This window comes from Cupressus sempervirens, chromosome 2, assembly GCF_028749045.1.
Source record: "Cupressus sempervirens isolate cs-2001-9-10 chromosome 2, ASM2874904v1, whole genome shotgun sequence".
NCBI classification, from domain to species: Eukaryota; Viridiplantae; Streptophyta; class Pinopsida; order Cupressales; family Cupressaceae; genus Cupressus; species Cupressus sempervirens.
This window is the reverse complement of record NC_143119.1, coordinates 497,927,672-497,988,619: the sequence shown is the minus strand read 5'-3', so window position 1 is coordinate 497,988,619 and position 60,948 is coordinate 497,927,672. Positions and strand designations below refer to the sequence as shown.

At 33.2% G+C, this 60,948-nt stretch overlaps 1 pseudogene; it reads right to left on the bottom strand.

The window, feature by feature from the left end:
* Positions 1-498: 498 nt before the first annotated feature.
* LOC149573175 (boron transporter 4-like) lies at positions 499-32,719 on the bottom strand (annotated as a pseudogene).
* Between the last annotated feature and the right edge of the window lie 28,229 nt (positions 32,720-60,948).

Sequence of the window (60,948 nt, the reverse complement as noted above, 5' to 3'; positions counted from 1 at the left end):
TTTTCTACAATTTTTGTGGAAAATTTTAGAATTTTTTTTCTCCTAGTTGGGCTTGCAAAGAATTTTTTTTTGTAGAACCGGGAAGTGACACCCTGGCTCTGCAAGGAATATTCGTATTTATTTCTGTAGAATATTCTTAATTAATCAGCGGGCTTTAATATCTATCTGGCAACGACATCTGGCACCAATTTTCTGGCACAAGCAAATCCAACCTGCCTCAATATATCTGGTGAGCTCCCCCCACAAATATCAGTGAGCTTGCATTTGTTTTATGTTCACATGCTGCTTATTTTATAACCCTTTGCATGAGGGTTTCCCACCAATGTGTGATAAATAGCCATTTCCCGGTGAGCACTTAACTCACTAGCGGTATTCTATTTCCCAGCTCCAATCAGAGCCTCTGACACTGGCATCTTGTGCTCATGATGATTTCCTGGCATTCATCGATATTATGGAAACGAAATACTTTTACCAGTGATCATGTGAATTTTTTGACACCTAATCAAAGCCACCTACACGGACTACTACCCAGCCACCCTCCAACAGACACGTGGAGAGATCTACCATGCCAACGTCGTAAGTCATCATTATGTCAGCAAATATCCAGTCAACCATCCATACCTACACAGTCAACAAGCCACATCAAATTTTTCTGTATAGTCTGTAGGGTGTTGATGTCATGCTAATGTCATCATAGGGCCCAGGTACACTGATGTCATTAAATTCATGAGCCTAAATTTGATGACTGTCTGACCGTCATCTAGGGGAAAAATTGAACTGCTGCAACAACTGTATGACTACCAAATTTAACCCCATCTTTTGCTAATCCAACCCCTCTCCAGATTGATTTTTAGTTTTGCAATTTGACTTTGGGAGGCCATATCTTAGTCATCTGGACTCCAAATTAGGTGCAATTTTTTTGATTTTGGGTAGAATTTCCTAAAATTTTTAGTGGTGTAGCTCTTTTCTAGTTCTGGTGCACGAATTTGTTAGAAATTATGTCTTTTGGTGACTGTACTTGTTCAATCCTGCATTTTACAACTTCAAATGCTCTGTACGAGCTCATCAAGACACGAAAGTAGGCTCCATTTTTTTTGAAAGTGCATTATTTTTTGTCTACTTTCTAGATATGCAATTAGATTATAGGGTTGTGTGGACAAAAGTGTCACTTTCAAAATTAGATCCTTTTCTGCATTGTAATACTTTGATATATCTTTAGAATTATTGTATATCTGAGATACATTGTAATGTTTTTGTTTTAAACTCCATAATGAGGTTGTAAAAATAAAAATTAGAAGTCCACTAAGGCCAAAATTGGCAAGTGGCCATTGTAAATGCACTACATATAAAGTGCCAAAATCATCTCTTTTGGGGGGGGGGGGGGGGTGTGTTTCTTGATTGAGTGAAAAGGGGGGGTGTTCTTGGTGTTTTTCTCCTCTTTTCTTGCTATTTTTCTTTTATTTTCTGCATCATGGGCAATTTTAAGTTTCCAAAATGAACTCCACATAACTATGCTACATGGTCCATTAAAATGTGGTGTCATTTAATGCATAAAGGTGTTTCTCAATATGTAGATGGTACCCTTCCTAAACCAACATGTGATCAAGTATCTACCAGTGAAATCACTATTTAGAAAATAATGGATAGGAAAGCCCTAGGTGATATTTGTTTGGGGGTTGAAGACAAGATCATATATTAGATTCATAAGTCTCGTACATCCAAGGAAGCTTGGGATACCCTCCAAAACCTATATGGTAAAGTTTCTGAGGAAGATGTTTTCAAAAATGAAGATGAGCTTGTCTCCTTAGATTCCATACATGATTTTATCATAAAGGTGAATGAATTAAGAATGAAGCTTGATGATTGTGGGAGTCCTAGTAAAGATGATAGGTTAATCTATCTCATTCATAATAACCTACCATCTAAGTACTCCACTTTGTTTCTACTTATAACACCTCAAAGACTACATTAGGGTTTGCCTATCAAAAAGTCTCTTTTGATCATTATGTTGAAGTGTTGGATAAAGAAGAAAATAAGTTGAAATCAATGGGGATTCTCAATTTGCCAAAGTATAAGGCATCGATAGAAAATAATGAGGGTTCTCAAAATTCAGCTGGACGGTCTTCAAATAAAGGAAAGGGTAAGAAAAAGAAATGGAAGAGTAACAAATTAGAGGATGCAGAAAAGACAACACCACAATCAAATCAATAAGGCAAGTCTTCGAATTCAGATAAGGGAGACAATAATAAGGACAAGAAAAAGTGTGCTTATTCCAAGAAGGTGGTTCATGAAGAACATGAGTGTTATTATAAAAAGATTGATGAGTTGACAACCATCATGAAGAAACATAATGTTCCACTACTTAATTATTATAAGGAGAAAGGATCTTCTTCAGATTCAAAGGGCAAAGGGCAAGCACTCATGGAAAATTTAGGTTCTTCAACAAAATGAATTCTTGAATCAGGTACCTCATATCATATGGGTTCTTCAAAAGGAGATTTTTCTTCATTGAAGCAGTCAAAGGTACCGCACATATTTGTGGGAGATGATACAAAAATGGAAGTTGAAGGAAAATAAAATGTGGAGATGGAAAATGGAGAGTTCAAATATGTTCTCTATGTTCCAAACCTAAGTTCTAATCTCCTTCCAATTTACCAAATCACTCACCTTGGAGATGGTCACAAAGTTGAGTTCCTTCCTGACTCAGTAAAGGTGCACAATCTAAAAGGAAAGTTAATCATGACAAAAGGTTGTATTCTTTCTCCCACATTGTGCCCAAGTCTCCTTCCCAAGCCTTGTTGACTCAATTCAATTCACAAATCCAATTATGGCATGAGCGGTATGGACATCTTTTCTTCCGCTATCTTTAGCAACTTTTCTCAAACAAAATGGTCAAAGGTCTACCACCAATTAACTTTTCCATAGGTGAATGTTCAACAGGTTTAGTGGATATGCATCTAGAGGAGAAGTATACTAAAGGAAAGTCTTCAAGAGCACCAATTGTTCTTCAGTTGGTTCACATGGTACTAGCAAGTCCTTTTGCAGTAACATCAGTCAGCCAGGGCTGCTACATACTTACTTTCATTGATGAATTTTCAAGGTATACTTGGGTCTACTTTCTTCATCACAAGAAAGAAGTGCTGGATAAGTTTCTAGCCTTCAAGACTCATGTTGAATAGAAATCAAGGGAAGCCATCAAAGTTCTTTGAATGGACAATGAAACCAGATATGTGAACAAAAGACTTAAATAGTTTTGCAAACTTGAGGGTATTGATCTTTAGAATCCACCAGCATTCAGTTTGCATAAGATAGATGTTGCAACATTGAGGATCCGAACTCTTAAATCTATGGCAAGTTGCATGATACAAGCCAAGTCTCTAGATCCATCACTTGAAGTCAAAGAAATCAGCAGTGCCAATTTCATACTAATAGGTCTCCTCATAATGCCTTAGATGGAAAGACACCTTTTGAGGCATGGTGTGGTAAAAAACTAGTTGTGACACACTTCAGAGTCTTCAATTGTCCAACATGGGCAAACATATCTTTTAGGGGATGCAAGGCAACACCACCTAGGGATTGTATCTTCATTGGATATGAAGATGGTGTTAAGAAATATAGACTTATGGATCCTGAGACACATGAGATCTTTGTGCAGAAGGATGTACACTTTGAGGAAAGTTCACCTAGCTTATCCTCTAATCCTCTTTGCACTTCATACATTGTGGAAACTTATAGTGACACCATCAATAGTACTTCAATAGATTTAGATACGTGGGGTTCTATCGATAGTTACAACGAGAGGTCACAATATCAACATATTCCACATGCATATATTGCCACAGTGATAGGTCCAACACAACAAGGTACACCTAGTCTTCTAGGTCCAACATTAGAGGATGACTACATAGAAAATACTTCAACTTTGTTTGTGGAGTCATACATAGTGGATTTGGGGGAAATCATTGATGATATGCATCTTCTCTTTGATGGAGAAGATCCTTCTTTAGTTGTTGCAAGGGCTCACTCTAATCCTCATGTCCATTCTCTACATGATCGATCTTCATAGGTTGATGTGATTGTGGATACTTATGTACAATAGTTGCAAGAGGTCTCTTTATCATCTAAGGAGATAGTATGTTCTTTGGGACAGGTTCTACATTTATCCTTGACAGGGATAGTTGAGCAAGTTTTAGAGACATCATCAATCATCAGGATTCTTTCCACACACAACGGAAGCATCTCATTTGTACCTATGGTATTGCTTCTTCCAAAGGGGAGGAACATTATTCAACATCCCTATATCAACTTCTACATTAGAGAAACTATCATTGATCGACACTCTTCATTTGGTGGGGGAGACTACCTTGTCTATCTTCTTATTCTCTCTTGTGGGGGGGGGGGACCTTTTCCTCTTTTGGGATAGTGTTCTTCTCACATTTCTCTATTGTATATACTTGATGTATGTTGTAATGGGGGGTTTTGATTACTCCAACCATCCATGTATCTTTCTTTTTTCATCTCTCTTTTTTGGGGAGGGTTTTTCCCATGATGTTTTCCCTCTTTCTCTACTTTATGAGAGATTGCATTTCATTATGTACATGGGTACCTAACATGGCCTAGTAGCTGGGACCCATTTTTCATTTCATCCTAGCTTTCGTAAGCTTAAGTGCATTCCCCTAAGTTGCACTTAAGGTGGGGTGTTGGTGTAAATAAGTATTTACTATTTACACTTTACTTAAGTTTACTTAGTTTAATGCATTATTTTATTATTTATTTGGTGAGACACTTAAGAGTTTGCGTACTCTTATGAGTTGTCATGTTGACAACACTAGAGTAAGCACTCCTAATTTAGCACATGGTGTCTACAACATTATTTTGCATGCTACACCATTGTAGGCTTATCCTCTCATCATCACACTTACTTCTATGCTTAACGGAGGATAACCCATATTTGGTGGACATGTGCCTGGTTGTATGACTTATCATGTTACTAATTCCTATGCATTCTAGAAGCATTCCAAAGGCCTTTATATATAGAAACTCCTAGTGTACTTTAATCCATATTGAATGAATATTATATTGTCATTCTAATCATACTCTCTTTGGTCTACTGTTGTGCTTATGTTTGAGTTCCTTGGTCTAGGGTGAATTTTGCTCTAAGGAAAATTCTTACAAATATAACTTTCCTCCTAAAAAACCTATATGGGAAGAAGATATTATTACTGATAGGATAAATGAGGATATTTGTAGGGATAGGATGAAAAAATATAAGGATATTTTCATTTGACTATGAAATGAAAAAAGAAAATCCATCATTCAAAGGGTTTTATCTTGATGAAGACTATTGGTCCAGATTGGACAAATGTGTGGCAAATTTTGATGAATTGGTATCTCAGGTCCTTAAGGAAATTAGGAAAAATATTAACCTAAAATATTCAAATGATGAGATTATGGTTGAGGTCCATCTTGATGAGGAGAAACCTAAGGTTGATGTTCCTGGAAGTTCTGAATGGGTAGAATGGAGAAATAAGGGCAAAAGATGATTGGATTGCTAGAGAATGCCCAATAGAAAGCCCTCCAAATTTTGCTAAGGGGTAATAAGTACTTTGATGATATAAGAAAAAGATATTTAATATCTCAAGCATAAGAAGATGAGTAGAGAGAAAAGAAACTACAACTAGAAGCTCATATTATAGATGCCAGATTTGTTGAAGCTCATGAGTTCATGAGGGATGATAGTTTTATAAAATATGAAGAGTTTATGAGCTTTTTATTTAAAATAAAGTAGAATGAACTTAAATGTAAATGAAGCCATGAGATTCATAAGAAGTAGTTTCTGGACTTGTGAAAAAACTACAAGAATATGATCCTGCCAGTGAGGCAATTATTGTTGAGGAGGCCAAAGATTTGGTGACAAGGAGTGGTATGATTATATTCCTAGGATGGGATCTCAATTCATCCTTTCTGTTAGATCAAATGAGGAGACATGAAAGAACAATTTCATTTAAAGATGAAAATCAATTTGGAGAACTGAGAGGGTCATGTTTCAATATAGATGCTCAAACAATGATGATTTGGAGTTTAGCTCCATAGCATGATAAACCTACCCTTATGGAAATCAAAGAATCCCCTAGGGGGAATGTTATTTTTTGGCATGTACAGTCCACTTCCAGTGATTAATTGTATGGGATGCATACTTCATTAGCATTGATGAATGAAAACAAGATGGATACTCTTCAAGCTCAGTTGGAGAAAACATATGAGAGATTTATCAAGACAAGAAGAAGCTATGAAGAGGAAATGAAATTTTTTTTTGTCTTAAAATAGAATACTATCAAGCTAGAAATAGAAGTAGCATCATTAAAGAAGAGTGTCAAAATTACTACAAAACTCTATGAAAAAAGTGTACAAGCAGAAGGCTAGGCACCTGAAATAGGGGAAACATCAGGCCATGCAATGAATATTGATGAAGCAAATTTAGAAGCAAGCAAGGATGAAAAGATTAGAGCAATGAGGAACTTGCTAATTCATAAGATCAATGCATTGAAGATAGTTTCTTAGAATGTGCATAGTAGTTACCTTGCATTAAAAGGAGTAGAATAAAGATTTTCAGAGGCTATTGCTTTGTTATCTCCACTCTTTAATACATAGGGCACTTACATGCAATTTTTTGATAGCCTAGTTCCTCTACTGCCTCAGAAAAAGGATTTTCGAAAGGTGACCATTGTGAATACTAGAAAAAATATTCATAAAGTGAAAGACTTGAATGTTTTCATTGGTGGCAAGATGGAGCTAATCCAAAACAAGATGAAGACAATTGCTACAGATACACCTAATTTTGTACCTACAATTTTGGATAGTGAAGGTAAATTGAAAGCCTAGGTAGAGTGGTCATCCTCTTTTGAAGATATTCTTGATCATCCCACGTCTTTGTCTTTTTGTAACAATGAAGCAAGTGCTACAATAGTTTATGATATGGTTGATATGCTTTATAAGATAGAGGCATAAATGTCTAAAGTAACTATTGAAGTTAAAACCATAACTAATTTCAAGTGGACTAAGGGCTTATGAATTGTAGGCAATCAAATATGTCACTTGGTTGGATGTGGATATAGATATTACCATATGGGAATTGATTGCAAACATCAAAACCTTTCCATCTAGTGACAATGAATAGTGCAGCTAAAGGATGTAGTTTAAAGTGTAAAGAATAGAGAAAAGGCATGGATGGTGACATGAGGTAAAGACAAATAGAATTTGTTAAAGAGATACCTATTGAAAAATGCCACCTACTAGTTTTATAACCGCATCTTAGAATTTTGGCCAAGTACAAAGAATGCTTTGTTTTGTATTTGTTTTTGAATATTTTTTGACAGGTGTCCTCCCATCTGAAGCTTGTTGCAATCCTTTCTATAAAAGGATTTCCAAGATGTGGAGTTGAGGTTTGATTTTTGTAGAATTTTAGTATTATGCTAGTTTTACATTGGTCCAGTAAGTCTTAGTGTTAATTATGTGATGTATTTATCTTTGCAAATATGAGAATACATTGAACATTGAAGTATCATGTTCTCCTGTCTTGAGTTACTATAAGTTTACATTAGCACTGTATAATTTTCAAAGAGAATTAATACATGAATAGTATTCTACCATATCTTTTTCTCTAGCTTCTATCTCCATTGTTATGTACTGGTTATCTTAAAATTGTATAAGCAAGGTTTATGAAATTTAATGCAACTAGGATATGTTGCATATCAGTTTGTTGTTGCTTTTAATTCAAGGAATTAAGTAAATGCTTCAATAAAGTGATATGATTTCTAGCAATATGAGAAGGATATTCATAAGAATGGGTTTTAGGGATAATTGTTGATATAATTGATTGTAAGGCAATTAATTAGGTCAAAATTGTTGGGTAGACTCTGAATCCCAATGGATATGGAACTGATCATTTATTCAGTTTGCATATTGAAGAATTCATAAGAGTTACATAAAGAAAATTCTTAAAATCAAACCAATTTTTAATTTTATGTATGAAGAGTTGAATTGCTGGTCAACACTTATTCACAATAATCCCTTGTATGTTATTGTTAGCTGTTGCTGTCAAGGATTATTTGTAAATTTTTAGAAGAATTATGACCATTTTCCACTGTAAGGGATAGACATGAAATAGAAAGATGATGTTACTAAGCATATGCTAAAGTTAAGAACCATAAACCAATCATATATCCATATATTCCTTAGGTGCATGCGCCTTGGTTTTGCAGAACCTAAAGAGTAGAGAATCCTTGTGATTCTGTTGAAGTTGGATCTAGATCTGAATTTTTCTTAGTTGAAAATAGGAGGTAGCTAGCCCATAGACCAAGATTTATGCTCAAAATCTTGGTATTAGGTACTTTGGTGCTTGGTATTTTTGAAACTCCAACACATTGTTCTAGACATGTCACTAATTATCATCTTGAAACCACATATTTTCAAATTTGAAGGGTAAATTTAGTGGTCTACTCTCCTTTGTTATCTCTAACCTTATTAGCAAGTGATTTGACCCACCTAAATTTAGAATAGATGCAGAAAGTGAATAATTAAAGGCATTGAAATCTCCTTTCAAGAGAAATCTATCCAATTTTCATGCTATCAAATTAGTGACTTCCCTCTTGTTGTTCCATGTGCAATTCCCATTCTTCATTTGGATATCTAATATGTTATATTATTAACCCAATATTTAAAGTCTTTGAGGGATTATGGTTCATAAGAACCACCCCTGCTTTTGCATTCTATATGGTTTTGCATTAAAAACTCCTCCTAGTATGAATTCTTTGTTACCTTTTTGATCAAGTAGAGATCTAATTTTGTTCTAGACAACTTTTTTACCAGTTATAATTATTGATTTGTATAGGTTTATCAATAATTTTTTTTGATTGTTAATGCTTTTAATCCATCCTTCTAACTAGTTGCTCCTTTTAATGCAAATCTCAAAACTTAATTGCCTAGGATCCCATAGAATTAGTAGTTCTACTGATGCACCTTGTATTTGGATGGTTTCCCCTTTCCATAAACCTACTCCCCTTTTGATTTTTTCAACTTCCTCTATAGATATCTTTTTTTCCTATATTAGAACAATTTTTGAATTCACAGTTTTTAAGCAGCATTTGAGAAATTAATTCATAGAAAGTCCATGTTTTGATTGCTTCTAGATATAGATGATTGGTGAATTGATAGTGAAACTACTAGAACACATAGTGACAAGTGATAGGTGATCTGATTAGGTTATCAAATCTATGATGAGTGAAACTTGGAGTGATCTTAGGATGTTGTAAAGAAGATAATGAAGTTGATACAATTATAACCACAACTCATTGGTGTAATAGGTGAAGCAATAAATGGATGGAAAGATGATCATTCCAGCAATGACAAAGTTGATGAGCATGCTAAAGAGAAATAAAACTAAATTGATGATCAATGATTAATTTTGAGGTTGTAGTATGATCGATGCACCTAGTCATGATTTACTGATGTTGATTTATGACTTGAGGTGATGATCTTGCATTACATTGTCCAATGAAAAAGTGTGGAGAATATTCTTGAGGAAGAAAGTGTTTTGTTAGAACATGTTTGATCTCTAGCACATAATTCTATGAATTGGTTGATGCAATCGTGTAAACATATTTTGTGGCTTAAGATTTATCTTATGGTAGTTGGATCTAAGTGGGATATATGAAATACATATTTATTTCAAATTATAGGGCTTGATTAAGGTGGTGGAGTTGAAAAGTACAATACTAGTAAAGGTTAAATAGTTTGTTTTTTTGATCATGGTCAAGGAAGTACAGTGAAGAAGTGCAAGGTATAATCCAACCCAAAGAAAGTTAAGTGAATTTGAGCTTTAGTGGATTTGATTACGCAGAGGTAGTGAAATTCTACAGTTCATTCTTTATCTTGTTCCCTAATAATTATAGTGGTCAAAATTCCTTAACTAAGTGGATCCTAATAGGTCCTTTTTTGTAAATCCTTTAATAGGGTAGCACTTTAATTAGTGTTTCAAATCCTTTAACTAGGTTACTCCTCATAGGGATAGAGGTAAATCCCCTAATAGAGTGACACCTAATGATGTCTTTATACCTTCTAATAGGGTATTTAGAAGAGAGCACAATTTGTGGGTACTAATCCCCATTACAATTTTCACCTAGGTTAGGTTTTCATGATAGAAACATTTCTATGTCAATCTTTTGGATGGCTTTATGTGTTGAATTCTTTTATGTGCTACCATTAAGTTATTCATGAGATAAAGGTTTAAGAAGTTGAAAAGATGATTATTTGGTTGAAAATTGATTCGCCCCCCTTGTAGTAATATGACTCCTTAGGACTAACAAGGACACTTAGAAGATGTGTTGTTACTTAGATGTTAACTTGTATCTTTGTACTGTCTACGCACTATTGCACTTTTTTCAGAGAGTTTGCATGTGTTATTTAAAAAAATACCTATTTCTTGGGCTAGAATAACGTTTCCTCTTGGGTTGCCTAACAAGGAGTTACATTAGTTTTATAATTTTTGGTTGAAAAGCTGCTAGGCTTCCTCTCTTCCTCTTAAACTCAAGCACTTGATACTCCCTCAGAGGCATATAGTTAGTCTTTTTTCTATTTTTCTTAATATGTTTTTTACCTTTGGCTATTTTATTTCCAACCTCCATCATTTCCTCTTCAACTATATTTGTGAAGGGTGGACTTGAGAGTCACCTTCCATGAAAAAATCCTTAGCACCACTCCATAGGTTTGGACTATAGTCTTGGACACTAAGGTCAATGATATTGATAGTCCTATAAGGAAGTATATAAGGGGATGGGTATTTGATGGAGAAACATCAACAGAAACATCATTGAGGGGGGTGATGGGGTCATTATCTTTCTTAATGACAAAAATATCCTCATCCAAATACTCTATAGACTTGATGATGAATATAGAAAGAGTCAAAGGTGACTCTTGTTCCCTTCTCCACTAGGAGGCATCTCCATAGTTCTACCATCATTAGAGGCCTTAGTATTATAGGCTACATCCAAACCCTTGCTACAATTAAAAACTTGTCTTCTACCCACATTTTGAATGGGGCACCCCCATTTATTAGGGTACTATTTGAATATACGTTTCTCTCAATTCTCTTTCTAATGTTTACACCATTCCTTAATTTATGTGTGGTAAGTTGTCGAGAATTCTACATTCTATGCCTAGGGCAGCCTGATGGGGCTCGAGTCTTAGGAAGGCTATTAACAAAAGGATAAAGGAGATCAAGAAAGCCACAAGAAATATGAGAAACCAAGGGAAAGGAAGAGTATACTAATTTAGAGGAAGCAAGTAAGAAAGAAGCAGGGTTAGTTTAAGTTGAAGAAGTGAGGGGATCCACAAGGGGAATATGTAAGGGGCTGAAATAATGTAAAACCAAGAGAATTTTATCATATACAAGTAATACATTATTTAATATCATGTACCATATTTTTAATGAATACATTTCTATTTATAATTCATGCTCAATAAGCTGTAGATAACATTCGTACAAAAGATCACACTCTCAATAATTAGGACCGATCTCCCCTATTAGTATTATTATTTACAAAAGAAATGTTTAGACTTTATGCCTTTGTTATCACAAATAAAATTTGTAAAAATACCTTTTTACTACCTATCTTTTAAATATTATACTATTCTCTCTTATAAATTAGGATTAAAAAAATACATCTATATAAATTTAAAAATACTTCATTGTCATCAATAGTAAACTAGAAATATGTACTAGTTAATTGAAGACTGCCATAACACCCAAACAAAATTGAAAGTTGTAACCTCATCCATTTCCAAACTAATATAATAAAGCTTGAATACTTTCTTGAGAGTTTCATACCTTTATATGAGAATGTACAATCAAAGGACGCACTTTTTACAATTCTATATTATAGTGGAGAAAGGTTATATATTGAACAAGTGCTATGCAGTGAGATTATTTATTGTAATTGTAATTATAGTTTCATATATAATTGAATTAGTTATAATAAGATATGATTTTAATAGATGATATACGTTCAACGATTACAGAAAAAAATTAGTTGGTTGTAATTCTAACATTAAATGTAAAAAGAATTTAATGAAGTATAAGGAATATTTTTATTAAAAGATGAAATTAGAAAAATTATATCAAAATAAATTTTCATTAGAATATTTATTTATAGAATAATAAATTTAATAGAAAATTTTGTAATTATATTTTATAAAAAAATTACACATTAACTTTTATATTTAATTTATATATTATTTTAATAAAAATGTGATATACTATATAGATATAGAGAGAGGGTATATTAAGACATATAATATTTTAAAGATATACATTTTGCACTCTTTCAAATTATATTATGATTTGTAGAAATAAAAAGTTGAAGCACTTAAGAATTTTTAATAATTGGTTAGTGTTCCCCAAAAATTTGCTATATAAGACCCCAAGCGTAATAGAAAATCAATGTTAAGAAAATTAATTTTGAATATTTGTAAAGTATTCACATCTACACTTTAGAAAAATGTAAACAAAAATGAAACAATAAAAATAATTACTTCTAATTGGTTCAAATAAAAATAATAATGAGTAAGGCACAACTGATTGCAATCATGGCAAATACTAATAATAGGATTATTGTTTAGTTTGATCAAATAAAATTTAAGAAAGTGCAACATATTCTATAGTTATATTTCTTCTGTTTGTGCCTTTAATATTGTTATCATTTATTAAAAAAGTTAATGATAAATTTATCAAAAAGTGAGTATTTAAAATAAATAAATCCATATTAAAAAATGTCTTGATTGATAAAAGAAGTTTACAAAGGAAAGTGGCATGCATTGTGCATGTACAAAAAAGGAGAATAAGGGGTAGCCAACATTCTTTCGAGATTGTAAAATGGATTACCATAATGCAAATACACATCCATATTATCATTGAAAAAGATAAACATCAAGAATAAGATTATAGTAGAGAATATTCATAAGAAAAGGTAAACTAAGTTATAAATGAATTATTTCCGCTTTTTCATTATCTTTATATTCTAGTGATTATAATTTAGGTTAATTAAATTAATCATTTTTGATGAATAGTCCCTTTCTATTAATTAAAATATTAAAGCACATTAGAGAGGTTAGTGGGTGGTTCAGTGAGAGCCCACCTTCCATCAGTAGTAGCAACATTATCTTTATCTTTCTCTCCATCCTCCCTGGGAGGAAAAATTGCCAAATCTAGGTGGGGGAATGACCGTTTTGGGTATCTACTACAGGATAGCCAACTAGAATCGATAGGAATAGCAGGAGGAGAAACCAAGGACCAACTAGAACCCCACCATGTAGAGACAGATAGACAATGTCGACCACCAAATCCATCACTGGAAGAACAGTGGGGAACTTGAGAACATGACATTTGTTAATGTCAAGTAGAGGAACTGCGACCCCATCGGCTACCATGGGGTGAAGTGCATTCCATGGAGACAAAATCTAGTGACACTATCAACTATACCTGACGCATTACCCTAATGGTTCAACAATTCTTGGAGGTGGGCAACCTATAGAACAACCTTTCCATTTTGTACTTGAATCTACATCATTACATTACTACATATACATCATTACATTACTACATATACAAGCCTTGTGTAGATAGAGACATTAATATCAATAAAACTGTGAGTGAACAAAACATAATTTCTATCCTTTCACAAAGTAAATAAAATCTTCTATCTAAAAGAATGCAAGGGAATTCTGGTAATGAAAAAACTTGAAGGGAATTCTGGGAGAATCTCCCAATAGGGTCATATGCCAAGAGAATGACTCTTGTTGGAAAGGTTTGAACAAATCATGAATCTAGAGCCATTAAATTAATATTTGAGTATAAATTATTATTTTTAATTAAAATCAAATAAATAATTAGTTAAAAATGTCATTTATTTTCCACACTTAAGAGATAAGATCAATGTGAATAAGATTGATTAAATAAGTTGACGGATTTCATTATATTCTATTCAAAATAATACATTTTTGAAAAAAAATATCTCTTACTTTGAATATTTTCTATTCTGACCTATTTATTAAAATATTTATCTTTATCTTTTACTTGGTCTTATGTAATATATACAATTTTATTATTAGTATTTGTTGTAGGCTATTGCAATCCATTGTGATTAATTAGTTATTTTTCTTCTTTTGTTGAACCAATTATGTCTAAGTATTTTTAATTCCTAATCTTTGTTTATATTTTTGTAAAGTATACATGTAAAAATTTTAATTTATAAAATTATGTAATTTTTATTATTATTGAAATTTATTTGCTTGAATCAAGTTAATGTTGTACATATCAATATTACAATATTCTATGCTATTATATAGTCTACATGATAGGGGAAAAATAGTTGCATTGATTTGAGTCACACATCTTATATAATATTTTTTCCTTGGTATTTTAATGAGAGTAGTATTCTATAATTTTTACTATGTAGCTCCTTTGAATCATTTCTTATTTATGCAATAATATATTTCTTCTTAGTATGTGATGGGCTAGTGAGTTGGCTTGGACACTATCTTGAGTTTGACTCCCCAGACCTAGTGTTAAAAAGATATGAGTAGTGTATAAGCCTAAATTTTTCTGTTTAGTATAATAATACATCTATTAAATTTATTATTAAATAAATAACTATTATTAATTTTATCTTTATTAAAGTTTATGATTTTGGAAATCAATAATAGTAAGGGTGTGAATGATGCTTCACGAGGGAGGAGAACATTCAAATTTGGGAGTGGGCAAAAATTTTGCGAGGGATGCAAATGCATTAGGTGCTATTGGATCTTATGAAGAAGGTGATTCTGGCAAGGAGGAAGCATGCCAGGTGGATGGGGACCTAGGGGGTTTCCAAAAGGACTTGGGGAAGGGAGATTTTCAGAGGAAAGATGCTAGATCAAAGATTCCCCAAAAGAAAGAGGAGGCTATTAGAAAGGTTTCCTGTGATCCTCTATGATCTCAAGATGAAAGAGTTTTCCATAAACCTTGGTCAACTCTTTTTAGACTCAATCAATGGTCAAATCAAGTTTCCTAGACATTAGAGATATCTTAGATAAGGAGAAGGGGAAATTTGTGATGGTTGTCTTGGATGAGTTGATTAATCATAGCATATGGTTGATGACAAAAACTGTAGTGGGCATTTTTGTTGATCCTCAAAATATTGATGTTGTTAGAGTTTTTTCCAAGAAGAAATGAGATTTAAAGGTTAATGTGGAATTCTCAGTGATGGAAAAAAGGTTTTTAATCCTTCCGCTTTTCCTACCAAGAGGAATTTACAAGGATTTTTGTGGGGGTCCTAGGGTGATTGGTAAGGATACTCTGACTCTTTAAAAAAGGTCTTCTAACCTGGATCTTAATGACTCATTGTTTGTTCAATCCCCCATCTAGATTAGGATTCTAAAGTCCCTTTAAAATTCAAGTACGAGGATATATTCAAAGGCAATGCTGGCTCCTTTGGCGAACTGTTGTCTATTGACCCGATTAGAACATCACATAGAAGGATGATATACACTAGAATTTTTGTTGGGATAGAACAAGACAAGGATATACCAAAGATTATTGAAATCCATTCTAAGCTCAATAAGTGGGTTCAAAAACTTGATTTTGAAAGTGTTCATTTGGTTGTTTTCATTGTAAGAAGGATGGACATATTACAAAGTTGTACCCCTTCTTCATTGCTAAAGAGAAAGCCCATAAAAAGGAATGGATAAAGAATGAAAATTCTTTAAGAAATGAAGAGAAGAAAGACGCTACTCTCAATAAGGACGGTCAAGAGTCAAAGGAGCATGTTGTTCATTTATAAGAGGGGAATACCTATGTTACTAAAGGAGATGATAAACCTTGCACAAAGAACCACCCACAGGAGGATATCAAAAAGGAGGAGGAAGGGATGAGAAGCATGGAAGAAGCGGGATCTTCCAACTCCCCTCAGGATATTCTAGAGAATATTTTAGTCGTTCCTAATTCTGTTAGGGCATAGTCTCTAGAAGAGGGGGAGATTCATGAAAAACATGTTGGAAACTACAATTAGAATAATTGTTATGTTGTTATTGATGTCAAACCTTACTGGTGAGACAATTTCTACCCGAGTAGAGTGCCATATCAAGATGATTGATCAAGAGAATTTGAAAAGAATAGATAACAAGAATACCTAGTGGAAAGGTTGAGTTACATGGAATTACAATGGGTACTTGATTAGTTGGACCTAGACAAGATAATGTGTTGTTTAATCATATCACTAAGTGGACAAGGTAGTTAAATTAAATCCTAGTTGAGATGATTAATAGAAGACCAAATGTATAGGCTAAACCAAGCTATAGATAGAAGATTAAGGAACTTAAATTTGAAGCCGAGTTATTCTAGTGTCGACCAAGTTAATAATAGAAGTTGAGTGAATATAGTGTTGACCAAGCACCAATAAAGACTGAGTATCAAAAGAATTATATTGAGCAAAGATAGTAGAATCCAAGCAACAAAAGCTTAGTGGTGACCAAGCTATCTAGTGTTAATTGAGGCCAAGGAACACCATTTTGGCCAAGTGTCAGTATTTCTTATTTTGTGAAGGAATTGAGATTCCTTGCTAACATAGTTGAATTTTTTGGACTGGTCAAAGTGCGTGAAGGATGAGTATTGATGGACTAGGAAATTCAATGCAAGTGAAACCATATTTGAGAATTGTAGGCATGGATTATAAAAGAAGTTTTGAGAATTATCTAGAAGAAGGAGGAAATTAAATGATGGAAGGATTTGATGAATCTAACCTAACCTTAGGATCAACTATGATGTTTAAGTCACAAAAGACCAAATCTACCTATCTAATGAGGCATAAGGATTAACCTACGAAGGTTACCAGTTGTTGATTTTTGATGCAAGAACATCCTGGGTGTAAGAGCAATCTTGCATTACCCAAAAATATTTTCATTTCAATCTTTTCTATTTTAAGAAGGACTAGAAGATAGGGTGGCTACTATTAATGGGAAATTGGTATTTTTAGTAAGTCTGTCATATGAGCTCGAAATGTTCTCATTTTCTACAGGAAGGTTCATTTTACAGTTATAAGCTTACCATACAAATCTTATTGCTCTAGCTTAAGTATCAGAGAAATTATTGCATATTTTTGGTGGAAAATTTGGTTGAAAAACCTTCAGGCTCACTATTGAAGGCCTTAGAGTGCTCGGATGAGGTCCAAAAACTCAATGGAAGGGCGCTTGCACAGTTCCAAGCTTGTAGATTAGGAGTTGGCATTTCTAAAAAGTGGTTATAATGGCCAATCAGAGCAACATTTCAAGAGTTATGGCCTTTAGAAGTTGGGCTGCCAAAATTTCTAAAATAATTTTTCAAAAATGTATTTAGCTGACTCTATATGTATTGTTAGGGTTTTTCGGCCCTAGGTATTAAGTTTGACCATCTAGAACCTTCCCAAGTGACATAAAATTTCCTATTTAAGAAAGGCCTGAACATTGTCTAGGACAACTCTGGGTGATAGTTCGTAGCTTGTCTTGCATATTACTGTAATGAAGGTGCCCAGGTGGGTTAGCATATTATACTTGTGAATTCTATAATCTCACATTTTTGGTACAAATAAGAAGTCCATAGCTTGTTCCTACATTTACTATTGTATCAGAGCTACAGTTCTTGAGTGTGTGAACAAATCACCAATTGTGAGGCAGTTTGCATTAGGACCATGGTTTAGGCTAAGCATGTAGATAGATCATTTATTGTAAGGTAGTTTGCACTAGGGTTTCAGCGAAAGTGCAAAAATACCTCCATGAAGAGAGCATGGTAGAAGAGCTATAGGTGTTACACTTGAGGGTTTCTGAGCCCTCCAAAGATAAATGCAAGAATTGGAAAAAAAAATGCACAGAGGAACAAAAATTCCCATAAGAGATGAAAGTGAGGATGAGGAAAAAGTAGAAGAAAATGCCGAAGCAGAGACAATTCTAAACATAGAGGAAGAGAGGCTTTTTAGGGCTATCTCCAAGATTGGAAAAAGATCTAAGTTTGAGGTTCCCACATTTTTGGGAAATCTTAACCCAGAGGAGTTGGTTGATTGGATCAATGAACTAGAGGAATACTTTGAGTATGAAGACATTGAGGATCCTAATAGGGTCAAGTTTGCAAAGGAGAAACTAAAGGGACATGCAAAGATCTGGTGGTAGGAGGTTCAGTTGAAGTGAAATAGAAAGGGAAAGGAAAAAATCACAAAATGGGATCGGATGATAGCTAAATTGAAGTGACAATTCATTCTTGTGGATTATGAGCTTGATCTGTTGAAGAAGATGCAAGGGTTGAAGCAAGCAAGAAAATCTATTCAAGAGTATACTAAAGAGTTGTATCGAGTTCTCATTAGAACCAACCATGCAAAAGCTGATAAGGAGAAAGTGCCCCTTATCTTCATGGGTTAAGGCTAAGTAATCAAGACATGTTGATTCTGGTTTGAATGAACAATATTGAGGAGGCATACCAATTTTACCTAAAAGTTGAGGAGAAACTATCGTGCCCTAAATTTACAGAGAAAAAACACTACAATTTTATTATTATTATTATTTTTTTGCATTCTTTATTATTACCTTTTTTTTGTACCATATTGATTTGGATGTTTTTAGATTTCAACCTTCCCTTTTTAATATATGTATATTAAATGTAGGTTAAATTGTAAGGCACCCTCTAGTCATGTGAATCAACTTTGATGTTGATTGTTCAATGTCCATCAAGGTGAGTGGTCATAGGTATAGATACCTAGTTAAGTCCTTGGGTTGGTTTCCTATCATTGTGTTTTCTTATCTATTGCACATTAAATTATTATTCATTTATTTCTTTATGACCAGGTTCTGAGTATATTCCCTAAATATTTTAAGGGACTATAATAAGGGAAAGTTATTTAGTCATTCCTCATACATTTTCCAGTGAGGAAAATGTAGACCTACAACAAGGTTGATGTATACATTTTCTCTACTCATATACAACTTCATTTCATTTCCACCTAAATTTCTTTCTTTTTTGAAGTGTACATAAATGTTAGTAGTATGGTTTTATCATCCTAGAAAATTAATAGGTCTTAAGAGCCAAATGCATAATACTTGTAAAATGAATTGTCACTTCAAAATTTTATTCTAAGTTATGAAATGCACAGTATATATATATATATATATATATATTTTCAATGCATCTGATATATATTGAATCTTATCAACTCCGTTTACTAAATGCATGTCTACAAATACATCAAAAGAGAGGATTCAAATACAAACTTATTTCGTAACACATGAAATTTAATATACAAAATTTCATTACAATTGAAAATAAAATAAGCTTACAACCTTCAAACTCTCCTTCCACAATTTTGAATGGTAACTATGGTACCAATATATCTACAACTCATACTAATACTTTCATAATGCATAAAACTTCAAATGATCATATTTTTACAAGGAACATATATGTGCAACATTCACAAATCCTTTCCTCTACATCTTCATAGGGTAACAATAGCACAATCTCTTACATCACCTTGAGACAACACAAGAGACTATAACATTGATAAAACATGAACATTGAGCTTTCTTTACACATTTGGATCTTCTCCACCTTATCAAGGGTGAAACCCTAATACTTTTTGGCATGCATCTTCACAAAAACTTGCACATAGCACACACAAAATAGGAACCATGGAGGCTCACCTCCCAACCTAGGCTTCTATGAAGCCATCCACCGAGCAGGGAAAACAAGATCCAAATAGGTTGCACACATACTTCACAAAGCCTTGCATGAAAACACAACATAAACAAAATCAACACCCTCCCATGGCTTGCACAATGATTCTTCATTGGAATCATAAAATGTTGGGTGAAGGTGGGCTCTTCAAAGAGGAGAAATTTATAACAACATAAATAACATATTGCCAATGCATTTTGCCTCTCAAGGCCACCATAACATAAATAACATATTGCCATTGGATTTGCCTCTCAAGGCATTCAAAAAAAAAATTCTCCTCCTCATTCACCAAAACCTCCTTGTACCTCCCAAAACAACAAGATTCATGGCCATAATGGAGCCCATACTACATGAAAATAAAAAACCCTCATCATAAGGTAATCTTTCTCAACTGCAATGTCAAGCCCAACTTATGCCCTTCACCCAAGGATTCTCTTCCCTCCCAAGGGTGAGTGAAGCCTTCACACCCATAATCACAATCAAAAGTTAAATTCAAACAAGAAACAACAACAACAACAAAAAAAAAAAACAAATGAAGAACAAGCAAAGAAAAACCAAGGAAAAATCTCCAAGAGCACAAGACACATTCACCTTTCCACAACACAATGACAAAGCTCATAACTCAAGATTCACAATGCAAAACATACTCCATTGATAACTCATCACACTTGTAGATTCTCTTATCCATGCTAAAAAATAAATAAAAGAACATGTTTGGGTCATGAACCTTGGTCCAAGCTAGGGTAAGGATGGTTGTAGTAGATCTCCCTTAATCTCCCTCCAAAACTTAGCTGTCTCTAAAGTTAGAGAGTGGGTGAACAACCCACTAACTTGTCACTCCCCCTCTAAAAGACTCTCCACTAACCCTTTTTTTTTGTAAGAAAATCTAGCCTCCATATCTTACATTATTGCTCCTCCAAAATAAGAAGGTTGACCAATTGGGGTTGTGAGGGTTCTATCATGGAAAAACTCCAATTTCGAATTGGTTCAAGTTGGATTTGTTTAAGGGGTTCCCAAAGCTAGGAAAACATTAAAATAATTTAATTTAGGCCCCTAACATGCTATACTACCATTTGGGTGGCTTTATAACAATAAAATAACACTTTAGGATCCCATTTAGACCCCCTAAACTCCCTATCAAGTTTGAATTCGAATTTCAACATGATGGTGACCCATCCTAACACTTTCTCCCAAATGGGTGTACTTAAGCATTAATTGAAAGGAAGGAAGAGGACCAAGACTAAGTGACCTTGTGACCAACACTCTAGGTGACATGTCATCAACACATAGACTATAAAAGTGTCAAGTGACACATACGAATACATTACCTTTTCCTTGACATACCCTTAATGCATCTAGGCTATGATTAAACATATCCCCAAGCAAGTAACCATACAATTACAAAGAAAAATACTTTCACAACGAGACTTTTGAATCTTTCAAAGATTTGCCTTGGTTAACTGTGTTGAGTGGGTTTGGAACTTATTTCCCCCAAGAATTTCCATGGTTCCACTTCCTACACAATAAACTCGAGCATTAGTAGTCCAAGGAGTCATATAACATATATAATGTAGATGCATATAGTAATAACCATAATTCAAGTAAATTTTCCTTTCCTATTTATTCCCATTTAAATCATTCAAGATGTTAGAATATCAAATTTTCATATCGTAAGCCATCAGATTAACATCTATCTGCATTTTGAATGAACATCAAAATCAAATTATCATTTCTCTTTGTATCATAGATCATCATAACCACTTCTCTGCATATCATGTTCATTCATCTCATAAAGCATCATAATCAAATTAACATCTATCCATAATTAAATTAATGTTTAGTATCACATAAAAAATCTAATAGTATGAAGTCATAAAATTACATCCATATGTTTTTCAAACATTTCTTACATAATAATAGGTTCTAAGTGCATATAATAATGTTAAACACTACTAAAGTTCAAAATGTGTAAATAAAATGATCCACTGTCCATTAGGTCCCAAATAACTATCAACATATCAAGATCTTGAATATCAAAATATAAATAAAATATCCATGCTATGACAGGTCAGCGTGAGGCCTGACAAAAAATGAGCAAGAAGTTTGACAACAAGAATAGCAGAAGAGGTCATGGTGGAAGATTTGGGAAGACGATCTTATGGAGGTCATAATGATGATAAGAAGAACAAGGATGAGGTTGGAAGTAGTAGTTAGAACTAGAGGGGAAATAATTCCAATCATTTCCATGATTAGAACAATAGAGATAAGAGAGGAAGAGGTAGAGGACAAGGATTTGGAAGAGGAGGCTTCTGTGGGACATGCTTTTACTACAGAGAAGAAGGGAATAGAGCTTTTGAATGTACTAAGCACCAAGAAAGGATAGATTGATGAACAAAAGGTCAAGCTAGAGTTGCACATGTTGATGAAGATGCTAGATCATCACATTCTAAAGATGCTAAAGGAGAAGAAGTCCTAGTTAATAGAAGAATCTTATAGAATGGTGAGAATGAACTAGATCAAAGAAGGAGCTTGTTTCATACAAGGTGTAGATGTGAAGATAATTTTTGTGATGTGATAATTGATGGTGGAAGTACTAAAAATTTGGTCTCAAAAATGATGGTCACCAAGTTGAAGTTGAAGAGACAGTAACACCCACATCCATACCGTATTGCTTGGGTGTAAGATGACCAAAAGGTCATGATCAATGAGCAGTACTCTGTGAAGTTCAAGATTGGAAGCTACCAAGATGAGGTATTATGTGATATCATACCTATGGACATATGCCATATGTTGCTAGGTAGGCCATGGCAGTTTGACAAGCATGGTGTACATGATGGGCGAGTAAATACCTACACTTTGACCAAGGATGGAGTGAAACATAAGTTGAAACCATTGAAGGATAAAGAAGAAAAGGTATGTAGTACTGCCAACATATATTTTTTTGGTGGAAAAGAGTTTCTCAAAGGTATGAAGCATGAGCATATGTGTTTTGCTATAATTCCAAAAGATAGTAGAGAAGAAGTAGAGGAGGTATCTGCAAAAGTTGTAGATATGTTGGGAGAGTTTTTGATATTGTATCAGATAATGCACTTGATGGATTGCCCCCAATGAGGACAATCAATCACTAGATGGATTTATAATAGCCTATAGATTAGGAGCTGACATTTCTAAAAAGTGGTTATAATATCCAATCAGCGCAACGGTTCAAGAGTTATGGCCTTTGGAAGTTGGGCTACCAAAATTTCTAAAATAATTTGTCAAAAATGTATTTAACTCAATCTATATGTATTGTAAGGGTTTGTTAGCCCTATGTATTAAGTTTAAGCATCTAAAACCTTCCTGGGTGGCATAAAATTGCCTATTCAAGAAAGGCCTAAATAATGTCTAAGACATCTCTAGGTGATAGTTCACAGCTTGTCTTGCAGGTTACTATAATGAAGGTGCCCATGTGGGTTAGCATATTGTACTTGTGAATTTTGTAATCCTGCATTTGTGGTGAAAATAAGAAGTCCATATTTTGTTCCTGCATTTGCTATTGTTTCTTTGTTTCTATTATGGTTATGTTGTAAAGAAGGAGCAATGTAGAGGTGAAGAATGATTGCTTGAAGGATTTTCTAGGAAGATGAGAGACAATGGTAGAGACACAAATAGAGTCCACTCAATGAATTAGTAGATGAGATGTATTTATCATCTCAACATGCTTTTAGTTTCTAACAATTATATTAGTTAAAATCCTTTAATCAAGGTTGACCTAATAGTCATTTGTAAATCCTTTAATCAAGGTGACATTCTAATGGAATGTTCTTAAGTTCTCTAACAATTCAACTCCTAATAGGGTGATTAAATCCTTCAATAGGGTCACACCTAATAGTGTGTATTGTAACCTTTAATAGGGTTGGCTCCTAAAAAAGCTCACTTTAGAAGAGTAAAAAATTGGTGATATGTTATTGATACTTTTTTTCCAAATTGGGTTTTCACATTAAATATTTGTGGCATACTTGTGTGTATGATGTTTGAGATATTTCACTATTTAATGTTTTACATTCTACAAGTTAATTATAATTGGGATAGTGGATTGCAAGTTTATGTTATTGATAAGTTTCTATAGAGACCAAGCTATTTAAAGAAAATATCTAAGTTGTTTGAAGTATTAAAAAGTTGAATTGGTATATCTAGACCTGAGGATAAATAATTCACCTCCCCTCTTAATTATTCTAAATCATTCTAACAATTGGTATTATAGCATGTGGTTCTTGTGAAGAAAGTTTGAAGGGACTTAAAGCTAAAGATTAAGATGTATAGAAAGGAGGTACCCAAGTTCAACAAGGAGAATTTCCTTGCATGAAATTTTTTGATGAAGCTACACATTTTTGGAATATGAGATTCAACAATGTACTACTTGGATCATGGATACATAGTAGTATCAACATGTATGATATCCTAGCAGCTAAAGGAGAAACAAGAACATAATCATACAATGTTGGAGATTGCATATACCCTAAGGCTCTCATAATTTTATGACATAAGGGACTAAAACACTATAAAGAATATGTGGGAAAACTTGACAAAGATAAATGTAGGAGACAAGAATGTACTAAGATCCAAGTTAGAAATCTTGAGAAGAAAGTTTGATAACATGAAGATGGTAGAAGGTGAGAACATTTCTCAATATGTTAGAAGAATCAAAGAAGTTATGAATGCTATTAGAGGATCTGAAGGAAAGATTAGTGATGAGAGTGTGATCAAAAAGGTACTGAGAACCTTACTTCCTCTTTGTGCTATTACAATTTCTACAATACAAGAACTGAGATGCACTTCTGGTAATAATTTAACCTTGGATAGTCTGGTTGCTAGACTTACTACTTCTAAATTGTCAAATTTTGATAATTTTACGACCCTTTCCATTGAATATTATTTTAAGTCACAATTGGTTTTGCATAAGTCTAAGAATAAGAAAAGAAAGTATGAGGATAGTGAGAGTGAATCTTATGATGATGATCTTGAGGATCTTGAAGCATTAATGACTAAAAGGTTACCAAGAGGCAATATAAAATTCAAAGGTAAACTTCGTATAATGTATTTTTCATGAAATAAAGTTGGTTATATTGCTACAAGATGTCATAACAAGGATGACAAGGATGAAAGGAAAGAAAAAATTTCAAATTAAGAAGAGATGGAAGAGACAACAAAGAATACAAAGACTACAAAGGAAAAGGTAAGAAGTCCTGTTACATTTCTTAAGAAGACATTGATAGTGATTTTTATAGTCATGATGAAGAAGTTGTTTATGTTGCAATGGAAGATGATTATGATGAAGATGAGAAAATTTCACTTATTTCATATGTGAGTAAAGGTGATAGATGGATAATTAATAGTAGTTTCTCACATCACATGATTGGTGATAAAAGAAAGTTTGAAACTTTAGAATATTATAAAGGAAGCTTTGTTAAATTTAGTAAGGACACACCATGTCTTGTGATAGGTAAATGATCAATAAGATTGACTAATAAGATCAAATGTGATAATTCTTATTGGGTTGAAGAACTTAACTACACTTTTTGAGTGTGGTGCAATTGAACAGTCCAGACTACAATGTTGATTTACATCACAAGAAAAGCTGAGATCTACAATGACTCTAGAGAATTGATTGGAAGTGGAGACCAAACAAGAGGTAACTTATTCTATCTAAACCTATTTGATGATACATGCTTATTTTCACAATGTGATGATATATAGTTATGGCATAAAAGACTATATCATGTAAACTTTGATAATTTGGTAAATATTAGTAAAATGAATAGAGTAAGAGGATTATCAAGATTGAAGAAACCTAATAATGTGATATATAAACAATGCCAATTGGGAAAAATGACAAAGTCTAGTTTCAAGATCAAGACCTATACTTCTAATGTTATTTTAGAGTTGGCTCATATCGACCTTTGTAGACCTATTGGAGTGCAAGGCTAGTGTGGTGACAAATATTTTATTATATTTGTTGATGACTACTCTAGAATCATGAATATGATGTTTCTTAAAGAAAAATATGATGCATTTTAAATATTTAAGTGGTATTCGACAATAATTGAAAAGGAAATAGGTAAAAGCTTAAAGTGTCTGAGATATGATAGAGGGGGCAAATTCATATATGAGGAGTTCAACATATTCTGCAATGATAGAGAAATTAAGAGACATATGTTTGAACCAATGACCCCTCCACCTAATGGTATAGCTAAAAGGAGGAACAAATAAACCATGGACTATTCTAAGACATTGATGGAGTAGAATGTTGCATCTAAGTGTTGGAGAGAAGATGTAAGTACAATATTTTATATATTGAATAGAATACAAGTCAAGAAAGGTACACATGTTACACCTTTTGAGTTATGGTATGGATATGCACCTAATGTGAAATATTTCAAAGCTTTTCAAATCAAATATTATATACTAAAAGGAAATAGACATGGAAAACTTGATGCAAAGAATGATGAAGCTATATTCTTAACATATCCCTCCAAGAGAAAATAATATAAGTGTTTCAATTCCAATACTAACAAAGTTTTGGAAAGTGAAAATGTTAGAATTTATTAATATGTAGAAAATAATGAAATTTAATGTAAGATAAAACCTAAAGATTATAGAAGTTTCACATACATTGATGAAGGAGAGCCCAACACTTCACCTGAACTTGAGAAGAAAGCTATCGAGCAACAATAACCGTGAATGCTAAGTTATAGAAACTACATGTCAAGCATTAGGCAATTGGTGCCAAGAATGAAGAAGAACATGCCAAGCATCAACAAGCAATTACAAAACAATAAGAAGAACAAGCTGAGATAAAAGAAGTGCTACTTGAAGCTAATCTACAAGATGAACCTAAAGAAGAAGTAAGAAGACCTGAGCCTACATTAAAAAAATATGTGAGAAGAAACCATGCACTAGATCAAATTGTTGGAGATAAATATTCATAAGTTATGCCAAGAAAAAAAATGAGGAGTGATACATGCCTACTATGTGAATTTGAGCCTAAATTAGTAAAGGATTCTTTGGATAATGAACACTAGATTCAAGTGATGAATGAAGAGGTTGAGCAGATAGAAGAAGTTGAATATGTAGATACAATAGTTAATTGATCTAATATTGTGTGGATCAAAAAGTTGTTGGAAGGAATGGAGGAAGAGATTACTAAATCCGTTGTTATATTCTGTGATAACACAAGTTCTATAAACATATCTAAAAATGTTATGATTGCTAGATACAATTGGCTAATTGTGTGTTTTCTTTGATGTTACACAAATGTCATATCATTATTAGTCAGTATATGCTAAGCTCACTTAGGCAATGAAGAAATTTCTTAGTGTCTACCAAGCATTCCTATTTTGCCTAGTTGCAGAAAGCAAGTGTTAACTGAGCTCACTCGAGTAACGAAGGAAAAGTTGGATGGAACTAGTGCTCACCGAGCTCACTCGGTTGCTAAAGGATTTTCATAAGTTTGTAGCGTTAGCCAAGCTTCTATTGGTTAACAAAGGAAATAATTTTAGATTTAGTTTCTACCGAGCTAGGTTAGCTAACACATGATTTTTTTACTTTGTTGTATTAAGCTTAATTGATTCATCTATTGATTCCAGCCGACTAAGGTGATAAATATTGATTATTCTAAGTTGTATTTGAGCCAACTTGAAAAAGTGGAAGATATAGGTATAAGGTCAAGTTGTGATTTCAAAGTGTGGAAGTGAATGTGTGAATTGTGATGATGTGATTAAAGATATATTGATGAGTAGAGGAAGAAAATTTGAAGGATATGCAAAATATCCTTGTGGTGTAGCAAAGCCATATTCGATTAGGACGGATCAAGTAAAAGCCAAAATAGATATTTGAAATCAGAAAATTAATTGCATTCAAATTAGGTCATCTCATTGTTACTCTCTAACCATTGTAGTAGTGATCTAAATCTCCAAACAGAGTTGGCTTAACAACTATTTGCAAATCCTCTAACAAGGTGGCGATTCCATTGAATTGTTCTCAAGACCTCTAACCATGACACTCCTAATAGGGTGATTAAATCCTTTAACATGGTGACACCTAAAAGTGTGTTTTTTTACTTTTCATAGGGTTGGCTCCTAACAAGGCTCACTTCAGAAGAGTGAAAATTGGTAACTACTTGCTATTGGTGGTTTTTCCCAAGTTGGGTTTCCACATTAAATCCTGGTGTCAAATGTGTTCATGCTATTTTCTTTATGTGTTTGAAACTAAGTTAAAGCAATGGTAATCACAAATAACATCTAATGATTTGTGTGTTAATCATTTATCGAGCTAATCTAGCTATTACTAAGTTACAACATTTTGTGTGTTTATCGAGTTTTAGCAGTATTCATTATCTGTTTTCATTTTGTACTGACATCTAAGTGATATGGGATTTATTTTTTTAGTAATTGATTCACCCTCCCCTCTTAGTTACTCCTTTTACATTTCCAACAATTGGTATTAGATCTTTTGGTGATTGTAGAGAAGGTTTCAAGGGCCTAAGCTAAAGATCAGGTTGTCTTAAAAAAAAGAGATTCCCAAGCTGAACAGAGACAATTTTGTAGCATGGCAAGGACTTATGAGATTACATTTGGCTACCATCAGTGATTTAGGTTGCAAGTATCTTGATGTTGAATATAAGACTCCCACTAGAACATTATCAGTTGAAGACATTACTAAAAAGAAGAATCATAATATCATGACGATTGATATTGCATCTGCTCTTAGTTATGCTAAATTTGATGAGGTAAAAGATTGAAAAACTACTTTTGAAATGTAGAAAAAATTTAAAGATATCTATGGAGGATATGACAATGTAAGAAGAGCCAAAGCAGAAAGCCTTAGAGGACAATTTGATCAAATGAAAATGAGAGAAGATGAAAACATTGAAAAATATGTGGAAAGGATCAAGGCCAATGTAAGTGCAATCAAAGCATCTGAAGGAGACATCATGGAGGAAACTATTGTAAGTAAAGTTCTTAGAACTCTTATTTCTATTTATGCAATTAGAGTATCTACTATTCAAGAAATGAGATGTGATCCAAATAATAAAATAGGGTTGGATGCTCTAGTTGGAAGATTGACAACTTTTGAATTAGACAATTATGATAACTATCACTAGTACATTTGCACTTTTTTTTCTACCAAAATTTTTAACCAAAGTTATGATTTCATCTCTTCTATTGTTTTCATCTTGTGTTGGTTGAAAATGAGGGTTTTATGCTTGAGTTGGTTGAAATTTCGACCAACTTGGGGTCATAACAAAATAAGAAAAAAGTGTATGAATTATATTATGTTGTAGAAGAGATCAAATCCTACAATGGCTCTAATTTCTATTGGTGATAAGATTTTGGATTGAACCCTTGCTTACTTCAATAAAGAGGGTAATCTATAGAAAGTATTTGTTCACTCTCTCAGCTAGAAAAAAGATCATTCTCTTTGGCATTCCGTAGTGTGAATGAACTATGTATGGCAATGGGGTGGGGGAATTCATCGGCTGCATAGCAATGGAGTGGTGAGTGGGCTCCCATTATTTTCTATAAATCTAGATTTTTTTATTATGATTCTGGTTTGGAGTGGAAGAAGCAGTAGCCATTGGTGAAGATGGTGGGCGACTGAGACTACGAGCACATTTTGTTTAGTTGGGGAGGTTCTAGTGTGGAAGTTACAATTCAACTATGTGCTGCTATTAATGACACCATAAAACATCCCCAACTAACCAAATTGTGGTCCCAAAAAAAATGGACAAATTGTTTCTTGTACAACATGAGCTTCTTTCAATGATTATATCTCCATTCTTTCTCTCTTTTCACCATTCACATGCACATTTTTGTGCATATTGTAACCATGGCTTTTGAGCCAAGTTTAGCTCACAATTATTTTAAAGGACTCATTGAGCCACAGAGGGTTTCTGAAGTCGGGACTCACTGAGCCACAGAGGCACTTATAAGTGAAAGTGCACCCTGCCACATAGCTGGTTGCTACTTATGATTCTTACCCAAGGGTGTTATATATAGGTTGTTGTGAGTTCTTCCTCAATATTCTCATACCCATTATTTGATTTCACTTCACATGCATTTTACTCAGGCTAGACTCATAGGTATGTGCAAATTTGTTGCCCATATTTGTTTTTGTCTTCCTTGTGGCATGTTTTTGGTTTTGAATCTCACCAGTGTAAAGGACTTAGAAAACCCAAGAAATATCAAAGCTTTTATTTTGAACTTGTAAAACTCATGATTTAGGATTCAGAGTCCAGACATAAAGCCCAAACTTATTAAGTGCCAACATAAATAACATGACCAAACATTCTAAAGAATAGTTTGCTTGGTCACTGAAATAAAAAAGGAAGACAACCTTAATCAAATCACTTCTATAGTTGGAAAAGTTTTACATTGCTATCTTCAAACTTTTCTTAAAAAATATAGGCCTATTGAGAACACACAAAAAAACAAAAAAATTCATTTTCAACTTTTAGAACACGTGGATCAAGAATTAGACAAAGCCCAAGCTCGGTAAAAGTCAACGTACCTAGCATAACCACTAGTATTTTGATGAATAACTTGCTTGGCCACAAAAACAAGAAAAGTAAGCTAGCTTAATAAAATCTATTTTGGAGTCTGGGAGCATTTAACACTGTTACATTAGAGTAAAAATTAGCAAATACAAATTAGCAAATATTCCCAATGTGAAGCTAGGGGCCTCTTGAGAACTGGAACATTACCTAATTTTTCAATTTTTGCATGTAAAACTCATGGTTTAGGAATCAATACATAAGCTCAAGTTTGTTGAGTATCTAAGCATAACCACTAAAATTCCTACAAAAAATTGCTAAGTTGCTTGCCCTCTAAACAAAAAGAAAAGCATAGCTTGAACTAAATCGAATCCATATTGCTGATGAATCTTACACAATGTCAGTTTCAAACAAAAAATAACATATGAACACTCTAGGATTCAAAAAGTATGGCTGTTTGAGAAAGGTCTTTACCCAAATAGAGAGGCTCAAATCTCAATGAGGGAATGCCGCACTCTCTTCATACCAAGCTGCATCCAACTCAAATATATAATTTTCTTCAAATATCTTAGGAAGCAAGTACTGTCTTAGTGGTATTAACAAGAAGAAAGGGATGGGGAAAATAATTCCTTCTATTGGTATCCATGTAACTCCAAAACATGCCAGTAGATAAATGAATTGAAATATGGTAAAAAGAGCAATGATCTTAAAGGGCACTGTTTCCACAAATGATGCATGCACATCCTTTAGAACCCTACATATAGATTGGAGTATAAACTTAGGTCTCTGGTTAATTTTCTTTTAAGAAAATAGTAAAAATTGATTGAATAAATAAGTAAATACAAAAATGATATACTTGCACAGAACATAAATTCATAGGCATATTTCAACAACATATACCATTGTTTGCTTAATTGAAATTCTACTCCATTCTATGCCTCATAGGGTACTCCTTGAAAAAAAAAAATTCAAATTGTATTGGATAAAGTAAGGGTTCACACAAAATGAGAGCAGTGTCCAAAGCTTAATATGAGTCCATACATCTATAAAAAAGATTGCTCACAAAAATTTGGAACCTACTTGAATCTGTGAGTTGAGGTGACAAAAAGAAAAAGAAGCCTTTCCCAAAATTGATTTCCCAGTAAGCTCTCTATTGCCATGTAGGAAAAGTAACCCTATAAGATTTTAATGATAGGCATCAATCCCAAAGATCTAACCATAAGAATAGACTGCATTAAATTGCTTAGCCATTGTTCTTTCACTCTCATTGGAAGACATGCCTCAATATGTTTTTCATGATCAAAAGCATTTCCATTCATTTCATTTCATGTACTCTTGAGGACTAACTTTTTTAGATCCTTAAGTTCATGGAAATCATTTTAGGTCTACATGAAAAATAAGTTTTACAATTAAGATGTAACATTAAATTCTAGCTATCCCACCAAAATCAAGTTAAAATAATAGATCAAAGATTTAACTGATTACATGTACAAGCCTATTCTGCTCTATTAGGATGAACACCTCCTGCATATTACCATAAATCTTTGTTGTACTAGCTTGTTATTCAATGCTTCTCTTTGCACTTTGTACCATTTTTTCCCAAATCATATACATGAATAGGTCAAAATGAGACACTATAAATAGAATTGTAAAAGACTTAACACAACAATGCCTCTTCATTCTTTTCTTGAGAAAGGATCAATTCTTCATTACTTAATGCAAAGAGTTTGTTCACTCCAAAAATTTAACTTGTGTGGAAGTTAAAATCACCTACCATTTCAATACTGCAAGACTTTTAATGTGCATAGGAGATTATGGAAAAACACCAGTTGAAGGTGGAATACCAATCAATCCACATAGCAACACTTGAAAGAAGGAATGTAAAGGCTAGTTAGTTCATTTATAGTAGCAATAGTTAGGATTCTACTTACATAGAAAAATGCTGACATCAGTTCTTAAGTCTTAACAGAGTTATTGATAGAACCCACCATGAATCCTAGCAAAAGTATCTCATAATGGTTACCTAATGGATTTTTTAGATTGAATTCTTTCTATTGGGCCATTTGGGATGCCACACTCTGATCAAAGAAATAAAGTCCTACAATCATAATAGTAGGAATAAATGTTGCCAAAATGTACAAGGGGGGTACATCAAACATATCCTATCAAAAGAAGGGTCTTGATCCATCGACTCACTTACAAGAGTGTAAATAACATGATCCTCCTTGCAAAAAATTTGACTCCAATTACCTTACTAATTGTCCAATTGTTGAAGCTCCAGGAGACCATGGCTTAGGACTAGAGAGTCTTCTAGGGATGCCTGAAGGTACTTTGTCTAGTGCAGAGTATGACATAGCTATCCAGACTACAATCATCAATGGAACTCCGTAGTCTACTATAAAACCTCACAACCGACCTTCTTACAACATCTAGTATGTTTACTAATTCTAATGAAATAAAAGAAGTAGATGAAAATTGCTAGTCACATAATTTGGTAGCTCCTCTTAGGAATATTGAACATGTAGGCAACGAAGATCATGTTCAAAAAGGAAGAATACCTTCATAAAATTGTTTCTCCTCTTGGTCATTGTTCAAATTTGGCCTCTCATACCTCTGCCTTAAAGTTGGATATACTTGGAACATCATTATTAATTAGGGCTATTAGGTATGTGTAGATTAAATCTATAGATTCATTTAGGGGCTTCTTTTTTGGTCATGTTTTAGATTTGGTCTATCCATTTATTTTATGAAATGTAAATACTTTCATAGGCTTAGCAAGCTCTCTATTCAAAGTTTGGTCCTCTGCTATGAAATCTTCTCTCTCCTTACTGATTAAAATGCCACCTCTAGCTTCTAAATTGAATCTTTATGATTTGCAAATGTTAAGGGAGTCGTGGTAGACCTTAGTCACTGCAATGCCCCTGCTCAAGTATTGGTTTTCATTGGAACTATTGAATTGACATGTTGATTGAATAGTCACTGCAATGCCCCTACTCAGGTATTGGTTTTCACTAGAACTATTGAACTAACATGTTGATTGAATTGATAACATGAATTTTAATGAATTAGTTGTGCTTTAAAAGTTAGTTTGAGCTTGGCCCAACTATGTACATCATTCCTATACAAATTAACATTCTTCATTCCTTTATACCTTAACATTCTCCAAGATTTGGGCTCAATGTCTATAAAATACATGCCTCGCTCACTATGAGGTAGTTCCCCCATTTGTTACTTGTGTCCAACAAAAATAGTGTATAGATTATGCACTTCCACTAGAACTGGACTCAGGCTATGTTGAACATAATTTTTGTAGACCCTCTCTATGATCTTGTATCCTCCTCCAATTTTCCTTTTGTGAATTGTGCACCTTTGAACTTTATTAATAGAAATTCTCATTCAACATAATAAAAGGAGACATGGTAATGAAATTTATTACATTTGGGGATGAATTATGAATACAAACTCAAGGGAAGAGTAATTATGATTGTTCGAGATGAGAAGAAACATGATTACAAATACATATGTGTTAATGTTTGGTAGCTTCAATCAGATAACTATATAACTGTACATGTAATTATATATGAGATATAATGTTATGTGAGATATAAACTTATTATATGAGAGAAATATATTCATATATATATATATATATATATATATATATATATATATATATATATATATATATATATATATATATATATATATATATATATATATATATATATATATATATATATATATATATATATATATATATATATATATATATATATATATATATATATAAAACAATAGTTAAGTTTATATAAAATAATTGTTTGATTATTGAATAGACATATCCCATGAAAGGGCATGTCTATTCATGACCTATGTTCAATATAAAAAGAGGATGTTGCATATGGAAAACATATACCTGATTACAAGGTAATGCTATTACATTTTGCAATCAATTCTAAGAAAACTAACATGATATCAGAGCAGGGTTTAGATTGCAAATTTAAGTAGGAAGAGAAGCAAAAGCAATTGTAAGACACATATGAATGATTCTCTCCTTGAAAATTGCATTAAAGAAATTAGAAAAATATTACAATTCACTTGTTTAATGGTAGAGTTTAATCCTAACAACAAATGGCAACGACTTGAGAATATGATCTAGTTTTGTTTTTTTGGTGAAAAGGTCTTGTGCTTGGTAGTGATAGGTTATTTGAAGCATTGGAAAGACTTGTTACCATTCACATTAGTCATCATGTTAGAGGTTTCTTCAACCCTGCATTTATGAACATTGATGGATCTGCAGACCACAATATATCCAATGGAATTATTATGGCTAATACTACAAGATGTCACTAGAGTCTTGTCATTGACAATGAGAAATCTTCATTTTTTTTCTCCATACATGGTGCAGGGTTGGATGCATTTGCATTGGAATCTGTTGAGTGGTATTGCGATATCAGAACAATGCAAGTTTTTATTATATGTGTGGGATACTAGGAATTTTTCAAAGCCGCTAAGTTTCTCCTTGGGAAGAAATTGAAATTTGACATCGTAGAATTAAGTGATAAGAAGGTTTATGTTTGTGATGATTTGAGTGAGAATGTGTTTGATTTATGGATGGCTAGTGCAACCCTCGTTGAATTTAATCCATGGCATAATGTCTAATGGATAAAGAAATTGGTCTGTAATTGAACAATAGTTGTAACCTGCATGATTTAATTGATCTATGAAATTCCTCTATTTAGTAGCAATTTGTTTGAGTCCTCTTTGTTGTCAACTACTAATCAGTCATGTACATGCAATTTTTTGAGAGGATTTGTAATTTTCACGAATGAATATTTTCAATAGTAAATTGCCTTGGTTGCTGGTTGCACTAGAAGAGACGTAAGGGATAAGGGTTCAAATGCCTTAAAACGAAAGTATAAACATAAGTGGATAAACTATAAATATCTATTGGCTTTGTCTCTACATACTCCAAATGCATATTCCAAAAAAAAAGGGTAGTGTATTTTGTGGTGGGCAATTTAAATTGAAATTACCATGAATGCTTATGTGGATTATGGAGTTGTGAAAAGAAGTATCAATCTTCCAAAGGTATAATGGTATTTTTTCCTTATTCACTATTAAATCTTACAATAAAATTAAATATATTTAACTAGCCAATGTAAGAAATGACATATAAATCATTTATCTTGTAATGAAATATGTATATTGAGGTAAATTTATATGTAGGTGTATGTGATTGGAATATATCTATGGATATATAATGTGTTTATGAAAATGAATTATGATAACTACTTCTAATATTAGAATAGAATTGATTCATCATAAATTAATTATAGTATTAAATGTCTAATGTTCTTATAATATTAAGATTATTATTGAGGATAATTATTATATGTGATATTTTTTACTATATGAGCTATTTTCCTTGATCCTTTCCTTCGAGAATGTTCTTGCAAGAAAAAGAGGGAGATTAAGATTTAGAGGGAGAAGATTGAGGATACTATTTAGTTAAGTTTTAGTGAACCTAATCTTATTGATTAAGAGGGAGTAAACCATGCTGATATGGTTTCTATAATGATCTATAAGTTGTCATGGTAAAGAGGACTATGACCATGTGACTTTTATATGGGCCTACCCCTTGTGTACATCATGAGGAAGTGACAACTTCCAAATGATGTCACTTGTATTTGAGAGAAGTTGTTGTAAGGTGATGATCTTATGATCAACTTGTATTATGAGATCTATTAAATTGAGTAAATAGTAAATGTCTTGTATCTCAACATTCTGGGAGACCATTACTCTTAGAGTACTTGGTGAATATAATTGATATTCTGGGAGGCCAATATTCTTGATATCAAATGTGATATCTAAAACATTTTTGGGTAAGTGGTGAATATCATTGATATTCTAGGAGGCCAATACTCTTGATATCAAATGTGATATATAAACATTTGAGTAAGTGTTGAATATCATTAATATTCTAGGAGGCCAATACTCTTGATATCAAATGTGATATCTAAACCTTGTTTTGAGTACTTGATGAATATTAGATGTTGATATTTTGGGAGATCAAGACTCTTGATATCAAATGTGATATCTAAACTTTGTTTTGAGTACTTGATGAATATCGAATGTCGATATTCTGGGAGATCAAGACTCTTGATATCAAATGTGATATCATACCCTAGTTTGAGTAATTAATAATTATCATATGTTGATATTCTGGAGATCAATACTCTTGATATTTTATGCAATATTAATGGTAGAAAACTTCTGAGTTTTTCCTAAATTTCTAATATTAGCAATGGTGTAATATTTGTCTTGTGTTTATCCTCCCTTGCTAAGAGGGAGTGTTAATGTTTGGTAGATTCAATCAGATAACTATATGAATGTACACGTAATTATATATAAGATATAATGTTATGTGAGATATAAACTTATTATATGAGAGATATATATTTATATATAACAATAGTTAAGTTTATATTAAATAATTGTTTGATTATTGAATAGACATGTCCCATGAAGGGACATGTCTATTCATGACCTATGTTCAATATAAAAAGAGGATGTTACATATGGAAAACATATACCTGATTACAAGGTAATGCTATTACATTTTGCAATCAATCTTAAGAAAACTAACAAGATGGTCTATACATTTTCCCCATACAACGATACATGACAAATTCCAATGTGCATGGCTATATTCAATATAATTATTGAATATAATATTCAGTATTTGTGATTGCAGGTTAAGGAAACCAAGGTGCTTGAGTCATAAAATGTTCAATTGATGACTTAGGTCTTCTGCAAAGTACTGTCATCAATTTAATAGCCTATTCAAACCATAATTATTTATACTTCAACCACATGATTTAATAAATATTCATAGAGAAATATTTATTTTTAATATTCACTAAATCTATCATTAAAGCTATTTCTAAATCTATTACAAACAAAGATACAGTTAAATATGAATATGGAAAGATTGAATTTAAAGGACTTTTAGAAGGGTGTAGAAATAACATTGGGCAGTTACAAAAAATTGATGATATACATGTCAACATGTTGATAAAAATTTAAAAAGGGGCTTTAGAAAGTTTCCAAAGATGTTTGGTTTTCCTCCTTCATGAAATTTGGTTGCACCATTTGAATTAAATATGTTCATTTTATTTTGTAATATGAGGTGCATAGTTTGTTATTACTATCAAACATACTTGTCTTCAGTTAATGTATAGAAAACAAGCAACAATCCTTAGGACGTATCCTAGAGTCAAATCATAGTAGGATTTCTTGTGTGATATGAATGAGAGCCTAAGATACATAATATGAACTTTAGATGATAGCACTCACAAACCCTAATAAGAACATTAGTTTTTAGATTTACAAAATGCTATGAAGCGGCCCAATCTTGACCTTGAAAGGAAGGAAATGGAATTAACTATAAATTTCTTATATTTTCTTCATTGTGATGTTTTCTTTACATAGATTCTTAGGCATTTACATAGAAAAAGTAAAGATGTTATCCTAAAGCTTTGAAAAAGATACCCAAAAGATAATTGGAGCCCTCACCAACGTGCCTCGATGGAGTGAATTTTTGATCCTATTTTTCTCCAATTTGGTTTTCTTGACTTTCTAATTGTTCAAATTTACATGTTCCTATTTTTCTTAATTTACTTTTCATGGGTTTTTTATTGTTCAAACTTTTCTTATTCCTATGTTCTCTTAACTTGCTTTTATTGGGCATTTGATTTCTCCTAATTTTCTTTTCTTCAATGCTTGATTGTTGAAATTTTGTACCTTTTGTAATTGAACCTAGTTTTACCTAGGTTCCTATAGGGTCCATAATATTTTAAGTGAATCTCCTCTAATCGAATTTTCCTTTTTCTACCCGAGGCATTTTTTCCATCTTCAAAAATTAGTTGCACCTATTATAGCCATGCATAGGGGACTTTATTTGAAAGAATAAGTTGTCCTTAATGCATATACAAGAAACATAAATCCATATACAACTTAAGCTTTTGTAAATTCTATACAAAAACCAGTTACTAGAGCAAGGGCATTCAATTAAATCTATGGTGAGGTAGTTCATAGTGGCTTGAGGGCAAGAGCAATTTGGGCGTCCATTTGTCTATCTTGTACCACTTATAGAAAAACTCATGTCCACACTCACAAGGCACTACACATTCTTGTCACTTTGATATACAAACAAGTGTATGTATAGGTACTCGAGTAGGAAATAAAATTTAAAATTGGTTCTAAATTTTTTGTAACAAAACAACTTGTGAATTGGTGCTTAGGAGTCAAATAGAAACAATGGAGGCAAAAAGCTCGAACTTAAGTCATTAATCAAGTTCTAATATTCTTTGAAGTAAGAATTTTCAATGCATAAATTCTTTAAAAAATATATATTTTAGATGGTTGTTATACGACTGTAACCCTTAGCTATTGGCCATCCTCTTAATTCAACTTGATGGAACTATGATAAACTAACCAGTAACAAGAATTGAGGAGATGCTATAGCTTTTACGTTGCCGTGATCTTCCATATTTAGAATGACCATAAATGTGGAAAGCACCCTATTGAGGGTTGTTGAGTTCTAAATAGCTCATAAGTCACAACGTTCTGAAAAGACCTTCATTTTCACATATCTAAATTAGCTTCTTCTTGCACATCATACCTCTTTGAATTTGTAGTGTCTCCTTTATATAGGCAGAATATTTCATTTGAAATGTGTTCAAACTCTAAGCTCTATAATATGTTCTTGTTGTATAATTTTGTATAGGCAATGCTTTTTTGTATCTACTGTTAAATATCCATAGCATCCTTGGTATTGATTTTGGCACCATATCCTCTATATGTTTGCCTGTACTATATTGAGTTGAGACTCTCCTCATGACCTTTGAATATCTCATAAAGAAGTAATTACTATATAATGTAAGTTGAAAGCTGGATATTAGTAAAATGAATATAGTTATAGTTTTTGAAATTTGCAATCACATAAATGTTTTTTTTGTTGTTATTGGTCATTGATTGTAATTTCATCAAAGATGTACATATGTTACACTATTTATGGTGACTATGTGCCATATTCTATTGTCTAGAGATTTGCTGCAATGTTAACAGTACAAAAGATTTCCTCCACCAACATTAACAACACATAGGACATCATTGGACTATAATCCAATTTTTATTTACCAAAAGTTACATATGCTTTAAATCTACTTGCAGTTGCATAATAATTAGACTATAATTATTTGAAGGATAATATATACTTGTAGTGTGTAATAATTAGACTACAATTGTCTCTTTGTTTATAGGGAAGCTACATGTTGAATACTTAATTACAGGTTGATGACTTGATGCTTGAATTTGCTACATAACACAAAATAGCTACCTGGAAAATGGTTTTTTGTTTTAAAATCATGAGTTAGAATCATTGCTACAATTAGAGTTGCATATTCAACATTATACTAAAATCTCTGTGGTTTTTGTGTGCTTCTACCCTTTATGAAAATTACTATGTTGTGGTTATTTCAAGTCATTTACTATTTCATGCTCTTTAAATTGAAATTTATTGGAATCCTAATAGGTTAAGCATATTGCTACAACAGATGAAATGAGTTCAAAGTTCATACCAAATTTGAAGCAATTAAATGCTACATTGGATGCAAAGGTACAAAGTTTGGCTAGTCAAGAGATAGTTTTGCAGTTACATTTATATACTTTTTGGTCCAGATAGATTTGTTTGAATTGGTCTTTACTTTTGATTCCTATAGAAATTTAATTGGTTTTCTATTTCAAAAATTATGGATTTTCAATTATTCGACCTCTTGGATGAATCAATTCCACATATTGTTATTCACTGTCTAGTTTTTTGTTGGTATTAGATGTACAACATTTTGTTCAAGTTGGTAATTTTCCTTTTATCTACATTGGTAGCTATGCAAATTTTTGAATGCTTGGAGTTCTCTCTAACCACATTTACATAGAGTTAGTTGTCATAGAAATGCATCCTTTGATCACTCAATCTCCATTTACTTGCTTTCTCTTCTCCATTGCATCCTCTTGGTTTTTCATCTTTAACTTGGGGTTCCCATAGCTATTGATATATTTGATTGAATTGTTTGTTTTACATTGACTATATTGATTGTTTGTGTTTGTTTTTCTGGCTCAGATTATTGTATTGCAAATAGTCAATGCAATAAATAGTTTGCAAGATTTGTATGTCACATGTACTCTAATTTTGACATGTTGAACATAGGTTGGTGAATTTAAAGATATTGTGAAGATTGGGGGTACACATACTCAAGATGAAACACCTCTAACACTTGGACAAGAATTTAATGGCTATGCTACACAGGTGTCATTCTAAAACCTTTCTACTAGTTTCTATATAATATCTTCAGTTTACTTATTTCTAGAATTCCTTTTGTAAAATTCCTCTTGTGAATGTCCTTGAGACTTAGACTTTATGGTAATGGGTTGGAGGTATAAATAAAACACAACATTTTCTCTGAAGGAAGTATGATGAAAATGTTTGTTGATATTTAAGCATAAGCCTTAGTTTTTGAGTTTTGATTATGTCATAAATATATAGGTGAAATATGGCATTGAATGTGTCACAAACACATTACCTCCCATGTATCAAGTATAATGACCACAATTTTTAAAATATATGTGACACATTCATATATTTTTTTGACTAATAATACTTGCTATGACAACTTGTGCAAGGAGAGATGGCGGTTGGAATTGGTCTCAACACAAAAAAAGGTAAGATTTTTATTTGTTGGGGTAACTAGGCCTTCTTCTAGACTTTCTCAAAAGTAGTTTATTGTTCAACTATTATAAGGAAAACATAATACTTAAATAGATATGTTATTTCAAGATCTTGTCACCATTTTAATAATTTCTCAGGAATTACCTATTGTCATATCTCAAGTTTTCTCAACCCATCAATTAAATTTTCTGTGATGTTTTGAGAACTGTGAACTATAAAATGCTTGGTTTTTTAGTTTGGTAGATGCGTGTTATTGCAATGAAGAGTTTCTATAAATCATTTCTTCTTAGCTATTTGCTATAGTTGTTTCTCTAGTCCCCATTCTAGCTAGCAAATTTCACTGATAGGCAACAATGTTCTCTCATTAGTAGCATGGTATACATGTCTAGTACATTAAAAATTTAAACATTTCTACTTGTGCTTCATCATTAGTACATTTCTAATTCAATAAATACTTGGTGAGGATAGTGAAATTAGGTTGTTTAAGATGAAAATTTAGAGAGAAAAGATATTGCTGTGACTTAAGCTTCTTAAAAGGAAATAGAGTAAATAAATATAATATTATGTAAAAATTGGAGTTATCATGAAGGTCATGAGTTAAGACTTGACTGAGCCAAATCATTACTAAATTGATTGAAAAAGTTAAAAACTGTTAGTAAAGTGTTTGACAAGATGGAAGGGGTGCTCCAAAGCATCCTCAAAGACTCAATGGGTATTTTTGATCTTGATTACTTTGGCTCTCAAGAAATGTTCCAGATGTTTGAGATTTGAAACACACTATTGTTTGCTTCACAAAATAAATAATCTCGTAAATAATCAATAAATGTAACAATGTGGAATCTGGATATTTAATAAATGCCCCATAGCTACTACTAATTTTTTTTAGTTCACAACAAATACCAACTTAATCAACCAAAAATATTTTTTCTAGTTTAAAAGTGTGTGGTTTATGATTTCTTCAATTAATGTGGTGGTGACAACTCTATCCTAGCACATATGCTTACACTCAAAGGTGGCAACCTCTTGAGGCCAAGGTCCCCCCCTAGGCCTAGACCTATGCTTCAAGGGTTTATTCTTGATATACCTACCTATGTGCCCCTTGTGGAAAATCAAAGGCTTTTTATTCCCTCCTTGAATGTTAGAGGGAGTTCATTATTGTCTTAGACAAGATCTTTGATTTCACCTTCAAGTCTTGACCATTCATCACAAATATACATGGGTCATATCATTGCATAATTCTCCAATTTGTAGAGTGAGTGGGTTGAGCATAGATCACATATACACAAGTGATTAGCTATTAAACATCACAGATATATAGTGACTAGCTCCAACATATGTAACATATCCATAGTGAGTTTCTCTAGCATACATCCCATGTATAAGTGACGAGTTCTAGCATATTTCACATATACACAATGACTAGCACCAGCTTATGTCACTTATATATAGTGTCTAGATTTTTTGTATCTCATATATGACTAGCTCCAACATATATAACATATCCATAGTGAGTTTCTCTAGCATATGTCACATGTAAGTGACAAGTTCTATCATAAGTCATGTATGCACAATGATTAGCTCCAATGTATATCACTTATATATAATGTCTAACTTTTGCGTATCTCATTTACATTATGGCTAACATATACATCACGTACCCTTTTTTTTTTTGTTAGAAAAGGCTTTGGATTCAATTGCACATAACTCAATAGATCAAAAACATTTAATTCTAAATAATTTTTCCATTTCTAACATAATACAATCAACATAGTGAGCAATGAAATCAGATGTATGCAGGAACAAAAAGGTTCACTATACAACAGGGCAAAACATATCTTCTTCATATTGTCAATGCTATAGTCAATAATCACCTCTTTTTCAAGGTTGCATCACACAATCTCATGGTGGTATCATTGGAAAATAGCAACAAATGATCTTCAATAGTGATATTGAAGGGTCTCAACATTATAGATCATTCTTAGAGAAATATACATTGCAAAAGTTGGAGTACTGTAATGCAATTGTGTAAGGCATATGCACAACTCTACTATGAATAGGTCATGCATTGTTTAGAATTTAGCAAAATACTACTTTAACCCACACATGTTGGCTATTCATGGTCCCACATCAACTATTGGAAATGTATTGATAATGCTGATTCTACTTGGAGTTGGCTATACCCAAGGAAAATGTGGATACATATGTATATGTGTGTGCAAGGTTTCTAACAATGATATCGAAGTATCTGATGATATAGAATCACAATAGCGATTTCCTTCCAGGCATGATTGCAGGTCAAGTTCAACATCGACCAAGCAATAATATCTATGATTCAAGGTGATCAATTAAACATCTACACACATCAATTACTATCTATAGTGGGAGACATAAATTTAGGTGACTATTAAACTAGGGATATAGTTGTACAGCTACAAACCCACTTTCAATCACTTTGGCAATTGGAAGGCTTTTTCGATCTACATTGTACATATGTTGGACTCAATATTATCACAGTACTTGGAAGCACAATCATATTTGGGCATGGATACCTATTGGAGACTACTTAATGTATACCTCGCTATCATCATATAGAGGATAATCCTTGATTGTTCTGATCACATACAAAATACATTATTAGATTGGGTATTATCAACGACATACTGTAATAAATTATTGGGGTGATTGTGTATACTATCATATTAGTTCCAAAAAAAAATGTTAACTCTGCTTATTTTTTTGGATTTGAGCTCATCTGAATATTGCTTGATTTTGTTTTGTGCTCTCTGTTCATAAGATTGTTTACCATTACAATTTTGTGTCATTTGATGTTTGATATGTTACATTTTGTTATCAAAACATTAAAAGATGAGCAACACAATGAGCAAAAAAAAATTCAATATTAATAGGCTTCCTTATTGATCCCACATCAAAACCTATTTATCAAAGATTTGTTTTTCCATCATCACCTTGAAATTCTCCTTCATAGTATCAACATCAATAACCAAAGAATTATCCTTTGCTTGGATGTTTGAACTAATTGACAAGCAATTATTTGCATTTCAACCTTTACCTGATTATAGCCTTTCTAAAATTTAGTTTTCTCTAAAACATCCTATTTGAGTCCAAACATCTTCCATACTATACTTATTTTACCATAGGTAGCGTATGTTCTCATTGGAATTCAAAAAAAATTGTTTAGCAACAAGTGTATCAATACTTTTTGTAGTCATTTCTTTGAGGTCTTTATGAACTTTAATTCATATAGACTCCTTTTTATTTTTTCTATCATTTCTTTGACCTTCATTCTCTTAATATCAATAATATCAATTTCACTGTATATATATTTTCTTCTAAAATAAATTTAAGGCTATTTGTTATTATTTGTTTGACCGTTTTGCTACTTTTCCATAGGATTATTATTTGTAGACCTTTCTAGTAATATCCTTATTGCTCTTTGAATTAAGGTCAAAAAAATTATCTACTATGTTCAATGGCTGAGTTGAAATATTTATCATAGATTTGAGAGAAGAAATCAAGACTCTTACATGTTCTTTAAGTTGATCTTTACTATGTTTATTTTTCTTAATTTGTACTACCAGTTTAGTTGCTGAAACTTGGAAATTGTGAATATCCCCTTCATGTGAAGAAGGATTGAGATCAACTTTGGTGATATTTGAAATGTCTAAGAAGCAATCCCTTCCGTTTTCTAAATGCACTGAAAATGAGGTTAAAGTCAACTCCAACAAACTTTGGAAAATAGTCTATTTTATCTGGCAAAAAAAGTCAAACCCTTTAGTGAGCAGTTGGCATGAAGTTTTAGGCAATCAACCTAGAAATTAAACCCCCTATTTTTTGGGCAAAAATTAGATTAAAAAATTATAGATGCTTCCATGAAAAAATCTGCCAAAACCATAGTTCCATAGGGCTTGGGAGATGGGCAAACACAGGGATGGGAGGGCCAAGGGCTTTAATTTGTTGATGGTGGGGGAAAAACAAGGGGATGGCATAGGAGTAATGATGGAGGGGGTGAAATGATATAAAAATTGAGGTGAATTGAAATTTTCAAGGCACAATCTACAATATGACATCTCTGCAATGCCCAACAAAAGAAAAAACTATTTTTCTGATGTTAAAGGTTGCCTTTAGTATGTAATGGCATGTGCCACATAAAAAGAAACTTCAAGGTGTATTGGAGGTGGCAGAGGTGGTGGTTTTGCACTTATCTATCAATCTAAAACAACCATCTTCACATTTCCATTAGTGTTGGAATGAGACTAGAGTATTAATATCTTTTTCTTTAAAAAAATTAGAAAAAAAGTAAAATTAACAGATCTATTAACAAACCTAAAGGATTCCCAACACAAGTGTGAATATTCCAAGTCATCTATGTGCATGGACATTGGAATCCAATTTATTGTACAATGCTACTCCAAGAACTATGCCTACCACCCTGAAGATGAATCCAAAGACTTGAATACCAACATGCAAATAGTACCAAGTTGGTTCCCACTATCAAAAGTAGCGTGCCATGATTGCACACAACAATGATTCCATTTATGTTGAAACCTTGCAGTCATGGAAGATCTTCATGTGCATCCTCATGGTGGTTGATTCACAACCCTCCAATAGAAAGGATACTAATGCCAATATTCAAAATCTGGAAAATGTGTCTTTCTTGAACACCAACACTGATTCTATTGGAAGGTTGTTGGGAGCTTTCATTATCAAATCTCCCATTAGCCATGATAGGTTCATAAAAAATTGCTAGAGTGCCGAGTAGCTACCTAATGCTAGACGAGGGCTCACCATTAGATCAACTTCAAAATCATTGAATAGACGCACTATACAATGGCAACCACTACCAAGCCTCTTTTGAAATTGTGCCATGGGCCCGCTCTATTTTTTTAAAAAACCTCATAGTTTGGTTGAAATTTTGACCATCTCCTCATGGTTTTCCACCAACAATTGGTCAAAATTTTGACCAACCCATTGAAAGTTTTTGACCAATTCTTAAAAATTTTCTACTAATATTTGGTCAAAATTTCCACTAATTCTTGAAAGTTTTTGACCAAAAATTGGTGGTCATTTCGACCAATTCTTGAAATTTATCTACTAATATTTGGTCAAAATTTCCACCAATTCTTGAAAGTTTTCGACCAAAAATTGGTGGAAATTTTGACAAATTCTTGAAATTTTTCTACCCATATTTTGTCATTTTTTTGACCAATTCTTGAAAGTTTTTGACCAATATTTGGTCAAAATTTTGACCAAAAATGGCAAATCAAAGTTAGTGGAGACAAAAAATTTGACGAATGTATTCGTCAAAATTTTGACCAACATGCAAGTTGGTCAAAATTTCCACGAGAAAAATTTCCACAGACTGCTTGGTAAAAAGTTTGACAACTTGGGTCAAAATTTTAACCAAAATTCATAGAAAATTGAGTTCAAATTTTCTAGTTATGTTCTTGCTTCAAAGAATGTTGAATATGCATTTAAAGCTAAACTTTCACTCAAAGAAAAGGGTAAAAAGTCAAAATCTAGTCAATCAGGAAGTGGAGAAGATGAATCATCAGAAGAAAGTTCAGACAATGATCTTGAAGTTGTTGAAGCCCTACTTGCAAGGAAGTATTCCAAAGGAATAGGAAAGTAAAAAGGTAAAGTTCCTTTGATCTATTTTTCCTATGAAGAAATTGGTCATATTGCTGCTAGGTGTCCAAATAAGGAAATTAAGGATGCCAATAAAAATAATAAGCATAAAGGCAAGAAGGACTCCAAGAACTACAAGAGCTTTAAGGAAAAAGGTAAGAAATCTTATTTTATAGCTTAAGCTTGTGATAACAGTGAAGATGAAGTGATATATATAGCTGTGAAAGGCAAATTTGATGATGAAGGAGATAAGATGACACTTATCTCTTATGTTAGAAAAATGATATATGGAATATTAATAGTGGCTATTCACATCATATGACAAGTGAAAAAATAAAATTTGAGCATATGGAATATTATGATGGAGGTAGTATAAGATTTGGAAACAATGAACCTTGTAACATAAAAGGAAAAGGATGTATCTTGTTGACTAAAGAGCTTGTATGTGACAATGCTTATTGGGTTGAAGGACTAAAGCATAATCTACTGAGTGTGGCACAACTAAATTACATTGGATTCAAGGTGCTAGATGGGAAAGGAAATTTGGTTGGTTCTGGCAAGCAAACAAAAGGTAATCTATTTTATCTTGATCTCAATGATTTTTCATGTTTTATTGCTCAAGTAGAGGAAAGCTGGTTATGGCACAAAAGACCATGTCATGTGAATTTTGATAATCTGGTTAAGATGAGCAAAAATAAAAGATTAAGAGGTATTCCTAGTTTGAAGAAGCCTGACATGGGTTTATGCAAGAATTGTCAAATTGGTGAAATGGGAAAGACTAGCTTCAAGAGCAAAGACTATCAGTCAAAAGAAGTCTTGAAAATTGTTCATACAGATTTATGTGGACCTATTGGAATAGAAAGATATAGTGGAGAAAATTTTTTCATTCTCTTTGCTGATGACTATTCTAGATTGATGACAATAATGTTCCTAAAAGAAAAATTAGAATCCTTTCAAAAATTCAAGTGGTATCAGGCAAGAGTAGAAAAATAAACTAGAAAGAAGTTGAGATGCTTAAGATCAGATAGAGATGGTGAATTCATCTCCCATGAATTTAATAATTTTTAAATTGAAAGAGGAATCAAAAGACAAGTATCAACCCCCGATACACCATAGCATAATGGTATAGTAGAAAGAAGACACATATCTATCATGGATTATGCAAGAACACTAATGATTGAGAAGAATGTTGCTCTAAAATACTAGAAGGAAGCTATCAACACTGCAGTTCATACCTTGAACAGAGTTCAGTTGAGGAAAGACTCAAAAAAGACACTTTATTAGCTATGGTATGGCTACAAACCTAATGTAAGTTACTTGAAAGTATTTGGCAGCAAATGTTATATATTGAAAGAATCTAGAAAAGAAAAATTTGATGTAAAAGGTGATGAAGGCATATTTCTAGGATGCTCTTGTAGAAGTAAAGTATACAGATGTTTGAATTTGTCCACTCACAAAATTATAGAAAGTGCACATGTTAGAATTGATGAAATTCTAGAGAAGAGTGAAGAAGAAAGAAATAAGGAATTTGAAGACTACAAAAGATTCATTTACTATGAACCTGATACCTTACCAAATCTATCTAAAAGAAAATAAGCTTCATCTCCCAAGTCCCCAAAAACTCCAATAGTTATCGAGTTGTAAATAGTGCAACCTGAGCTACAAGGACTCGAGTCACAATCAGAGACTACCAAGCTAGTTCAAACTGAGCTTGATGGACCCGAGTCACAAACAAAAGGAGCCAAGCTTGAAACTAAAATTCAAGGAGAAGATGGTGGAACTCATTCAAAGACCAAGGAGCCTATGTTAGCAAGATATGTCAAAAGACATCATGCACTTGATCAGATCATTGGAGACAAATGAAATGGAACAATGACAAGAAGCAAATTAAATGGTACATGTTTAGTTGCTAAATTTGAACCTAGAAGTGTTAAGGATGCTCTAGAAAATGAAAGTTGGATTGAAGCAATGGATGAAGAGATAGAACAAATACAAAAGAACAAAACTTGGACTCTTGTTCCTAGACCTAAGGGTAAAAATGTAATTGGTACAAAATGGGTATTTAGAAATAAGCTGAATAAAGATGGAAAAGTATCAAGGAATAAGGAAACATTGGTGTGCAAAGGTTATTCTCAAGAAGAAGCTATTGATTATGGTGAGACTTTTTCTCCTATAGTAAGACTAGAAGGTGTTAGAACTTTTCTAGCATATGCAACACATAGATTATTTAAAATATATCAAATGGATGTCAAATCTGCATTCTTGAATGGAAGTCTTGATGAGGAAGTCTACATTGAACAACCAAAAGGTTTTGTAGATCCTAGTAAAAGAGACATGGTTTGCAAACTACACAAAGCATTATATGGTCTCAAACAATTTGCTAGAGCTTAGTATGAAAGAATCCATAATTACTTGGTACAAATTGGTTTTCAAAGGACTAATGATAAAAGTAATTTATATATCAAGGAAGGACCAGGCAAAAGAGATTGTGTTGGTAGAAATATTTGTTGATGATACTCTATTTATGGAAATGATGACTTATGCAAAGCATTCTCAGAAGAAACGAGTAAAGAATTTGAGATATCCATGTTTGGTAAAATAAATTTTTTTATTGGATTGCAAATACAATAGAACAAGAATGGTATCTACATCACTAAATGTAAGTATATCAAGGAGATATTGAGGAAATTTGGAATGAAAGATTCAAGACTAGTTTGAATACCTATGTCTATTGGACATAACCTCTCCAAAAATGATGATTCAAAAGAAGTAGATAAGACCACTTACAAATCAATGATTGAAAAATTGCAATTTGTAGTACACACAAGGCCTGATATTGCTCTAGTAGTTAGAATAGTGGCAAGATTCTCAACAAATCCAAAAGAAAATCATATGATGGCAATCAACAGAATTATGAGATATCTGAAAGGTACTAAAGGCTATGGTTTATGGTACAAACTTGGAGGCAATTTGCACTTGAAAGTATTTACTGATGCTGATTGGGCAGAAAGTCTTGATGATAGAAAAAGCACTAGTGGTGGAGCTTTCTTTCTTGATAAAAGACTAGTATCTTGGACAAGCAAGAAGCAAAATTGTACATCTCAATCCATAGTAGAGGCATAATATGTAGTAGAAATATTCAATTATTCTAACATTGTTTGGTTCAAATAACTATTGGAAGGAATAAAGGTAGAGATCAAATATCTAGTTGTCATATATTGTGATAATACCAGTACAATCAATATATTAAAGAATCTAGTAATGCACTCCAAAACAAAGCATATTGCTATACAAAATCACTGTATATGTGAAAATGAGGCCTTGGATCTTTCATCTACACTTCAACATGGTCATTGTATGCGGATTCATCCTGTAATGTGTTGGTCTGATTTTTTACATATCAAATTTTCTTAGAATCATGGTAAAAAAAAATTTAGATGAGAGTTTTTCTGTTAAGTCATAGCATTTTAGGTTCTGGTTTAGTATATTTTGATACCTTTAAAAATCTATGAAAAACCCTAGGTTTGGCCTTTTAAGTTTTATCCTAGCGCGAAAATTTTAAAAAACAAACAACAAGGAGCTAATTTTCTTTTCCTGCCTGCTTGGGTGTCATTGTTGAGTCTTTTTGAAAATGGGTTTTAATCTTGCTGTTGGATCTATTTTGAATCTATGGTTGTCACATATTTTATATGGAAAGATGCTCGCATGTTATGCATAGTGAGGTAGTGATCATCGAAGAATTATGTGTGATACTGAAAAGTGAAATCTGACACTTTGAAATGTGTTAACGTAAAGACATTATGACCACATGCTATGTCCTAGGCCTATCAGCTTCAAGAAGAAATGCACGTAGAAAAAACTTGCAAGTGGTGTCATCGGAGTTCAAATTTATTTGGCAATTTGCCAAGTTGCTATTGGAAAATCTGTGCGACTTGTTGGTGACGATATAGAAAATGCCCAAATTTTGCAAAAGATGACATTCTTTTGAAGTAAGAAGTGATTTTAGGGATCTCGAGGAAGATATGGGGCAAGTTTCACTTTTATTTCTCTATAGGTTAATGTCATTTGTAGTTCCTTTTTCTGGGCATCATTTTTAATGGTTACTGGAACTCGCCATATCACTAGTTAAATTATTGGTATTTTTGCCAGTAGCGATGTAGCAACCCACCTAAATGTCATGAACTTGGCAAGGCCAAAAACATGTGATGTCATTAACATATTAGAATATATATATATGTGTGCCAGCATGTTGAGCTAGCTCAGCGACAACATTATCCTGGACCCACAACCCATGTATAAAATCTACAAAGAATTCTGATTGTTAGATCAAATTAGGATCAACGACAATCACTAGCTCACTATGGAAAAGTGCTCAAAAGTTATGAATAGTGAGTTAGCAAGTTGGGGCCCACCACTGTTGCAGTAATGTGTTATCCACAAGATCAAGTATGGATCAATGATGCTCATCAACTCGCTATGGAAAGATGTGTGAGGATTATGTATAGCGAGTTAGCAAGCGAGAGACCCACCATTGTTTTCTTAAAAGTCATTTCAAATATCTACCATACGATCAAAGAAAAATTAGTGGTTATCACTAGCTCACTATGGAAAGGTGCTCGAGAGTTATGCATAGTGAGTTAGCAAGTTGACGACACATGTCCTTGGTCATCTATGGGCCTAATTTGAAATTCCACCCTTGAAGGTAAGGTATAGATGGAGGCAGTTTATTGGTTTAATTGCCAGCATGCTAGGAAGAACATTGAGTCAGCCTAGTTTTCATTCCTGGATCATAAGATTTTTCAAAGATCAACGGCACAAATATAAAAGAAAGTGCGATGTTACTCTATTTTTCTATTCTGCGCATTTATGATGAATGAAAGCTTTGCGTGTGGGAGAAACATAGTATAACATAGGAGATTTTCATTAATTCTAGTCCCACCCAAACAAAGATTGCAAGTTTTCTGAGCACAAGAGCCTATTGATTGTGTTGTGTTAAGCCTGGTAAAGATGTGAAGCTATTCCTCCATGGTTTGAGATCAATTACAGAGGTTCAGAGAAGAACACGTTCAACAAGTCAAGTAAGTACTCATAGTACAACCTTTGTTGCATTCTAGTTCTTTCAATACTGTCAAGATGCTTCCTAATAAAGTATTTTTTGGGAAAATTAATTATATTGATGGGAATGTCCATGATGATTTATTAGAATTACTCCCAGAATCCACTACAAAGCCTACAAAAGTTAAAAGGTTAATCTCCTTAAGCCCTAGGCTTAAAATTGCTGATGACTTATATGATAAGGGGAATTGGGTTGGGATGCAACAACTACTCAAACTGGTCTCATTTTGTTGAAAAAGTGGTTTTTAGAAAGGAAGTTGTTTGCCCCGCATGCTAATGTTCATAATTTTGATATGGGAAAGTTAGTAGTTCTGAGTGTTTTTATGGATTATGATTTTCTTGAAGCCATTGCCAAGAATTATGACCAAGTCATTAGGGTTGTAAGAAGAAAGGATGGTGTGCCTATGATCTCAATTAGTCTTGAAGAAATTAGAGAGGGTTTTCACCTAGAACTATTTTCAGATTACCATGTGCAAATCAATCTGCCAAAATTAGAGAATGAATACAAAGCAAAGAAGGATGTAATTAGGGGAGGTGCACTGAGGGGACATATTGGTACAATAGAAACTTTTCTAGTAATTACTGTAGCCTCTAAAGAGCCTTTTAAGAAGAGTCTTTTCACTTCCTAGGCTGTAGAGATATACAAGACCTTGTGTTGAGTTTTTGGTGAAGATGAGTAGGAGTTCATGGCCATTGGCTTCATGTACATGATGGTTCAAATTGCTTCTTTTAGTGTAGATGTTATTTTTGACTTTGCTTCCTTTTTGGCTGAAGAAATTCACATTGGTTTAGTTGGGATTGTGAAGGGCAAGGTGGAGAAAACTTTTGGCCACTACTCTCTATTAATGCATATGTTTTTGTTCAAAGGAGTGACAATTTTGGTAATGAGATGGAATTGAACAAAGAAGAGAATGGGGAAACATTGCCAGTCCAGTGTTGGAGTGCAGATATGACTTGGGATGCAAGTAATGCCAATTTTGTAAGATTTGATAGGTATTTTGCTTCTAAATTGTGATGCCTTATATTGAGTGACAATCCCAGAATCCCTAAGGTACTAATGAGTCTCATCAGGCCTATGGATAACCCCCATAATTTGAAAGTTTCACATAATTGGGGAGATATCATCCCTTACTCTGTTTCTACTATTTTTAGAATCTATGGTTTTAAAGGGAGTCCTCATGTCCTTCCTTACCAAGTACCTTTGAAGGTAGGAATGGTTGAAGTTTTGTGGCAATTTGGGGGAGTAGAAGAAATGTTTTTGTTGAAAAGGAAATTAGGGTCAATTTTCCCTACTTGCATAGTGGCCCATCAGTTTGTGATTACCAAAGGAGGTTGGCTCTTTTTGCATAAAATTTTGAGCAATATATGATGACTGTCTCTCATTCCCATTTTTGTGATTCTGAGGGATTTTTCAATCAGACATTGAGGCATAGAATTAAGCTGGGAAAGGTCAAGCATGATTGTTATTATCCAGAGGACATTATAAGGAATAAATTCTCATTGCAAAGCAGGAAACTAAAAATGAAAAATTGAGAGTTTACTCCCGGGTCCTAGAATTCATTCATTGTTTTGATCAGAAATATAATCCTTTAGATAATGCTAATACAGAAGTTGACAAAATAAGTAAGCTCATGAATAACTCCTTGAAATAATGGAAGTTATAAATGAGAAGAAACAATTTTTTATTGATTCCTATCCTGATAAGGCTAGAGAAGTCATGAGGAGGTTGGCTTTCACTCCAAATATAGGAGCTGGTCAAATAATTCTACAAAAGAAGCCTGGGTATACTAAAATTCAGAATAAAAGGGCTCCTATAGATAAGGGCAAGCAAATAATAGGATCCACTAGCATAGCCCAAGAGGAGAGACTTGGTGAGCCTAGTCCCAAGAGGCAGAAGGTAATAACAAAAGAAAGGCCTCAAGTTGAGGAATATTCACCCACTCAATCCCCTTTGAGGATTGGAGAAGAACAACTCACTGGTGAGCAGATTGAATAGATGGGATCACAGGGAGGCATTTTTATTACTCAAGCATAATTAGATGAGGGTAACCCTCTAAAACCTCCCCTCCCAAGTTTGGATCTAACAATATCTAATTATAGAGGCAGGGAATTGGATCCTATATTAGAATAGGCAAGTCATCAATTTTTGGCTAATGACAGTTTTGTGAAATCTAAGGCTTTTCAATAGTTTGCATGGAGGGAAAACATGAACATTTTTGAGGAGAAATGTAAAAGGATGAAAACAGAGCATCCAAAAATGGATGAAACTTGCATGCAGAACCAAACTAAAGAAGAAATGATGAAAGGATTGCAGAATATAAGCCCTGAGGAGGGGAGGAAAATGATAAAGGCATCTAACATTTTATTATTGCCCAATTGGGATATTTTAGATGCATTGATTTTCAATTTTGTTTCTAATAAATTGGATTTGCAAGACCCAAATAAAAGAGACTTCCAAGGCACTGCATTCATTGAAGATCAAGCTGCATTGGTTAGTTGGTCATTGAGAAAAGGATCTAGAGCCACATTATCACAACTAGATGAGTCTAGGTTGATGGGAAATATACTTATAAGAATGGTTGCTGATAGCTCACATGTGCAGGCAACATATTGGAATGTGGATTCTTCCAAGTTTCTTTTGGCCACTGCTAAGAAGGAGGAACAAGTCATGCCTGAGTTATAGAATAAATATGAAATAATTCTTGAGGCCTATAATAAGGAGGTAAAAAGGATAATTGAACTTGAAAACAAGGTAATGGGGAAGTCCACAAGGCCAAGAATAACATACCCCCATCCTCCAGTGGAACCTTTTAAATTCACCCCCCTTGTAGAAATACCAAACACACCTCAAAGGCTAGAATATTACATAGCTGAGGATTTTGAAGAAGAGAAAAGCAAACTATGAGCCTTAAATGTAGAGTTAAATATGCAGTATGAGGATAAGCTTAGAAAGGCTCTAATGTATTTAGTAGATAAAATTGAATGGCCCTTATTCTTTGATCAATTGGCAAGAGTAATAAGTATATGGGAGGAATTGAAAACCCATGATGAAATCCTCAAGCCTATTGTTAGTAAGTGGGGAAAAAAGGAAAAAGAAATTACCCTTTTATGTTATTCAGTTATAAGGTCTTCCCATGACCATATTGAAACTTTTTATGATATTGCTAATGACCTATCAGATTTTGATAACAGGAGAGTTGCTCTGCAACTGAAAGTTGTTTCTTATTTGAATAAGTACAAGAATAAAAAATTTGATCTATTTCCTTGTGCCTTGGATAGAAAGAATAAATTGAAAAATAAGGATGAATGGAGTAAAGAATAGGATGACCTTTTCTGTGTAAGGATAAATAAAGTTATCAATGAAAAGGGGTATGCCTGGTGGGCCACCACGATAGAGGAATTGGTTAAAGTCCAGTTATTTTTTGATTCTTTGAAGCAAGAATTTGTTGGTTTTGAAAAGGAGGCTGATTATATATTAAAGAAACAAGATGATATCCTGCAGTTCAGCTTGTCAGATGATATACAGTTTAACACCTACATGGCAGATATTCCTTCAGACAAGCAGTTAGAAGAAGGTAGTTCAAATGATGATAAGGAACAAGAAGGTGAGGTGTAGGTCGTTGAAATATTAGCACTAGAATTGAAGAAAGAAGAAAGTGAAAAAATAATAGTGCTTTCTCAAGGTAAAAGCAGTGAAAACCCACAAGAGAAAATTGATTTGGAGGCATCACGAGATAACCCTTCATTGACTAGCTTGGTAGCCACATATTTTGAAGATCTGGAATAGTGAGAGACAAATCAAAAGTTCATGATTTACAACAGTAATAGGAATGAGCCTACCTAAAGAATATTTGATGCACCTGGCATTCTGTTGTGATTGTTTTTGTCTTTTGCATGATGTTTTGTTTCTTGGACACTTGTCAAATCACAGTTGCCCTTTGCTTTTTGCAACTCATGCTATATAAATGAGTTTTCAAGGCATTGTGAGGGTTCAAAACTGGTAGAATTTTGGTGTTTCTCAAGAAAAAGTACATTCAGTTGGTCCAATAATATGTAGGTGTTTTGAGTTTGCCTCCAATTTTACTCTCTAATAGCATACTGAAATGACAGAAAAGGCAATCTATTCTGGGTTTTCAATTGGTTTCCTATTGGTCATTGTTTTAGTCATCTGAAAGGATAATACAAAGGGGTATTTACAGTATATTTGTGTCATCAATTTTTGTCTCCTTTTTATGGATTTTTCTACTTTGAAGTCATTTTAAATAAGTTTTAATTTGGCTAAATGCAATCTGGATGGATTGTATGTTGATATCACAGTTGCTTTTAATTCAAGGAATTATATAAATGCTTCAATGAGTCAGTAGGGTTTATGGGTTTATAGAAAGGATATTTCATAAGAATGGAAATGGGTGATTACAACTAATTAATTCATTTACAAGTTATTTGAATTATATTTCCCACCAATAGTCAATTTTTTTCCCAATGGATAAGGAATTGGTCATATAAGTCAGAAGTGAACAAGGGTAAATTCTGCTGCTGCATATCAAACCAATTATAAAATCAAAATCATTTTCATTCAATTGTGTTTAAAGTTGTAAATGCTGGTCAATACTCATTTATATCAATTCTTTGAGTCTTAGGTAGCTAATATTTCTAGGAATATTTGTGAATTCAAGGAGAAAGACGACAAGATCTACTAATAATGGATGCATACAAGTTTGAGAACATTAAAAGAAGTGAAGTAAAATGCTCATGTGTTAGTGGGTAATAGATGAGAATCAGAATGAAACTAGAAGAATCTTTAAACTACAGTTTGCATGAGAATCATCCCTAGGTATACCCACCTTGGTTTTGCAGAGCCTAAAGAGCAGGAAACCACCCATGTTTTTGTTGAAGTTGGGTCTAAATGGTTTACTCATTGTAGCTAATAATAGGAATTAGCTGATTTTTAGGTTATATGAGTGTTATCATCCTAGTATTGAACATTTTGTTTAGTAGTTTTCAAACACGAACACAATGGTGACTCTACTGGGGAATTACACTTAGTATTGTCATAAAAAGTGCATTATTAGAGATCTATATCCCCTTGGGTAGAGTTGCAAATTTTTATGCTAAAGTTTCTTGTAGATTTGGAATTTGTATACATTTTTCCTGAGATTGTCACTAAAGGATTTATCATTTGTTCAGTTCTTTTTCCCATTTTGATAGAGTGGGTGGCGACTCAAAAGGTTTTAACTAGTGTCAAGATTAAGAAATTTTTTGTCCCAAACTATGGAGAATAAAAGAAATACATGAGAAAATGTGAGGAAAAACCCGGCCATCAAACTACAAACTGATCTCCCTCTTAGAGGAAGACAAAATTGGGCTATGAAGGGAAACCAAATATAGAAAGGGAGCTATTCACAGTAGTAGGTAGTAGGTAAAGATAGTGTTCACCATTCTGCTGTTGAAACAATGCCTTTCTCCAAAGGTCTGAGATCTCATCTAGTTTTGTCTGATGACGATTTCTCTAATACCTCTGAAATGATATGCTAGGAGAAGATTGTGCAACCACATGTATTTTTTTTTGAGGGTAGGACTAGTAACAATCTTTTCTAGCATAGTACAAACCCTTTCATGTCAGATTATTCCCCTGAAAAGGTCAGACCTAGACACTTAGAACCTGAAAGTTTTAATGATGAGAAAATGTCTGGGTTTGAGTTTACTATCCCTGATCCTAATGAGAATGAAAATTTGAAAGCACAACTTGCTAAACAAGAAGCTATAAATAGGAGATTTCAAAAGGAAAGGGAAAAAGTGATTACCAAGAACTATGAAAAAAAACAAGAATTACTAAGGCGAATTGCTACTCTAAAGAAGAAAAATGAGATAGCATTTAGTGCATGGCAGCCTGAGATTGTGGGACAAGTTGAACAACTTAGGAGGCAAGAGCAGAAGTTGCTAGAAAATTAGAAAATGAATTTAGAGGGACCTGTGATACAGCAAGTTAAGAACTATACTACTCTAGAAGTTGATAACAATAGAGAAAAGAATGTGGAACCTGTTGTAGGGGCTAAGGACAAAGGAAAACAAAAGGAGATTAGCGTTAAGATCAATGAGCCAGTAAAGATAGTTCAAATCCATGATTCTATGTCACTCTCTGATATTGAATTTGAAAAGAGAAGGAAAGAAAGGGATGCTTTAGCCAAGAGATTGGAGATTGCAAAAAATGAGGCTGCTATAGCTAAAATGAAAAATAAGATCAAATTCCTGGAAAATACCAAGAAGCAGTCTGCAGCTCTGCCTAAAGATAATGATGGATCTAATGATGCAAATTAGAATACTACTAAGGTATCCTTTTCTTTCTTGTCTTCATCTTCACAAAAATTAGATCTCAACAAGTCTGCTGGTGATGCTAGCACTAGTAACACTATGAGTAATAATAAGAAAGATAGTGCTAATCAGCTTAAGATTGATGTACAAAGGAGACCTGTCCACTTAGAAGGTTATAGGCAAATATGTTTTGATGGGATCCCTAGTTTTCCTAATCCTATACCACAAGAAATGAGGAAAATATTGCCTAAATTTGATGGAAATAATGCTATCTCTTGTGAGGACCATTTGAGGAGTTTTCTTGATATGATGAGCGATTATGAGCTTGAAGTTGGAGATGTCATTACGAAGTTGTTTGTTCAGTCACTAACTGAAGATGCTAGAGAGTGGCTCAAGAGACTCCCTAAATTATCTATTGTTGATTGGAAAGATATTGAATATTGTTTTAAGGAGCAATATGGTGACAAGAAAAACCAGAGTTATATTTTGAGTGAATTCAATAATATTAAGAGGCTGCCTAATGAATATGTTACTGAATTCAACACTAGATTCCAGAAAAGGATGTACAAGCTAATGATAGCCATGCAGATTGATGACAAGGTATGTTTGATTACTTATCTAAATGGTTTTGATGGTAAAATGACATACCAACTTAGGGATAAGGATCCTAAGACTTTAAGAGATGCTTTCAGAATTGCTATTAATATAGAAAATAACTTAAGGATTTTAGGGAGGTTAGAAAGAAAAAGAGATGATCCTAGGTTATTTGGGAATAAGGGAAATAAAAAGGAAGAAAATTAAGCTATAGGAGGAAAAAAGCAAGAGCCTAGTGAAATGAGATAAAAGGTTTGAATCTTCCTCAGGTAAAGAATGATAGGAACCCCATTGAAAATAGGGTCCCTTACCAATCAAATTTCAGTAGACAAAATAGATTGCATAATTTCCCTTATATTACTACTTGGAAGGATGGTTAGCCTAATGTTCCTTCCCCCAAGAACACCAATAACAAAGAAACCCCCAATCCTTTATCCAAAAACTCTATAAATTTGGTAGATGATCCTGAATTCACTGCTGAACCTACATGGTGTTCTACTTGTCAACTACCTCATGCCCTTGAATATTGTGCAATAGCTTGGTCATTTTTTGGAAATCATAATGTAGTGGAAAAATGTCAGGAATAGGAGGAAACCAATGATGATGTAGGATGTAACATGTTTGATTCACATTTTTCTGACAATAAAGGTTGTGTCAGAGATATAAATGATTAGAGATGTTTTCATAGTGTAAATCAATATCAAGTATTTTATGATGAAAATGATGTTGAGGATAATGTGTGTAACATGGTAGGTTCAAAATAAGAAGTGACCCTGAGAAAGCCCTCTAGGGAAGAAATTGACCAAATCACTGCTAATATGGTGGCTCAGGTTCAAACTAGAAGTATGGGTCAAGGAAATGAGGGGAATAAGGTGGCTAGTATTTTTATAAAGGGGACTGACCATAAGAAAGGGGAAATTATAAAACCTAAAGAGTCCCCTGTTGTGAAGGGAAAATTTGCAAATAAAAAATGGGAATCAAGGAAAGGGGGTAACCATGAGAATATAGTGTGCTCAAATAATATCTCCAAGAAAAGAGATGGGAAGATATCATAGAATGTCACTAAGAAAGATAAGAGTCATCATAATCCCTTGAACACTTTGAGCAAGCATGATGAGAAAGGGAATGTAAATAATGATAACCTTTCTGATTCTTCTATTGATATGTTTGTTGTTTTGTCTCAGATTAATATTAAGGTTCCTTTGTCTGAGTTACTGAGAATCCTAGAGCATCGAGATAAAGCCATAGCATGGTTGGGGAATATTTATGTAAAGGTAAGTCAAGAATGTAATGAAAATCATGTTCCTAAAAGATTGAAAAAGGAAAAGGTGAAGGAACAAGATACTGAAGTGGTTGTATCTTAGATTCCTCAGATGTTTTTGGACAACTCTGTCAATGAATGTTTTGGTAATGTTGAACTATTTTTCTTAAGCATCTTAGTGAATGGTAAGACATTAAATAATTGTATGATTGATTCTGGTGCTTCTAGTACTGTTATGCCTTTTGAGATAATGAAAGAATTGGGTCTAAAGGTTGAAACTACTCAAGGAAGATGTTGTGCCATGGATAAGAGGGAAGTTACAATCATAGGCACTATTAGTGGCCTACCCTATAGATTTACAGCTTGTCCAAATAAGGAACTCACTATGAGCATATTGGTTGTTGACATACCACCTCAATATGGCATGTTATTATCTAGAAAATGGAGTGCTACCATGGGAGGAAGTTTACAATGTGACTTATCATTTTCTACTTTTAATATTGATGGAAATTTTGTAAAGATCAATAGAGAACCAAAAAGCATATATATGATAGTAGAGGAAGTTGAGGATGATATGACGAATTTTGTGGATACAGATGTCAATGCATTTAGAGTTGAGATCTTGACCTTGAAAAAGAGAAAGAAAAAATCTCAGATAGAAATGGAAATTGATACAAAGTCAGATAAAGGTGACTTATGGGCCATGTTCTTTGACGATGCTTATTGCAAAGATGGAGCAGGTGCAAGTATTTTATTAATTTCTCCTGTTGGGGTAACTTATAAATTTTCTTTCATATTGAATTTCCCCTATACTAATAACATAGTAGAATATGAAGCTTTGTTGTTAGGACTTAGACTAGCTCATAAGCATGGGATAAAGTGTTTACATGTGATAGGGGACTCTGAGTTAATTGTAT